Here is a 72,089-nt window from a genome sequence, read left to right on the forward strand (position 1 = left end):
ACAGTGTGGCTAAATTCCACAGACTCCTTGCAGCAATTTTTCTCGTTCCTCCATAGCAGCAGACAAAGGGAAGGACACTCCTTCACTGGGAAAATGGAAACAGCCAACACTTGGAGTCTAAATGTCACTACTACAAAGCTTGAAAAGTATCTGTTTCTGTTCCACCAGTAAGAAGCACCCAGTAGAATGAGGACCACCATAACCAGCCTTTCCTAGCAGTAAGGAGAAAGGGCTCTTCCCTTATCAGCAGGAGCCAGCTAATAGTCTATTTGGTGCTCTGCTCAGCACTAAAATCACTGTTGGCATTCCACAAGCAATACATAACTGTAATGATATACATTGAACAGGGGTGGTGGCAGAATGGAGCCTCACAGAACCCTATCTTCTTGGGGTAGATGAACAGTTACCTAGTACTACTCTCTGAAATCCCTCAAAGAAATGAATGCAGCCATTAAAGAAAGAATCACCGCAAAGAAGTCCTGCTATGAGCACTTAACTTTGTAAACTTATTCTGTGGGTATTCAGACATTTTGTGCGCTGAAGACTAGAACATAAGACTTGGGTCAGCTGGACTCTCTATACATTTAAGTAAGTGTGTTGATGTGATTCAAGTTATTTTTTGCCAAGGTACAGCCAGTTTCTGCCTTAGTTATCTTTTATTGGGTATCCATTTTCTATTCATTATCTCCCCAACATTGTTTCTGATCAGTCTGCTGCCTCTCTGACATAGATTTGCCATCATGATGCAAGGAATGCCACAGGAATGCCAAAAAATACTCAGCTTTTTTATTTGAAACATTATGCCCCTGAGGTGCTTTCAGTGCTAGTTGATTGTTGCTGAGAAACCCACAGTTGGATAACCAGCAGTATTCTGAAGCAGCAAGTGGAATTTGGCAAAGACTGAGGCCATTCATATTAGTTCTAGGAGAACTTGAGCTTCATGATCATTTGACACTGTGGTATGTGACGGTGGTTGTCAAAAATTGTGTTTTTCTTTAAAAGGTACCTCTTTCGGACTGAAAAGTGACTTTTGATACTTATATTGGTTTGCCTACAGAGTTATCTTTCCCCCCCTTATTCAAACAAAAATACAGTCATCTTGTGCTCTCTCTTTCTGCATACACATGCTGCCAGAACTGATCTTTTCCTTCATTATTTCTAAGATATTATATTACCTTATTGGCGGGACTCCCCAAAACATCCTTGCTACCAGTCTGCATTTCAAACAAAATTGTACATATAAACTCAGTCTCACTAAAACCTTGTTTCAAATTAATCTGAAATAAAGTTGTGTAGTTTTAATATGGCCTTCCTTTAGTTTTTGCTTTTTAACATTTTGATACTTATGATTCTACTAAACTCATTGGGCCAGACTGCTCCCATGCATATAGTGGAAATTTTGTCATTGGCTTTAAGGGAAGCAGGCTCTGGCCCTATAAATATTTCATTTGTAGCTGTATTAACTACCACACAAATTATCTATCTGCCAGTGGGTACCTGTTCTTAGTTAAGAAAGGTGCTCCAATTATTTTATTTGGAAGTATGGAGAGAAAAATCCTCCTTATGCTGTATGCTTGCAGTAATGGGGGACGAACATGTAAAGACGTCCCCACACCCTCTTCTCCCACGCAATAGCATCATGTTGCATCCAAGCTCTCAAGAGCAGTAGGACAGTGTATCTGCTAGCAGCCCAGATAAAGTCACAGGGATGATCTATTACCTTATGTGTGGCTAGGCATCCCAGCTCTTGCACATATGCTACAGGCTTGTAGGAATGGCAGGAGCATACTGTCCCTGTTTTCTAGGTCCTGATCCAACTTCTGTTGGCATCAGTAATAGTAAGGCCCTTAATTGTCCATGTACAAAGTGATATCTATTACTCTAATAGTCCCATTTCCCTTGGACTGGAGGAGGCAGGAATTGAGTTTAATTCTGTTTCTTTGTGAAAATATTTTGGTTCTAATTATCCTGATGGCTTTTTCTAATGATAGTCTTATGCATACCTGGTTTGTTTTATGCATGTAATCAGATACTTCAGTCAATTTAATAAAATAACTGGAAACAACATACCATGGTTAGAGTAAAGATGCTCACTCTCTAATATGGGAACACTTTGTTAAGTAGAGAGATCGGATGATTGTATTACCGTATAATGTTTCTCTAAACAAAAGCTCACTGTTGTAATGATTATTGTAATGTCTCTGATACTTACATGGCAAGGATTTATTAACCTTTTAAAACTTCCTTAATAAAAAGATGTGGCCAGTGTCACAGCTTTCATTTTTCACTTTTAGGCAATGCACAACATTCACGGTTTATTTTTTTCCAGAAGTATAGAAACTTCACTAGAGAAAGCAACACTGGGGATTTGTTCAGGATTTACACCCATGTTTCCAAGATCAGAATCTGGCCCATTATTTTATTTTGTTCTGAGTTCCCCCCTATTTATGAGACAGCACAGAAGTGTTTTCCTTTATATTTGCACACTTTCTTTACGATAACTGCAGGGATGACTCACTTTTCATATTTGTAATGTATATTTGTAGAGCGGGTTCGTCGGGCTTCGTGCCTCTCCGGGGCGGCGGGGAACCACACCGCCTCCTTTAGTCCTTGCATGGCCCCTTGGGGAATTGGCTGGGCAGCAGGAGTCCTGGCTCAAGCCATCCGGCAGGGGGCTGAGCACACACAGGTAACAATTAGCGGATAACCAGCCCTGGGTCAGGGCGAGGCAGGGAAGAGTCACAGCTCAGGCCCTCAGGCAGGGGCTGAGCAAACACAGGTAAATAGCACACCCAGGGTTCAGGTTCAGAGGGCCTGGGAGAGGGGGAGACTGCCACCCACACATTGGGTGGCAGCGGGGGACCCAGACCCTCCCACTCCACTGCGTCCCAGCCCGGGGCCCTAGCAGCAGCCAAAGGCCTGCTGCTGTGTCAGTGGGGATCCTGGCCGCAACACACTGACATAGGTTCCAGCAGTGTTGCAGCCAGACTCGGGTCGTCTGCTCCCAGGGCTACTTCCCCACTCCTGCTCTGGAGGTACCTGAGTCAAGGTGGGGTCCTCGGGGGGGTCGATCACCATTGGATCCTCCAGGGTAGCTGGCGAGGGGTAGGCTCGGCGACTCTCCCACACACTGATCCATGTTGAGTACTGGCTGGTCTGGCCAGTCTCCAGGTCCACCGCTGGTTGCTGTAGTCTCCCCAGCGGGAGCTGGGTCAGAGGTGTCTGGCCTCTCCAGCAGCTGCCTCTCGAGTGAGCTCTGAGGTTGAACTCTTCTACTTCCTGTCCGGCCTCTGAGCCTCTGCGGGGTGGGCTTGGAGTGCTCTGACTCCACCCACTCTGGTGTCTGGTGGAGCTCGTCCCTCTCTGGGGCACCAGGGAACGACACCACCTCCCTACAATATTCAAGAGTCCATCTGGTCGAATCCCGCCTTCGTGATGTTTTGCCAATACATGCTTCCAGTACTTATAGTGCTGAATGCTGGGTAGAGCACACACAAGTCAGTTATCTATAGAGATGCTTCACAATCACTAAAATTCAGAATAAAGCCCCAATGGTGTGAATCTGCCCCAATTTAGATTTATATTTCATATTAAGCAATGCATTCTTGTTCTATTTTAGCTTTCAGAATACCAAAGAACATGTTCTGAACATGATTTATTCTGAAAACCAGAGAAAATTCCTCATTTTCCTATCCCATAAACCTTCTAATCATTTGTAGATAAGATTGCTAAAGTACATGCAAGTTAGAGTGTAGAATCTAAATTTTTCTGTCATCAGTTGACCATTTATGAAAATGTTTTTAAAAGTCCTACAATAAATAACATTTATCAATTCTAGGACTGTGTTCTTGGGTTTTTTGTTTTGTTTTGTTTTTAGCCAGGGAAGAGAGAGCTTAACTCAAAACCTATCACTTAAGTTATAAAACTACTTTCCAAAATTTATTTATTGTACAAGATATATTCCAGAAAGCTTATCTTTGTTTAACCATGTAAAAATCTACTTGTTCAGAGCCTGCAGCCAATTATCTTCCCCTGTCTAGAGAACTACAAAAGTGAGTAAGGGGCTGAAGGGGACTGTATTATGAAAGGAGATTAAAAAAACAAAATATATATAGCTTGGCCAAATTATCACTAAAGAAAAATATGACAAACATATACATGTATTTGAAAGGTATAAATACTAAGAAGAAAGAGGAAATGTGTAGCATGGACCAAGGAAATAGAGCTCAGGAAAAAATCCTACCAGTGAGGACTATAAATATATGGAGTAGTCTCAGAATAGCGGTGATGAAAATGTGGAGCCAGATCTTCTGGTGCAGTGCAGCCACTTATTGCTGCATCACTAACAGAATCTGGCTACAAAGCCAGCTTCTTCTTCAAGTATATGTCCCTATGCGTGCTTCACTGTAGGATGTGCCCACACCTGTGTGCTCTCAACTGGAGAAAGCAAAGCAGAGTCCACAGGCTCATGCTTCCAAACAATGACATATAAGGCCAGGCCTATACTCAAAAGTTAAATTGACCCAGCTACGTCGCTCAGGGGTGTGAAAAATCACCTGAGAAAGACAATTAATTTGACCTGGTGTAGACACCATGAGGTTGATGGAAGAATTCTTCCATTGACCTAGCTACTGCCTCTCAGGGAGGTGGGTTAACTATGCCAACAGGAGAACTCCTCCTGTCACTGTAGTGAGAGTCTGTGCTTAGGGCCAGCTCCAGGCATCAGCTTTCCAAGCAGGTGCTTGGGCGGCAGTCAGAATCGGGCAGCCATCCATGTCCCATGGCAGCAATTCAGCAGCAGCTCTGCCACTCTTCCGGGCGCGGCAGCTTTTGGGCGGCAGCTCCTGCTCTTCTGTCCAGGCGCGGAAGCAATTCGGCAGCAGCTCCGCCGCTCTAGCAGCGGCGGCAAGTCGGCGGTGACTGCTTGGGGCGCCCAAATTGGTAGAGCCGCCCTGGCTATGCTGAAGCGCTACAGTGGCGCACAGTGCTGCGCCTGTGCCGCTGTAGCATTTCGAGTGTAGACGAGACCTAAGGAGGCATGGCCCCACCAGTGCTCAGTTCCTTCTCAACAGCTTGCAACTCAAAATGAAGCAATTGCGTGTCCACTGTTCTGAGCTTCCCGCCTTTCTTAACATAGACACTTTATTCTTAGTTTTTTCTTTCGTTTGTTTAGTTATTTTATTTCTCTTTTTCCTCAAACCTCCTTCACCTCTCTGTGGCAATGCCTCTCTTCAGGAAGAATCTCCTGTCACTGAATTCTGGAACTCTGATCTATCCCAACCTCTCCTTCTTGAACCTCAGAGCATGGTTCCTAGATGTTCTCGAGTATGGAGCCAACCTCTTTGGATAGCGTCCAGTCAGTTCTCCTATCTAGTAGGAAACCTAGTACTTGCAAAACTTACCTTCAGAAGTGGTAATGCTTCCATTCCTGGTGTTCTCTTCACTGTTCTCGAGAAATCCTGCTCTCCAAAATCCTAAACGACCTTTAAAGACACCAAGTCTATCAATGAGCTCAGTCAGAGTACATTTGGCTACTATCACAGCCTTCCACTTGCCCATCAAGGACTTCTCAGTTTTTGCTCACCCTAGTATCCCCAGATTTTTCACAGATTTACACAACTTGTTTCCCCTTGTATGGAACTCAGCCCCACAGTGGGACCTTAATTTGGTTCTCAGTGTCCTGAGGAAACCCCCTTTGAACTGATGGCAACATGTTCTTTCCTCCACCTCTCCCTCAGGACTTCATTCCTTATAGCCATCCCTTTGGCTAGACCAATGGGAGAGCCCGGTGCTCCCATGGTGAGCCCACATTTACTACCTTCTACAGAGATAAAGTTACACTGTGTCCCCATCCTCGGTTCCTCTTTAAGGTCTCTTCGGAATAACATATTAATCAGAGCTCTGCCTACCAGTGTTGTACCTCCGAGAGGAAACCAGCTTACGTACACTACATGTCAGGAGGCCCTCGCCTTCTTCCTCAACAGACTAAGACCTTCAGGGTCCTTCCCAGATTATTTGTTTCTTTTTTGCAGAGATGATAAAGGGATAACCTACTTCCATTCAAAGACTGTTGAAGTGGGTTTTGGGTCGCATTTTAACCAATTATGAGTCTGCTGGGAAGCAGTGCCTTTGCAGAGCAACAGCACAGTCCACTAGGACTCAGTCCACATCTATGGCTATACTAAAAGATGTTCCCATAGCAGAAAGCTGTAGGATTGAAACTTGGTCTTTCTTTAACACTTTGGCCAAGAATTATGCCATCTGACCTGCTTCCAGGAATGGTACGACCTTTGGTGACACAGTCCTCTGCACTTTCTAGGACTTGTCTCCTCAACACGCACCTCCTTGTTGATTTACTGCTTGTGAGCCTCCTATGGTGCAGCACTTTAGGGACAAAATATATCAAAGACCTCAAGTCACTGCAAGGTAAGTAACCTCTCCATATCTAGCCCCAAACAGATCACCCAACTGTAAGGGTGATCCTCAACTTGCACAGAGCCAATGTAGGGACTCTTCCACTACCTTCCCACCCTGTGTAGGATGTATGACTGGTGACACAAAGTATGTCCAGGACATACCTACACTGCACTGATCCTTAGCTGTACTTTGGACCCCTGCCCCTTTGGAGCCCACTGTTAGCCAGGAGAAGTCAGAGCAGGCTCTAGGCTGCTCTAACTCATGCTGAAGACCTGACTTGCACAGAGCCACCTCGGGATCAGGAGAGTGCAAATGAGAGTTTTTGCTTTTTTGAAATGCTTTTGCTCCCAACACTAGTGATCTGTGCTGTGTGCAGGTCAGCCAGACCTCAGAATCTGGCTCACCAAGTATTGCTCCCAAGGATAGCCTATGACTTAATAGGTCTTTCCATTTCCAATTTCTGTGCTTTAAGAGTAAAGAGAGGGATTGTGGAAATGATTCTAACAAACTAACTAAAATTCCTATCTGGGCAATCCAGAAAGCTCTGTGGACTTGGTGATTACTACATAGAGTCTTCAAATTCATTCTGTATTTTTCCACTTTCCTGCTTAATTTGTGTGTGTGTGTGTATAAAAATAGGTATGTCTTCAGCCATGCCTATGTATAGTGAATGTCTCAGATAAATTACATTATATGTCTATTACTATACATAATAGCCTACATTTTCTAATGTGACTCTAGAGTGACTAGTGATTTTTTTGGATTTGAACTTGATACACCTTAAAGGATCCTGATTTTCAGATGGGAGGTAGCTAATTACTTTCTGTAAGTCTTTAAGACACCCCTTTAAGGTGTCAAATGGGAAACCAAAAATTGAAGCATCCACAGTCAGTGATCATTTTTGAAAATTCAGCCATTACTTTTTAAGTTTAGGTCCCTCCTCAGAGTATAGACACCTGTATGTACACTCTGAGTTTAGGTGGAACCCTTATATGTACTTCCTTTATTAAGTATGTCTTATTAGCTTACAGCATCATTATTAAATATAGGGTCTGATCCTGAAAATCCACATTTACATGAATAGGGACTATATTGTACTACAATTGAAGCATGGGAATTATGGTTCACAGGCTCTTAAATACAATGAAGAAAGAAAGGGCAAAAACGCCAGGAGTCCATTATAGATAACAAATATGCACTGTGACAAAGTTCCTGCTCTACCTTGGTGGGTCTTGCGCTTATTGGTAGATTTGCTCGCCTTGGAGCTTCATGGCAGCCCTCAGCTTGGCCATTTTTCTGAATTCACAGTCCAGGTCAACTCCTCCTGTGTCTGACCAGGAGTTGAGAGGATTTGGGGGGAACCCGGGCCCGCCCTCTACTCTGGGTTCCAGCCCAGGTCCCTGTGGAATGCAGCTCTCTAGAGTGCCTCCTAGAACAGCTGTGCAACAGCTACAACTCCCTGGGCTACTTCCCCATGGCCTCCTCCCAACTCCTTCTTTATCCTCACCATAGAACCTTCCTCCTGGTGCATAGAACCTTCCTCCCCTTTGATTGAGGGGAAGAGCGAGAGACACCAGCCCCAGCCGTTGCCGCTGTGGATACCATCATTACTGTCATCTAGGAGGGGTCCTATAATACATGGGTGTCTTACCCCCCCACCCCTAAACCGCCCACCCCGCAGCCGTGCCCATCTTGCCGGGCACTCTCAGGAGAGGGAGGATCGGTGACACTGGGTGCGGCACTAGGTAACTCGAGGGGATGGAAGATCACGAGTGTCGAGGAAGCCCCCCCGCTCTAGGCCACCAGGTAACTCAGGAGGGTGGAAGACCACGAGTGTCGAGGAAGCCCCCCCACTCTGGGCCCAGGCTAGCCTGAACACTTCTCCCTCCTGAAAGCTGCTGTGTTATACCTTCTGTTTGCGTTGCTTTGTTGCATAGTTGTTTTGTTTCCTTTGGTAATTCTTGTAAGTGTTACCAATAAACTTCTTTTCTGTTTCAAAAAAAACCTTCCCTGTTGGGAAACGGGACCTCCCTCGCTTGCTCCTCAGCTATCTGCTTCCTATTCTTTCCTAAAGCCCCCTGGCCTGGATTTTTCTTACTTTTTGACCCTGCCTTAGTTCCCCCCCACGACCGGGCCAGACGCTTTTTTGTTTTGGTTTGTTTTTTTGCCGTTTTCTTTGCTGCCGTTTGAGTGCTGGTCGGCTGCCAGCTTGCCGCCAGCACCCCCCCCGCATGCCTGCTCTCGGGCGCAGCTATTTGCCTTAGCTGAAACCCCCAGAGGAGCGGGGGGAAGATTGCCGACCCGCTACCCAGAGCGGGGAGTGGAAGCCCCCAGACCCATCCGTTTTGCTGTCAGTTCGTAATTTTTTCTTATTTCTGCAATATTCTCGGCCCGCCGGAAGCCTTGGTACACAGCCAACACAGCTGGAGAAGAAGATAGAAAACAGAGAAATCATCCAGGGAAGCTACAAATCATCGTGGAGGGGGCCATAAGACTGTGTAATTTTTTGAATTATACTCTCGTGGGCGGGAGTTTGACTGTGGTTTAATTGCGTTTGTGGCAGCACAGGGGGTGTGGTACGGAGCTGCCCCCCGATCCATCGGTGCCCCCCCCAACATTATTACAACTGTCACGGCCCCCCGCCGTCCGTCCCTGCTGGCAACCTGCCATCTGCCTTCGGATCCAGCTATTTGCTTTGAACTTTGCCTTTCGGACCGGACATAACAGCCGACCAAACGAGACTCTTTGGACAAACGTGCGTGGGTCCACACACACACACCCCTGGACTGTTTACCCCACAGCTTGCCCCTATCATCGGACCCTGATTTCTGTTTTTCCCCCCTTCCAGTCCAACCCATTGGTACCCCCCCCCCCGCCTGCAACCCAGCAGGGAGGAGCGGTTAATCTGCTTCCCCCTCCCCCCTCCTCCTTCTGGTGTCTCCCCGTCTCTCCCTGCTCACAGTGGCGGGGAACGAGAGGGGCGAGGCCCCTCTAACAATATCAGTTGTCCCTGCCCCCCTGCCCAACCCCCAAGCCCCCCCCCCACCACTGTCAAAACACCTGCCACCGCCCCCGCTGGGGCACCGGCAGCAGGAGGCACTGGGGCGACTACTGCCGCTGCTACGTCCACCGCCCCCCCAGATTCTAGGAACCCCCCCAGTTGGCCGGAAGGGCCAGGGTGGGAAGAAAGGAAAGGGCCCTGCTAAAACCACTAGGCCCTCCATGGCAGGGGCTGCCCCCACCGCTGTGGCCTCGTCATCGACCATGGCGTCCCTCCCTGCTGTTCCCCCTACCAGCTCTGCAAACGTCCCTCCCCCTGCCTCCAGGGTGTATGCCCGGGCGGTGGCAGGCTCCCCCATGCCTGCCGCCTCGTCATCTCGCCCACCCACTGCCTCCGCTACCATCACCAGCGGCCGGGGCCCCTTCCCCACCTTGACCAGGAGGCACAGTGTCCGTTGCCTCCTGGTGCCCGCCTCGCCCCACGTGGAGACATACGTGCAGGCGTTGGCGAAGGTGGTAGGACCCACGGCTATTGTGGCAGCCTCCAAGATGTATGGGATGGTCGTTTTTTTCTTAGCTTCGGAGGCTGCCGCCCAGGAGGCGCTGGAGAGGGGCCTGGCGGTGGGGGGGGTGTTTGTCCCCCTGGAGCCGCTAGAAGACCTGGGCGTGCGCCTCGTCCTCACCTCCGTCCCTCCCTTCTTACCCAATGCTGCCCTGTTACCCGCTCTCTCCACCCTGGGGAAACTTGTCTCTGTCATCAGCCCTCTCCTGTTGGGCTGCAAGGACCCCACCCTCCGTCATGTCCTTTCGTTCCGCCGGCAAGTGCAGCTTCTACTGCCGGCCGTGGCGCGTGACGGAGAGGCACTCGAGGGGTCCTTCCTAGTCCCTTACCAAGGAGCCCACTATCGGGTCTTCTATTCCACCGGAGAGGCCCGGTGCTACCTCTGCCGCTCAGCGGGGCATGTCTGCAGAGACTGCCCTTTGGCCCAGGGGGGAGGAGCACCCGAGACCCAGCAGGACATCGGCCCCGTCGTTGCCGACGCCCCTGGCTGCCCGGCACCTGAAACCAACCCTCCTCCTACTCGACCCGCCGCTGCTCCCATCCGGGCCCAAGAAACACCTCTCCTACAGCACCCAGGCGAGCAAGGGTGTCCCACCCTTCCTATTACCAATCCAGCAGAGCCTATGGAGGAGGGTGTGGCCAAGATATTACTGGGTATAGGAGAGGGCCCATCCCAAGGAGAACCCCCCACCCCTCATGCTGCCTCACCGTTACCCCCCCGAACCCCTGAACCATCGCCTCCCCCCCCCCGATACGACCCCTGCTATCCAACCCCCAGATGACGCTATGGAGGGCTGGACCCTAGTCCAGGGGAAGCGAGGCAAGCGGAAGGCTCGAGCTCCGCTGCACCCATCCGATGCAGAAGCCCCCCGGAAGACCAGGAAGGGAGGCACTGATATTGAGCCTTCCGCCACGGCCACAAGTGAGATCCATCCGCTGGTGCTGGGAGGGGAAGACAGACTGGCATTGGAGGGCTGAATCCCCTCTCCATGAGAGACCCTCCCCTCCGAGACCCCTGAGGAAGCTCCTTCTGCCCGGATACCACCCGAACCCCCCGCGAACCCCGAGGCGACCGTTGAGGCGGGCCCTAGAGGAGAGGCCCCCGGGGTACCAGGAGTTGGCCTCTCCTCCGTGTATGCGGAGATTGAGGCCCTAGATTTGACCCCGGTCACCCAGGGAAAGGATGATCTACTGCTGGCTGGCCTCGATCTGGGTAACCTCACCCCAGCCCCCCTTTCCCCATGCTCCCTCCCCCTAATTGCCTTCCCGGGCGAGCACCCCGCAGAATGTGGTCCACCACCTGATGCCACGGCCGCCAAGACCACCACAGAGCCAGCGCCTAGCGTCACTGGGAGCCCCCTCCCTTACCCTTTAACCCTCGACTCTGCTCAGGAGGCACCTTCTTTTAGCTGCTCGCCTCCTGAAGCCCAGAGCCTTACCTCTGCCCCTGCCCCCACCCCTGTCCCTGCCCAAGTCCCCTCCTCCTGCAATGCTAATGCTGCCCCTGGGGTTATTTCTTTCCCGCCTTCCGCAGATTCTCCCCAGGGAGCAGTCTTTGCACTTTCTAGTTGCGACCCATTAGGAGTTGCAATTTTTCCCCTGCCATCCCCTTCCACCCCAAGGCAGGAAATGGATTTAATAACCCCAGCCTGTCAGACGCCCCGCCGGTGGTCCGCACCCTGCCTACCTGCCTTAGCGGACCACGGGGCTGCATTAAGAGCTGCACCAGGGAACACCCCGGAAATCGTAACCCCACCCCCCCATGAGCTGCGGCATGTACTACGGAAGTTCCTAGAACACACCCGTGGCGCCCGCAATAGGGTACAGCTGGCTCTTCAGCTATGGGGGGACTTTGATCAAATTCTTCAGGCCACAAGGGCCCTTATAAAGGAGGGCAGGGGGCAAGGAGAGCACGGTGCTGCGGCCTACGAGCGGGCCCACGGCTTCCGAAAAGATTTTCTCATCCACGGGATGGGTCACGGGTTGCTGTGCAACCCGCCGGGGGCCACGAGCACCCCCACCACCAAGAAACCCCCCCCCCCAGCCATCCGCATGACGCCTCTCATTATTGCAACCTTGAACACCAGGGGCTGTAGGATGGCTCTCCGCAGGTCCCAGGTGCTCTCTTAACTTCGGGAAGGAGGGTATTCTGTTGCTTTCCTGCAGAAGACCCATATGGACCCGACCGTCGAGGCCAGGTGGCGGCTGGAGTGGGGGGACGGGGTATACTTTAGCCACTTCACGGCTTGACAAGCTGGAGTGGCGACCCTGTTCTCCCCCAACCTACGGCCTGAGGTGCTAGGGGTCACTGAGGCCGTGCCGGGCCACCTGCTGCACTTTCGAGTCCGTATGGAGGGGCTCGTGGTCAACCTTGTTAACATCTATGCCCCACAAACGAGCCCAAAGCGGCCACAATTCTATCAGCGGGTGTCCGACTTTCTCGACACCCTAGATTTGCACGAGTGCCTGGTCCTGGGAGGGTACTTTAACACCACCCTCGAGGAACGGGACCGCTCAGGGGCCGAGCCGAGCCCAGCCGCCATGAACATTCTTCGAGGAATAGTCGAACATCATTCCCTAGTGGACGTCTGCCGTGACCATCACCCAGATGACACTTCCACATTCACCTTTGTCCGGGTGGAGGCCCTTCGGTCACACCACTCTCGGTTGGACCGTATTTACTTATCCCGTTTCCATCTTTCACAGGCCCACTCCTCCGCCATTCGGCTGGCCCCATTCTCCGACCATCATTTAGTCACCGTAACGGTCTCCCTCCGTGCAGAGAGACCGGGGCCGGCCTATTGGCACTTTAACAACAGCCTGTTGGAGGACGAGAGCTTCGTGACGTCCTTCCGGGCGAGAGCAGTGGCGTGCCTTTCCCTCGGTGCGGCGATGGTGGGATCTAGGGAAGGTGCGCGCCAAGCTCTTCTGCCGTGACTACACTCGGGGCACCAGCCGACGGAGAAATGCGGCGATAGAGCAGTTGGAACGGGAGGTCTTAGAAATGGAGAGGCGCCTGGCCGCCAACCGCGAGGACCCGTCCCTCTGCGGAGCGTGCCGGGAGAAGCGGGAGGACCTACGGGCCCTCGAGGACCCCCGGGCCCGAGGTGCCTTCGTTCGATCCCGCATCTGCCTCCTTCGGGAGATGGACCGCGGCTCCCGCTTCTTCTATGCCCTGGAGAAAACGAGGGGAGCCAAGAAACACGTCACCTGCCTTCTTGCGGAAGACGGCACCCCCCTCACGGATCCGGAGGAGATGTGTGGGAGGGCCCGTGACTTCTACACAAGCCTTTTCTCCCCGGATCCGACCGATCCTGGTGCTTGCGGGGTGCTCTGGGAGGAACTCCCCACGGTCAGCGTGGGCGACCGAGACCGGCTAGAGCTGCCTCTCACCCTGGCCGAGTTCTCGGAAGCCCTCCGTCTCATGCCCACCAATAAATCTCCGGGCATGAACGGGCTGACCGTGGAGTTTTACAGCGCGTTCTGGGACATTCTCGGCCCAGACCTAGTCACTGTCTGGGCGGAGTCCTTGCAGAGCGGGGTCCTCCCTCTGTCATGCAGGTGATCGGTGCTTGCCTTGTTGCTGAAGAAGGGGGACCTCCGCGATTTACGAAACTGGCATCCTGTCTCACTCCTTAGCACGGATTACAAAATCGTAGCGAAAGCAATCTCGCTGCGGCTAGGGTCCGTGATGGCAGACGTGATCCACACAGACCAGACCTATGCTGTCCGGGATCGCAGCATTTTTGACAACCTATTTCTAGTCCGAGACCTTTTGGAACTCGGGCGGAGAGATAGTCTGTCGTTCCCCATCCTGTCTCTGGATCAGGAGAAGGCGTTCGATAGAGTAGACCATAGGTACCTCCTGAGCACTCTGCAGGCGTTTAGTATTGGATTCGGACCTCAGTTTGTGAGTTTTCTCCAGGTGCTGTACGCCTCCACGGAGTGTTTGGTTAGGCTCAACTGGACCCTGACCGAACCAGTCAGCTTCGGGAGAGGAGTGTGGCAGGGGTGACCCCTCTCGGGCCAGCTGTATGCTCTGGCGATCAAGCCTTTCCTCTGTCTCCTCCGCAGGAGGATTACAGGGTTGGTGCTGCGGGAGCCGGAGCTGCGGCTGGTCCTGTCGGCGTACGCCAATGATGTACTCCTCGTGGTCCAGGACCCGGGCGACTTGGCGCGCGTGGAGGCATGCCAGGCCATCTATTCGGCAGCCTCCTCCACCCGAGTCAACTGGGTCAAGAGCTCTGGCTTGGTGGTGGCGGACTGGCAGCAGGTGAGCTCCATCCCACCCGCGCTTCAGACCATCCGGTGGAGTGCGGGTCCACTGTTCTATCTCGGCGTTTACCTTTCCGCCACGCACCCTTCCCCGCTGGAGAACTAGCAAAATTTATAGGCGGGGTGATAGAGCGGATCCGGAAATGGACAAGGCTACTCTGATGTCTCTCCCTCTGAGGGAGAGCACTGGTGCTTAACCAACTAGTCCTGTCCACGCTCTGGTACCGGCTCAACACCCTGGCCCCTGGCCCGGGTTTCCTGACCCACCTCTGGAGATTGATTCTAGAGTTCTTTTGGTCAGGAATGCACTGGGCCCCTGTTGGAGTTCTTTATTTACCCCTGAAGGAAGGAGGGCAGGGCCTGAAGTGTCTGTACACTCAGGTCCGCGTTTTCCGCCTCCAGGCCCTGCAGAGGCTCCTTTATAGTGCAGGTAGTTCAACGTGGAGCATATTAGCACACGCCTTCCTGCACCGCTTCCAAGTGCTCTGATACAACCGGCAGCTCTTTTATCTTTGTCCGAGAGGTTTTCTTTGAGATCTCTCCGGGCTGCCGGTCTTCTACCAGGACCTCCTCCAGACCTGGAAACTGTTTCTAACGACCAGGTCCGTGGCGGCCACCGTGGGAACAGATCTCCTCACGGAGCCCCTGCTACACAATCCCCAACTCTGTGTGCAGGTGGCGGAGTCCCGCTCGGTGCGCCAGAGGTTGGTCCTGGAGGCAGTCACAAGGGTCGGAGACCTCCTGGACTACGACCGGAGAGACTGGCTGGATCCCCTGACGCTCACTTGGCACATGGGACTCTCCAGCCCTCGTACCCCCGGCGCGTACTTCAGGAGGTGAAGGCCGCCTTGACCCCCGCTGCTCGGGCTTATGTCAACTGAGCCTTGCGCAAGGGCGCACCCCTCCCATCCTTTACCCCAGGCCCGTTGGACCTTTCCATTGGGCCCCTACCCTGCCGATCCCAACAAACCCCTCACCTTTTCACTGCAAGCTGGCTGCATGAACTGCAGCTGGTCAGTTTTCAAATCGCACCACGGAAATATTTATACACACTCACGCTTCACACCCTTCACGCCCACACCCTGGTGTCCCGACCCGATACAAAGTGGCGGGACCTCCTGCCAACTTTGGAGGGTGAGCAACCTCGGTGGGCCAGCCTGTATTCCACCTTGGTCCCGAGGCCCATCGGGGACATCAGTTGGCGGCTCCTTCACAGAGCTGTGAGCACAGGCGTGTTTCTGACACGGTTTACCCCCATCCCAGATACTTGCCCTTTTTGTAATGTGAGGGAAACCCTGGCACACGTATATCTAGAGTGTGTCAGATTGCAGCCCCTTTTCCGGCTCCTCACAAATATTTTATTGCACTTTTGGCTTCATTTCTCCCCTCACTTTTTTATCTATGCACTCCCCATCTGTGGCCCCACAAAATCGCGAGATCTCCTGGTTAACCTCCTCCTAACCTTGTCTAAAACAGCCATTTATAAAACCAGAGAGAGGAGGTTGGCCCATGAAGCGTCCTGCGATTGTACGGCCTTTTTCCGATCCTCAGTACATTCACGTATCCGGGCGGAGTTCCTCTGGGCAGCGTCCACCGACTCCTTTGACACCTTCGAGGAGCAGTGGGCACTGTCTGGGGTTCTCTGCTCGGTGACCCCGTCCGGTTCCCTCCATCTGACCCTTTGATTGAGGGGAAGAGCGAGAGACGCCAGCCCCAGCCGTTGCCACTGTGGATACCATCATTACTGTCATCTAGGAGGGGTCCTATAATACATGGGTGTCTACCCCCGCCCAAACCTCCCACCCCGCAGCCGTGCCCATCTTGCCGGGCACTCTCAGGAGAGGGATAATCTGTGACACTGGGCGCGGCCCTAGGTAACTCGAGGGGGTGGAAGACCACGAGTGTCGAGGAAGCCCCCCCGCTCTAGGCCACCAGGTAACTCAGGAGGGTGGAAGACCACGAATGTCGAGGAAGCCCCCCCCGCTCTGGGCCCAGGCTAGCCTGAACACTTCTCCCTCCTGAAAGCTGCTGTGTTATACCTTCTGTTTGCGTTGTTTTATTGCATAGTTTGTTTTGTTTTTATTGGTAACTCTTTGCAAGTGTTACACAATAAAATTCTTTTCTGTTTAAAAAAAAAAAAAAACCTTCCCTGTTACCTTACCCAGGGAAAAGGGACCTACTTAGCCTGCTCTCCTACTGCTGCCCTTTGGCCTAGGCTTTTCTTGCTTTTTGCCCCTGCTTTTGGCTTCCCCCCCGACTGGGCCAGATGCTCTCCCCCCTTTCTTTCTTTTCTTTTCTTTTCTTTTCTTTTCTTTTCTTTTCTTTTCTTTTCTTTTCTTTCTCTGCTGTTGCTAGACTGCTGGCCGGCCACCAGCTGGCTGTTAGCTCTCCCCCCAGCCCACCCTCGGATGCTGCTGCCGCTTCAGCTGAAACCCCCCCCCTTGGGGGCCGGCCCGCTCCCGGAGGGGGGGAGTGGAAGGACCCAGACCCAGCCGCTTGCCGTTTGTTTGTGGACCCATATTTGGCCGAGAGACTTTTATTATCTGCTCCGGCATCCCTGGAATGTTGCAGCTGCAAAAAAGAAAGCCTGGAACAGAGGAGGAAAAAGCTGTCTACCAGAGGAACACCACCCAGGGAATCTACAAATCGCCGTGGAGGGGGCCTAAGACAGTAACTTTTGAACCGTGCTCTCATATGGGGGGAGGCCTTGACTGTGTCTTAACTGTGTTTGTAGGGACACAGGGGGTGTGGCACAGAGCTGCCCCCCGATCCATCTGTGTCCTCCCAACCCCCACACTGCGATCTTCATCCCCCCCACTTCACCATCTTTGCTGGCTGTCTAACATCTGCCTCTGGACTCAGCTGCTCGCCCTGATTCCACCGTGTGGGCCAGAAGCACCAGCCAACCAAACAGGACTCTCTGGACAAGCATATGGTGGTTCATGTGCCGCCCCGCGAATTGTCCACCCCACAGCTTGTCCCTTTCTACCTGACCCCAACTCCTGTTAACCACCTGCCACCGCCCCCGCTGGGGCATCGGCAATGGAGAGCACTGGGGTGACCTCCGCCGCTGCCATGCCCATCGCCTCCCCAGACTCTAGGGAAGCCCCCCCAGCCAGCGGGAAAGGCCAGGTCAAGAAGAAGGGGAAGGGCCCCACTAAAACCACCAGGCCCTCCATGGCAGGGGCCAACCCCACTGCTGTGGCCCCGCCACCGACCACGGCGTCCTTCCCTGCTGCCCCCGCCACCAGCTCTGCGGGTGTCCCTTCCTCAGCCCCCAGGACATATGCCCAGGCGGCGGCAGCCCCCCCGCCTGCCGCCTTGTCATCTCTCCCGCCCACCGCCTCCACCACTGTCAATAGTGGCCGGGGCCCCTTTCCCATCATGACAAGGAAGCACAGTGTCTGATGCTTTCTGGTGCCTGCCTTGCCCCACATGGAGACCTACGTGCAGGCGTTGGCGAGAGTGGTGGGGCCCTCAGCCATTGTGGCAGCCTCCAAAATGTACGGGAAGGTTGTCTTCTTCTTAGCATCGGAGGCTGCTGCCCAGGAAGCGGTGGGAGGGGCCTGGCAGTGGTGGGAGGAGGGGGTGTTTGTCCCCCTAGAGCCGCTGGAAGACCTGGGCGTCCGTCTGGTCCTGACCTCTGTCCCTCCTTTTCTCCCCAGTGTTGCCCTGCTACCCGCCCTTTCCACCCTGGGGAAACCTGTTTCTGTTATCAGCCCTCTCCCGTTGGGCTGCAAGGACCCCACCCTCCATCACATCTTTTCCTTCCGCCAGCAAGTGCAACTTTTGCTGCCGTCGGCGGCGCGTGATGGAGTGGCACTCGAAGGGTCCTTCCTAGTCCCCCACCAGGGGGCCCATTACTGGGTGTACTTCTCCACGGGGGAAGCCCGGTGCTACCTCTGCTGGGCGTCGGGGCATGTCCAGAGGGACTGCCCCCTAGCCGGGCAAGGAGGGGCACCTGGGAGGCAAGCGGAAGGCTCGAGCTCCGCCTCATCTACCCGAGGCGGAGGCCCCCCAGAAGACCAGGAAGAGGGACACCGATGCCGAGCCTTCCGCTTTGCCCACGAATGCATCCCACCTACTGGTGTCATCCGGGAAAGACATGGCAGCACCGGAAGGTAGTGTCTCCCCTCCATGGGAGACCCTCCCCTCCGAGACCCTTGAGGAAGCCCCTTCTGTCCTGACTCTACCCGAAGCCCCCGTGAACCCCGAGGCAACCGTTGTGGCGGGTGCCGGCGGGGAGAACCCCGGGGCGGCGGAAAGTGTCCTCTCCTCCATGTTCGAGGAGATTGAGGCCTTAGATCTGACCCCAGTTACCCAGGGGAGGACGACCTTTTGCCAGCAAATCTCGATCTGGGCGACCCCACTCCACCCCTTTTTTCCCCATGCTCCCTCCCCTTAACTGCTGCTTCTGCTCCCACCTCCGAGGAGCCCCTGGACTCCTCCACCGACCCGGCCGCTGATGGCACCCTGCTTACGACTACCGAGCCTGCTCAGGTGACAGCTGGCGCCACGTGGCCGGGACATGAGTCGCCAGGGGTACCCCCCGTTGGTGTGGAGCAATCGACTTCCTTCCTGGGTAGGGGCCCTACAGAAGATAATCCACCTCCTGATGCTGTGGCCGCTAAATCCACCACAGAGCGTGCACCCAGTGTCACTGAGAGCTCCCTCCCCACCCCCTTAACCCTCGAGCTTGCTCCACCATCCAGCTGCTTGCCTCCCGAAACCCAGAACCTCGCCTCTGCCCCTGCCCCTATCCAGTTTACCTCCTGCAATGTCATTGCCCCCCCTGGGGCTGTTCCCTTCCCTTTCCCAACTGATGACCCCCAAGGAGCGGCTTGTTGGAGGATGAGGGCTTCGTGATGTCCTTCCGGAAATTCTGGCTGGCCTGGGGAGGGCAGCAGCATGCCTTCCCTCGGCATGGCAATGGTGGGACCTGGGGAAGGTGTGCGCCCGGCTTTTCTGCCGCGACTACACCCAGGGCACCAGCCGACGGAGAAATGCGGCGATAGGACAATTGGAACAGGAGGTCTTAGAGCTGGAGAGGCATCTGGCCGCCAGCCTCAAGGACCCATTCCTCTGCGGAGCGTGCCGGGAGAAATGGGAGGAGCTCCGGGCCTGCGAGGACCATCGGGCCCGGGGCGCCTTTGTTCGATTCCGCATTCGCCTCCTTTGGGAGATGGATCGCGGCTCCCTCTTCTTCTATGCCCTGGAGAAAATGAGGAGGGGCAAGAAACACGTCACCTGCCTCCTGGCAGAAGACGGCACCCCCCTCACGGAACCTGTGGAGGTGTGTGGGAGGGCCCGAGCCTTCTACGCAAGTCTTTTCTCCCTGGATCCGACTGATCCTGGCGCTTGCAGAGTGCTCTGGGAGGAGCTCCCTACAGTCAACGCGAGCTACTGAGACCGGCTAGAGTTGCCTCTCACTCTGGCTGAGTTCTCAGAAGCTCTCCATCATATGCCCACTAATAAGTCTCCAGGCATGGACGAGCTGATCGTGGAGTTCTACCGTGTGTTTTGGGACGTCCTCGGCCCAGACCTGGTCACCGATTGGGCCGAGTCTTTGCAGAGCGGGGTCCTCCGTCTTTCATGCAGGCGAGCCATGCTCGCCTTATTGCCGAAGAAGGGGGACCTTCGTGATTTACGAAATTGGCGTCCCGTCTCGCTCCTCAGCATGGACTACAAAATCGTAGCGAAAGCAATCTCGCTGTGGCTAGGGGCTGTGCTGGCGGACGTGATCCACCCAGACCAGACCTACACCGTTCCGAACCGCAGTATCTTTGATAACCTATTTCTGGTTCGGGACCTTTTGGAACTCAGGCATAGAGACGGTCTGTCGTTCACCCTCCTGTCCCTAGATCAGGAGAAGGCGTTCAATAGGGTGAACCATGGGTACCTCCTGAACACTCTGCGAGCGTTTGGCTTCGGACCCCAGTTTGTGGGTTTTCTCCGGGTGCTGTACACCTCCGCAGAGTGTCTGGTTAAGCTCAACTGGACCCTGACCAAACTGGTCAGCTTTGGGCAAGGAGTACGGCAGGGGTGCCCCCTCTCGGGCCAGCTGTATGCTCTGGCGATTGAGCCCTTCTGCCTCCTCTGCAGGAGGTTGACAGGGTTGGTGCTGCGGGAGCTGGAGCTGCGGCTGGTCCTGTCGGCGTACGCTGATGATGTGCTCCTCGTGGTCCAGGACTCGGGCGACTTGGCGCGGGTGGAGGCTTGCCAGGCCATGTATTCGGCAGCCTCCTCTGCCCGGGTCAACTGGGTCAAGAGCTCTGGCTTGGTGGTAGGAGTCTGGCGGCAGGCGAGCTCCCTCCTACCCGCGCTTCAGACCATCCGGTGGAGCGCAGGTCCGCTGCTCTACCTCGGCATTTACCTTTCTGCCACGCATCCCTGTCAGCCGGAGAACTGGGAAAATTTAGAGGACGGGGTGATAGAACGGCTCCGGAAATGGACGGAACTACTCCGATGTCTCTCCCTTTGTGGGAGAGTGCTGGTGCTTAATCAACTAGTCCTGTCCAAGCTCTGGTACCGGCTCAACACCCTGGTCCCGGCCCCGGGTTTCCTGACCAACCTCCAGACATCGATTCTGGGGTTCTTTTGGTCAGGAATGCACTGGGCCCCTGTAGGGGTTCTTCATCTACCCCTGAAGGAAGGAGGGCAGGGCCTGAAGTGTCTGCACACTCAGGTCTGCGTCTTCCGCCTCCAGGCCCTACAGAGGCTCCTTTATGGTGCAGGCAGTTTGGCGTGGAGCATACTGGCGCACACAATCCTGCGCCGCATCCGAGGGCTCCGATATGACCGGCAGCTCTTTTATCACTGTCCGGGTGGTCTTCCGCAAGATCTCTCCGGGCTGCCAGTCTTCTACCAGGACCTCCTCTGGACTTGGAAATGTTTTTTAACGACCAGGTCTGTGGCGGCCACCGAGGGGGCAGATCTCCTCGCGGTGCCCCTGCTACACAACCCCCAACTCCATGTGCAGGTGGCGGAGTCCCACTCGGTGCGCCAGAGCTTGATCCTGGCAGAAGTCACAAGAGTCGGAGACCTCCTGGACTACAACCGGGGAGACTGGCTGGATCCCCTGACACTCGTTCGGCGCATGGGGCTCTCCAGACCTCGTACCCCCCAGCGCATACTTCAGGAGGTGAAGGCCGCTTTGCCGCCCGCTGCTAGAGCTTACCTTGATCAGGTCCTACTTGAGGGCACGCCCCGCCCACCCTCTACCCCAGGCCTGCCGGACCTTTTCATTGGACCCCTGCCCCGTAGACCCAATTGACCCCCTCACACCTTTATGGCGAGCCGGCTGAATGAATTGCAGCTGGTAGGCTTCTAAACCACGCCAAGGAAACATCTATACATGCTCGTGCTCCAACCCTTCACGCCCTCACCCTCGTGTCCCGCCCCGACACAAAGTGGCGAGACCTTCTGCCATCTTTGGAGGGTGAGCAGCCCCAGTGGGCCAGCCTATACTCCACCTTGGTTCCGAGGCCCATCGGGGACATCAGTTGGCGGCTCCTTCATGGAGCTGTGAGCACAGGCACATACTTGGCATGGTTCAACCCCATCCCAGATACTTGTCCCTTTTGCGGTGTGAGGGAAACCCTGGCGCACGTATATTTGGAGTGCGCCAGGCTGCAGCCCCTGTTTCGGCTCCTCACAAATCTTTTATTACGTTTTTGGTTGCATTTTTCCCCTCATCTTTTTATTTATGCACTCCCCATCCGTGGCCTCACAAAGTCGCGGGATCTCCTAGTTAACCTCCTCCTGGCCCTGGCTAAAACAGCCATCTATAAAACCAGAGAGAGGAGGTTGGCCGATGGAGTTTCCTGTGACTGTGGGGCCATTTTCCGATCCTCGGTCCGTTCACGTATCCAGGCGGAGTTCCTCTGGGCGGCGTCCACCGACTCCCTTGATGCTTTTGAGGAGTGGTGGGCGCTGTCCAAGGCTCTCTGCTCGGTGTCCCCGTCTGGCTCCCTTTGTTTTGACCCTTTGATTGGGGGAGAGAGTAAGGGACCCTAGCCCCAGCCATTGCTGCTGCGGATACCACCACCTTAGAGGGGTCCTTTCACACATGTGTGTACGTGCCCCCCCTGGGTTGTCCACCCCACAGCCTGCCCCTTTTGTTGGATGCTTTCAGAGGAGGGAATTGTTGGTGACACTCGGGCGTGGCGCCAGGTAACTCGGGGGGATGGCAGACCTTGAGAGTCGATGAATCCCCCTCGCTCTGGACCACCAGGTAACTCGGAAGGGTGGAAGACCACAAGAGTCGAGAAAGCCCCCCGCTCTGGGCCCAGGCAAACTTGAACACTTCCCTCCCCTTAAGCTAATGAGAAAACGATTGTGATTGGTTGCTGTGTTACACATTGCATATGCTGCTGTTTTGTTTTGTAAGTGTGTTATGCAAAAAAAACAAACACCTTTTTTGCTTAAAAAAAAATTACTATCCTATAGCCATCTGGCCCAACCCTGTCACAGCACTTTTCGTTTAAGATCCCATTAAAATGTAAATAGCAACTTACAGTGTTCCAGTAACAGTAATCATAGGAACTCACCAGCCTATCTTAAAATCTGCCCTTAAGGATTCTCCTAGTCCTCAATTGAAATCCTTGAGGTAAGGTCTAACAAGAAGGAAGGACATTTGAGCTAGGCTCCTGGGCTGGAGACCAGTTTTACAGTTCCTTGGCTCAAACCCTTCTTGTTTTAGTCAATCAGTCCCCTATACCTTTCCCTGGAATTTCCCTTCTTAGCCCTCCCCTCCTTTTCCATATATTTCTTTCCCCTATTAAAACATTTTTCTATCTTGTTACTTCCAGCCTAGAGCCAACCACTAACAAGCCCCGCATATAAACAAAGAAACCAAATCTAGAATATACAAACCACCTAATATACAGCAATTTTGTGCTCTTCCCTGGGAAGTTGCAGTGTTGTTTTCCTTGCAATACTGCACTTCTAACATTAGATGGTATCAAGGCTCATCAGGCCATCCCCCTCACATGATCTAAAATGGAGTCCAACAGGCAGGAACAAACAGTGCAGCTTTTCTTACTTTCAGGGTGATCTCTGCAAAAACGTTATAGCAAGGTAAGAGTTCCCACATCTTTGCACACTTCTATTCAGCTGTACTTACTTGGTTTCTTTTTTTGGCTCCCATCACCACAACCAAAGAACTCTTAGGAGGAGTATAAAATAGCAATGGTGATTTTTCTTTTTTCCTCACCTACAAGCAAGAGGCAGACTTCACTTTTTTAAATATAAAAATGTGAGAATAAGGATAATATTGAGGGAAAGCCTGAGCGAAGGGGAAGATTTTGCTGTGAATACAGTGAGCTTAGAGCACATTCAAGATCAACTTTCACATGGTGTCTGTGTGAAAATTCTGTACAGTTTGGAGAGTTTGGGCCAAATACTGATTTCAGTGAAGTCAGTGGAGTTACACCATGGATGAATATGGTTCTTCGCTTCCGAGATAACTTTTTAGAGTCAATGCATTTTAAATAAGCCACTATATATATGGTGTCAGTTCCTTGGCTGGTGCAAATTGCCAATTTGCATCAGCTGAGCATCTGGCCCCAGGAGTCCTATTGCTTTGTATCAGTTAAAATAAGCTAGACTGCTAATTTTTTCTTTCTTAACAATTCTGCACATTAAAGTTGTAATAAAATCTGTTCCTCTATAAATTTCTATATTCTGACAAAGCAAGTACTGATATCATACATTTGAAATGACAGTTTTTAGGCCAAATATATCAGTTTTATATTACTTTTTTTATTAGTTAGAATACCCACTGCTTCCCTTCAACTATTTATCTTCCAGATATTTTTCACCAACACTCCTATATCTTCTAGTCACATAAATATTTAGCACAGAATGAGATATCTGATGTGCTGATCCTTACATGTAAATCTGTACCAAATATATAATCCAAGCTAGGTATTAAACCTGTGATTGAATAATAATATTATAAATGTTTGGAATGTTATGTTACAAGATAAAGGTAATTAGGGCTTCACATAGTCAAAGTTGACTCATCTCATATTCTAGAGGAGACCCAGGAGCAGAAGAAAGATTTTGCTTTTTTGCCAATGCCAATTCTCACACGGACTGAATCTAGTCACATCTTTTGGTCATTCCAGGAAGCACTTCTGGCAAGAATATAGCACCCCGAAGAAGAACATTACAGTGTCAGCAACATTGATTTTCTGGCACTGCAACTCCATTTACAAAATTATATTATTCTTTATATCCAGTACCCAAAGGAATGACAACATGATAAGTCTGCCAATTCATAGAATCATAGAATATCAGGGTTGGAAGGGACCCCAGAAGGTCATCTAGTCCAACCCCCTGCTCGAAGCAGGACCAATTCCCAGTGAAATCATCCCAGCCAGGGCTTTGTCAAGCCTGACCTTAAAAACCTCTAAGGAAGGAGATTCTACCACCTCCCTAGGTAACGCATTCCAGTGTTTCACCACCCTCATAGTGAAAAAGTTTTTCCTAATATCCAATCTAAACCTCCTCCACTGCAACTTGAGACCATTACTCCTCGTTCTGTCATCTGCTACCATTGAGAACAGTCTAGAGCCATCCTCTTTGGAACCCCCTTTCAGGTAGTTGAAAGCAGCTATCAAATCCCCCCTCATTCTTCTCTTCTGCAGACTAAACAATCCCAGCTCCCTCAGCCTCTCCTCATAAGTCATGTGTTCTAGACTCCTAATCATTTTTGTTGCCCTTCGCTGGACTCTCTCCAATTTATCCACATCCTTCTTGTAGTGTGGGGCCCAAAACTGGACACAGTACTCCAGATGAGGCCTCACCACAGCACTAGTAGGCAGAGGGTATTTCATTGGCAACCCATCTCTAGTTCCATATCCTCTCACTTTAAAAATAACCATTTATGATTAATTCTATATCTGGAGAGACACATTGATGGTTCTCCCTTCCAACTGGCTCTGGTGAAATAAAGTCTCATAGCCTAAAACAAGGGTACCAGGTATGGCATATGTATTTTTGTTTTTGGCAGCATAACACAATATTCAAACAATATTAACATTTATAGAAAATACATATTTATTTTATACATGTTGTGTCAAATTCATTATTGGCGTAGGTGGGAGCTGTTATGCAAGATAATTAAATCCAAAAGCTGACTGGTGAAGAGTTGCAAAGGGATCTCACTAAACTGGATGACTGGAAGATGAAAGTCAATGTTGACAAGTACAAAGTAAAGCACATTGGAAAAAATAATCCCAACTACACATACAAACTGATGGGATCTAAATTAGCTGTTACCACTCAAGAAAGATATCTTGGAGTCATCGTGGATAGTTCTCTTAAAACATCTGCTCAATGTACATCAACAGCCAAAAATGCTAAAATAAGACAGAAAATGTCCTGATGTGTCTGTGTTAATCCATGGCATTTTCACACCTTGAATACTGTGTGCAGTTCTGGTCTTCCCATCTCAAAAAAGATTGGCATTAGAATTGGAAAAGGTACAGTAAAGGGAAACAAAAATTATTAGGGATAAGGAACAGTTTCCATACAAGGAGAGATTAAAAAGACTGGCACTGTTCATCTTAGAAAAGAGATGAATAAGGGGGGATATGACTGAGGTCTATAAAATCCATGAAGGGTGTGGAGAAAGTGAATAAGAAGGTGTTATTTACCCCCTTCCTATAACATAAGAACCAGGAGTCACCCAATGAAATTAAGAGGCAATGGGTTTAAAAGAAAACATAAGGGAATACTTCTTTGCACAACACACAGGCAACCTGTGGAACTCATTACCAGGGGATGTTGTGAAGGCAAAAAGTATAATTGGGTGAAAAAAAGAATTAGATAACTTCATGGGGGATAGATTCATTAATGGCTGTTAGCCAAGATGGTTAGGGATGTAACCCCATACTCTTGATGTCCCTAAACCTCTGACTGACAAAAGCTGAGACTGGATGACAGGGGATGGAGCACTTGAAATTGCCCTGTTCTGTTCATTTCCGCTGAAGCATCTGGTACCAGCCACTGTCAGAAGACAGAATATTGGTCGAGATGGACCATTTATCTTTCCCAGTATGAAAGAAAAGGAGTACTTGTGGCACCTTAGAGACTAACCAATTTATTTGAGCATAAGCTTTCATGAGCTACAGCTGGCCATTCTTATGTTCTTCCGTTGAAGTCAGCACAGTTGATTCTGCTTTTGGTAGTTGTGTGCACCACCTGGTGAGCAGTCAGAGAACAGAGAGTAGAGAACAGAATTGCCAATTCATAGAATCGTTCATCAAATGGCTGCATAACACACATTACTGCAGTTGAAACCTGTGACGGATCCTCCTGATCCATAGGTAGCAGTCCTCATGTGGAAGGCAACTGGAGGTCATGTCCTCTTGCTAAACTCTTCTTGTTGGCAAGTCATCCTTACCATATCTCACCTTCACATATAATGTGTTGCAATGCATTGCTGGGACATGGTATTGATGCAATGTGGCATAAAAAACAATTAAAAGTATGTTTTTCCTCAGGGGGCTTGGAGGAGCACCCTTGTGGACAGAATGGAAAGGGAGCATGTATAGAGGAGTAATGTGCAGCAAAAGGACAGAGACATACAGCAGGATATGGTAGAGCTTTTCAAGCGCCAGATGAATGTGCTGGAGACTATTACAGACCCTCAGGTCCAAGTCACCCATGTTCACCTCCCGCTGGAGCCTATCAATAACTGCATTCCGGGACCTCCCTATATGGCCATCCCCACGTTCCACATATGTTCTGGGGCCACTGCAGTATTGTTACCACTCCACCCTGAGGGAGAGTACACAAAATCATAGTCACACATACACTGACCTGCTGAATGTGTTTTTGAAATGAGAATGACTGTTTTTTCCACTTCAAAGGTTCTTTTCCCTGTACTTATACCGTTTCGGTCAGCTACAATGAAAAGTCTATTCATGGAAAATTAATTCATCTGTATTAGTTGACAACATAAGGTGGCTGGGGCTGATATCATTCAAAGATAATAGCAATAGGTGCATTTGCCCTGTTCTATTACCATGCACAGAGGACTCATTACAAGGTTCATACCGGAATACTAAAAACCAATGCCAACCTTAAAACCAGCAGCCAGGCGTTCCCCCTCCACGCTCCACCCCAGTGGAAACTTTCCCACCTTTGCTTCACAGATATTATCAAACGCACAGCAGGCAGCTATAACCATGGGGATATTTTTTTCACCAAGTCTAATTGCATCAGCCAGCACCCTTTCAAACAGCCAAAAGCACATTCAATAGTCATTCTGCCCCTGCTGAGCCTGTAGTTTAAATTTTCCTTGGTGCTCTCAAGGTGGCCAGTGTATGGCTTCATGAGCCACAGGACAAAGGGGTAGGCTGGGTCTCCAAGGATCACTATTGTCATTTCCATATCCCCAGTGGTAATCTGCCCATCTGGAAAGAAAGTCCTTGCTTGCATCTTTCTAAGCAGGCCTTTTTTTAAAAAAGGTGCATATGTCATGCACCCTCCCTGACCATCCTGCATTGCTGTCCAGGGGTGGCAGGTTTGTAGAAATTTTGGTGGTGCCCAGAACCCACCCCCGCCCAATCTCTGCCCCCACCTGCCCAAGGCTCTGGGAGGGAGTTTGGGCGGTGGAGGAGGTCTGGGGTGCAGGCCCTAGGCTGATTGGGGTGCAGGATGCAGGCTCTGGGAGGGAGTTTGGCGATGGGAAGGGGTGCAGAGGGAGGGGCTGCAGGTTCTGGGAGGGAGTTTGGGGATGGGAGCGGGTGCAGGGGTGAGGGCTGTGGCTGCAGATGAGGGGTTTGGGGTAAGGGAGGGCTCAGGGCAAGAGTAGGGGTGTATGGGGTGAGGGACGGGCTCAGGGTGAGAGTAGGAGTGTGGGGAGTGAGTGCTCTGTCTGGGGCTGGGGGGTTTGGGGGGTTAGAGAAGCTCAGGGCTGGGGCAGGGGGTTGGAGTGCAGGGGGATGAGGGCCCTGCTGGGGCTGGAGATGAGAGGTTTGTGGTGTTGGAGAGGCTCAGAGCTGGGGCAGAGGGTTGAGGGTGCGGTGGGGGGGGTGAAAGCTCTGGCTGGGGGTGTGGGCTCTGGGTGGGGCAGGGCTGGGGATGAGTTTAGGGTGCAGGCAGGCTGCTCCAGGACAGGGGCCAGAGAGGAGGACACCTCCCAGCCCTTTCCCTGCTGGCAGCAGCGAGCTCTGGGGGAGGAGCCCCCCTTTCCCGCTCCCCCAGCAGCACACTCACCCCCACCACTGCCACTGCATGTGCTCCTAGGGCCCCTCTCAGGTCCAGGAATCTCCCTTGCCTCCCCCGTGGTGGGTGCCGGGGGGTGCTGCGTGCGCCTCCTCCCCTGTTGTTGCCCCTGACTGTAGCCTCACTGGGGGTAAGGGATGAGGCTGCCTCCTTGCTCAGGATGGGGCAGGAGCGGTGACTGTGGGCAGGGGGGCCCCCTGTGCTGGTGGAGGGTCCCCCTGGAAAAGGAAAGGGTCTGAGGTGGAAGGGCAGGCTCAGAGTCAGTGTGCCCTGGCAGTGGAGATGGGGAGGGGATGGGAAGGGGTGCAAGGAGGCAGCGTGGAGCTGCGTGGAAGAGGCAGAGGCAGGGACGCTCTGGTCCAGGGCCCAGGGAAGTGCACGGGGGGCCGGGAGCAGCAAGAGGGGGTCGGGGGAGGCACGGCGGGCAGCAGGTGGGGCCAGGGGAGGGGAACACCCAATCCCAAATATTGGTGGAGCTGGGCCCCTGTGCTCTGAATATTGCTGGTGCTAAGGCATCACTTGGAGATATAACTCTCCACCGCTGTTGATGTCAGTAAAATGTCCCCAGTGATCCACCAGCACTTGCAATACTATAAAAAAGTAGCCCTTTCTGTTGATATACTCCTCGGCAAGGTGGTCTGGTGCCAAAATAGGGATATGTTTGCCATCTATTACCCCACCACAGTTCAGGAACCCCATTGCTGCAAAACCATTCAGAATGGTTGTCAAGAGTCACAGTCCTTTGTAGCAGGATGCAATTAATGCACACTTGCATCATAGCAACCCCCACAGTGGATTTCTCAACTCCAGATTGATTCCCAGCTGATCGGTAGCACTCTGGCATGGCCAGCTTCCACACAGTGATCACCACTTGTTTCTCCACTGTTAGTGTAGCTCTTATTTTGGTGTTGCTGCACCAGAGGGCTGGGGTAAGCTCCACACAGTTCCATAAATGTGACCTTGTGCATCCAAAAGTTCTGCAGCCACTACTCATTATCCTATGCTTGCATAATGATGCAATCCCATCAGTTTGTGCTTGTTTCTCAGGCCCAGAACCAGCAATCAACTGTCTGTAACTATTCCGTTAATGCCAACAACAACCTTGAATTGTATCTTTCTATGTCTATGCAAGGCAGCCTGCAAGGCATCGTCATATCCCTCATGGCTCCTCTGGCAGCTCTGAAGGACCAGGCATATTGTGTTTGTAACAGTCAGCACGATACTGAAGAGCAGCACAAAATCCATGCTTCTCGCAGAGGTGGCGGATGTGCAGGTTTGCGGGGCTTTTGAAAAGAGGCGCGAAACATTATGAGCTGCAGATAATATTATGGGATGGATAAACTGCATCATGGGACATTGAAACCATGTTCCCAGTCACCCCTGATGACTCATTTGCCTGAATGAAGCTTTTCAAACCCTTCCCAAAACACCCTGTGCCAGATGGTGATGCGTTGCACAGCGGGATAGCTGCTCACAGTGCACTGCTCTCTGCATTGATGTAAGCGCTGCTAGTGAGGACGTGCACTGCTGACACAAAGACCGTAGTGTGGACATGCAAAAGTGATTTATTTATTGTGGCGGCTGTACATGGTTGTAAATGATGTTGACTTACTTTTGTAGTGTAGACTTGCCCTCAGTCAAGGTCACAAAAGAACTCTGAGGCAGAGCTGGGAACAGATTTCCTGAGTCTGAGTCCAGTGTGTTAACCACAAGACCATTCTTTTGTCCCTTAGTGCCTTTGACAGAGACAGAGTAACAAAAGCCTTCATTTTTCTTGCAACATGCACTGGAAAAGTAAGAAAGGGCAAATATTTTGCCAACCTGAGCCCACTGTCTGTAATAAAAAAAATCCCTCTCATGCTAGCCCTGGCTTCTGAAGGAGTCAGTTTGAAGGTACCAACCACAGTGGGAATAAAGGAATTAATCAAAATAATTAAAAGTATCTCATAATGACTAGCTAGGTTCAGGGAGAATAAGAAATGTCCATATTATCTCTGAACCTGGGCATTATTCATTATTTTAACTGTGTCTAATTTTATATGTTTTGACACTGGAAAGTCTGTGGCCCTTTAATACCTAGCAAGCATTTGTGGTGTTTTGTTAAAGTTTTTGATCTTTTCTATACATGAACAGTTATTAACTCTATTTTGTTTGTATTCTTTTATTTTAATTTCATAGTTGTTTGTTCAGGATATATTTTAAAACTTGACAAATAATTTTTTTAAAAACATTCATGATTATATAGGCAGAGACCATAAATGAAATATAATCTCTCTTCCAATAATTTTAGATGAGGCACTTCATAAATGGAAAAGTCAAATATTTGGATCCCTGACCCACCTTGGTTGAAAATCACAGAAGAAAATGAAAGGCCAAAGACTAGTGAACAACACTTTCATTCACCCCTGTTGAGAGGAAGTAAGACAGAATGATGGCTTTTCTTGAAGGGGTGGAAAATGGGTATTATCTAGGATCCAAAAAAATTCTACAAGAATGTGGGCATAATCACAAGGAAAACATATATAGTATCTTATTACTCACTGCATGATTATTACAGAGCACACTATGTACACTATAAAATGGGTCAGGTTGACTTACATACGCTGGAGGGGCTGGGATGAAATAATGAGTAACTAAAGGGGCTAGGGTGAATCTAATGGGAATGCCCAAGACTCAAATCTTGCACAAAACAGTGTTGAATGACTTCCTGGATGATGCTGAACTATTCAGGGTGGGGGTGCCAAAGACCTTTGGCATGGTGGGGGATGTTTGTGGATGAGGAGGAAAAACAAATGCCGGTGGAGTGGTTTGAGCAGGAGGCTAGCCATGGATATCCAGATGGGTACGGGGAATAAAAGCAGGGGTCCTGGTTGGAGGTGCTCCTTAAAGGACTCCATCAGAGACCTTTGCACATTCAGATTTGGTTTAGACATGGGCAGAGGGTGGAGCTGGTTCTCATCTTATTAGAATTGCCTTCCATCCTTAAACTATATACATCTGAGGTCACAATCTGGCTCTCTCAGAAGTACAGCAACTACTGTATGGGACACCAGATGTGAAACTGGGTAGTCCTCCTGCCATCTCTCCTCCCTCCATTCGCATGTTATTGTGGAAAACAGTTGTCCTGCTAGTGTGAACAGGGTCAGCTGAGTTCAATACCTGTTGTAGTAAAGCGTGCCAGAAACCTAGCATGCTTTGCTATTATGGGTACTGAACTCAGCTGACCCTGTTCATAAGAGCAGGACAAATGTTTTCAACAGTATCTTGTGGGATGAATGGGCTCTGGTATGTTTGACTCTCTGTGTCAAAAATGGCAATTTCTATACTGTAGACACATCCTCTTAGTCTGCTGGAAACAAGTGTTCTAACTGCATTGCTTGTACAGACTCAGTCTCTCCACACAGGCCTAACATTTCTGTGGTGTTGTATGACAGGCTAAGAAGCCTGATCCTCACCTATGGTTGTATCTATGAGAAACTATTCCACAGAGTGAACTAGAAGATATAGGGCAGGTAACAGCTTATAGAGTGTCTGCCTAACCTATGTTGACATAGCAAATGTGCTATTTACATTAAAAACAAGAGTAAGAAGAAAAGGGGAAAAAAGCTGTTGTCATCAAGGTCACTTTAGTTACATGTAAACACTGCTGTGATTGAATAGGTCCACATACAATTTAGACTGATGCACTTAAATTTACAGTTATATTTATTTTACTCCTATGCATCAGAGTAAAGAAAAAGGTGTTTTTTGTTATCAGGCTGCTGGTGGCCCCACAGTCCTACTACACCATGTCCTAGGAAAGGAGCAGCAAAGGTGGGTTCTCCAGGCCTGCCTAGAGAGGCTGCATGGGAGAATCCAATCAGAGCTCAGCACCCTCAGATAAAAGGAGCTGCAGGGGTTTAGCTGCTCAGTTCTTGGATGGGACTGGGGTAAGTGCCTTTCTGCCACAGGAGCCACTGGCTGTGTTTGTTTAAGCTGGGAGAGAGAGGATTTAGGAATTGTCATCATAATGGAAGGGGTGAAGATAAAGTGGCCAGATAGGAAGAGGCCCAGGAAGTAGCAGCAATGAACTGAAGTGAGCAGTCTGTGGCTGCTGTTTATAGGGTCTCTGGGATAGAACCCAGAATAGTGGGTGGGCCTGGGTTTGATCACTGGTGAAGTGGTGTAACCCCGAGAAGGGGGACAAGACTTCTTAGGAAGCTCAAGTGAAGGGGTGAATTTAAAGGGCCCAGAGCCTAGGCTGAAGACCATGGTGAGGGTAGATAGAATGTTTTTGCTGGACTCTTTCTTTACCCTAGAAGGGGTTCATTTTGACTGGGACACCCAGCTTGAGGGCTGAGCCACTGGGAACCTGCCAAATGAGGCCACTAAGGAAGCAGAATGGAAAAAATATATATATATTTTTAAGCCTGTGGATGTTGCTGTCAGGGTTTAAGAGAGGGATAATAAACCTCTAACAGGCTGATAGTTTTCCTGAAACACCCGATCCTGTTAGCAGGTGTCTATTCTGCTGTGAAAGGGGTAAGTGTGAGTTGCTGACTTTCAGAGACACGCTATAAGGGAAGTTGGAATGGCTCTTTGGGGAGTGAGCACTGAGTGTGGCCTCACAGTGCTGGGGGAGGAACCCTAGGAGCAGTCAGCCTAGGTAGATAGTATGAGAAGAAGTTTGTTGTTATCTTGTGGGGGGTTATTATTATTTTATTAAAGTCAAACACCTGGAAGGGGGAGGTTTGGAAGTGGCATGATGTATGGACTGTGTGTGTAGAGCAGATTAGGAAAGGTATCTGCTTTAATATCCTTGCAAACATTGGAAACAGCTTCTGTTTTATGGCCAATGGTTACTGAGGTGATTAAGGCGCTTACAGTGAAAATATACTATCTTACAAATCCCTGGATGACTTCTGAAAAGCACTGTGACAATAAGCAGGGCTGTACTTCAGAGCCATAACTACCAGGTTACTGAATTGAGACCATGGCTTAATGTTCGTGGAAGAGCTTTTCCGAAACATGAGGCTGGGTATGAAAATATTTTCGAGCCCTTACACGCAGCATGTATGGTGGCTAGAGAATTGCCTAAAGATGTTGTTTATACTGAAATGCGATGATTCTCCAAGTCTATTAGGAGAGGCTTGAGGGACTGCTTGTGCAAAGTAGCTTCTCTGAAACTAGAACAATTTGGGCTATTTTGGAAGCAGTTCCTTCTGCGTGAAAGGCCAGGTCTGGATGGAGACCAGTGATGGAAGAAAGCAGGTCTGGTGCAGCACAGACCAGGAAAAAGGGGGACAAAGAGTTCTATGCCACCCTAGAACCTCCCGGATTGTGCGCTATTCTGAAGGCTGAAAATTCAGCTATATCCTCAAAATTACCCTGGCAGCTGCAATTTATGATAGTGCATCCTAAGCTGCCTATTGTCTCCTGCACAGCCCAGAATCCTCATAGCACCCAGTCCATCTTCCTGCCTAGGACATGCCCTCCTCACTAGGGCGAGTAAACAGATCAATACTGTATCTGCAGTAGGAGACTTCTTCCCTGGCCAGTTGCAGCACATTAACTGTTCCTACTAAATGCCAGAATGACATCTATCTAGGCATATACAGGGACTAATTTTTCCTTGCCTATACTATACTACAGCGTTACTTAAGTGCAAACTCACATTTGGGTTCGCTAGGTAAAAATGCGAGACATAAATTTGAAGTGTGATTTCATTTATCTTGCTTCTGTGTTTGTTTTGAGGGATGATGTGCCTACAGGTATGGTAGCCTTAATTAATAATAAAACACAATGTCGGAGGTAGTGTAGGCGAGGATACGGAAGTCCTTTGAAAACATTATTCAATCCTCATAGTCATTAGGCCCAACAGGCCCTTCCCATTTTTCGTCCTGGAAATGGGTGCAAATGATGCACAAGCATGAATACATTCTAATTAGTCCTGAAGTGCCTCCACAACACTTGCACAGTCCTCTCCACAGATTACATATGTCAGGTGTATAAGAAATCCAGCTGAGAAAAGCATACAGAGCATCAGAATGGTATGTAATAAAATAGACCATTCTTTTTGCCTCCATACCCCACCCCAGAATGTCCACTCTAGAGATTCTTCAGTGGAGCACTTGTTGGATGTGGAGGTAATGGAAAGCCAAGCACAGGCACAAAAAATGTGCCCTGCTTGGCCACCTCTTAATTTGCATATGTGAAAGAAGTGGCCTAAATCTGACACACACACTCTTATTTGTTATAGATTCACATAAATATAAAACTTTACACTGCATGCAATGTTTAGACAGCTTAATCAAGTTAGCGAGCACTGAATTGCTAACTTGCTTCAATCAAAATTGATAGTTTGATATCTGGTTCTGGTTTTATTCAGATAATTGGGTTTTTTTTTCTTTTCCAGCAAGATAACTGTACCTATTACTTCAGGCTCTGGTATGTGTTAATCTTGTCCAGGTTTTTTCTAATGTACTTCTATGAAATTCTCATATATCATCTGTCAGTGAAGGGGGAGAAAATTGAGGACCTATTGTGTCTGACTGGCAAAGGCCTTGCTTGATTCAGAGTTAAACAGTGTATTCTAGATTGGGTGCCTTTAGTGTCACTGGCATCTCAGGGTATATTTCGATGACCATGTGGAATCTACCTAATCTGTCTACTTGCATTCCCCATCTCCTTCATTCCCCACCATTATTTTTCTTTTTCCATCACTGGCTTCTTTCTGCTGCACTGTTTCCACTCAGGGCCGTCCTTACTCATACGCAAAGCAAAGCGTGCTGCTCCTGCCCCTGCTCAGGCTCTTCCCCAGGCCTCCGCCCCCACTCCCCTGAGATTGCAGCCTGGCCCGACCCTGCACTGACCGCGTGGTAAATGGAGTGACCCAGCCCCAGCCTGCTCTGCTCCCCTGGCTCCCAGGGTTGAAGGGAGGGGGGAACTGCCCCCCAGCACTCACCAGCCACACAGCTGGGAGCCAGGGGAGTGGAGCAGGCTGGGGCTGGGTTGCTCCACTTCCCGCAGGAAGTGGCCAGACCCCCCCCCCGCCCGCGGAGGCCCGGGGTGGGGCCCCACACAGCCCCCCAGCAGAGGTCTGGGGTCAGCACCAGCCCCCGTTCCCCCCTGTGGAGGCCTGGGGTCCCACACTGCCCCCCTGCGGGGGGGGAGGGGGAGGAGGGGCTGCATAGGGCACCAAAATAGCTAGGGCCGGCCCTGTTTCCACTGCTCCTTCCTCACTCTTGTTCAGTCTCTGAGCCTTTTAGTTCTTTCCCTCCCCTCCATTTTTCCCTCTCTCCCCACAATTTGCTGGGCACAGACCCTATTTCTCTCTCAAAAGTTACTCCCATCAAGTCCTTTCTCTCCTGCACACACCTATGCAATCCTCTCTCTGGGGTAGGTCGTGTTGCTGCTTAGGGGCAGGAGGAAAATGGGCAAGTGTGAGGCAGCTGGTGCTGGGTGACACCTCCTCTCCATTGTCTGTAGCTCCTCCCCACTGGCTGCCCTAAGGTGCTACATTAAGAAGCATGCTGTGGGTGAGAGAGCCAAAAAGAAGAGGGAACCTCAATAGAGAGACCAGATTTTCTGTGTGTGTGTAAACTAGGACAGCTGTTTGAGGGTAGGGGACCAAAAGCAAAGGAGAGAAGCTGGGACTCATGCTAGGGGAGCAGGGTGTTTTAATAGGAAATCTCATGAGGAGACTGGGAAGAGGAGGATGGGGAGTGCAGCGTTACAGACTTGGCACTAGGAAGCCCTGAAGCATGCCAGCACTCAGTCAGCCTTTTGTCAGTTTCACAAGTGCTGCCAACCAGTTCCTTCTGGTTGCTTAAGACTGCAGGGGTAACAAAAAACAGCTTTAAAAAATATTCATAAAGCCAATAGGGATTCTCTGGAAATACAGATGTTTCAGGAATACACAGTCCTCCTAAGAATGAGGAAGCCTTGGCTACCTGGGGCACCCTCAGAGAATAGCCCCTAGCAGTTGGGTGGAGGAACCTGCTCTCTTGCCACAGGCCTGCTTATGTGTGAAATTTCAAATTACCATGAGTGATAGAGCAACAGCAGGGACAAATGTTTGAGACCTATCACATACCTTTCAGATGTAGTGAGTTTATTAGTGACCTTCTCATGGTCTTTGTAATTTTTTTCCCCCTAACACAAAGACTCTCGGCTAGGTTTATAATAAAGTGGCTTGTGTTACTTCAGTAACCGGTGAGCTCTAGTACACAATAGGCCTAATTCTGCAGCCTTTCTGCAGACAAAATTTTATGATTGAGTCAAGACTTCTAGTTTGGAGACTTTGGAGTAAATTTTCTGATGGGAGTTCTTGCTTTTGCAGGCACAACTTGTACCCACAAAATCTGTATCTGCATTTTTGGATACACAACTCTAATGCAGGCACAAACCTGAGTAGTTTTGTTATACCACCTGACTTCAGATGGCAAGGGGCGGTTAGTTAGATTCATTCTGTGAGCACACAAATGTAGGAACAAATTATACCCGAACATAAAGAGAGTAGTCCTTATGCCTGCTGAGAATATACTCCTCATACATTCATAATCATATAATGGGTCTGATGCTGCTGCCACTGAAGCCAATAGATGCTGCCTTCAATGAGAACAAATTGGGGCCCAAAGTGAGAGAAATATCCACTTTTCTAGTGGAAAAATCCACTGTGATACAAGACTCAGGAGCAAAAATGTATAATTTAAGGTGGAGAACATTCTGTCCTGCCTTGGGATTCTCTAAGGAAACAGGAATGAAGGGCTGACTGGCAGATAGCTAATGTAATACTCCCCCCCCCCCCCTTTTTTTTTTTTAAAGTCTCCTGAGGTGATCCTGGCAACAAAAGGCCAGTAAGCCTAACTTCATTAGCAGAAAAATTGGTTGAAACTATAGTAAGAAACAGAATTATCAGACACATTGAACACCGTATGATGGGGAAGAGTCAACACAGCTTATGTAAAGGGAAATCATGCCTCACCAATCTATTAGAATTATTTGAAGAGACAACATACAAAGGGTGATCCAGTGACTATAGTGTACATGAACTTTCAGAAAGCCTGTGATAGGGTCCCTCACCGAAGGCTCTTAAGCAAAGTAAGCAGTCACAGGATAAGAGGGAAGGTCCTCTCATGGATCAGTAACTGGTTAAAAAATGAGAAACAAAGGGTAGGAATAAATGGTCAGTTTTCACAGTAGAGAGCGCAAAATAGTGGGGTCCCTGAAGGATTTGTGCTGGAACCTGTGCTGTTCAATATATTCAGAAATCATCCAGAAAAGTGGGTGAACAATGAGGTGTCAAGGTTAGCAGATGCTACAAAATTACTCAAGCTAGTTAGGTCGAAAACTGCCTGCAAAGAATTACTCAGTTTTGTAAGATCCCTTTGAATTTCATCTGCCACTTTGTTGCCCAGTTACAGTGTTGATAAATGCAAAGTTATACACATTGGAAAACATCATCTCAACTATATATACAAAATGGCAGGGTCTAAATTAGCTGTTACCACTCAAGAAAGAGTTCTGAGTCATCATGAGTATTTCTCTAAAAACATCTGCCCAATATGCAGCAGCAGTCAAAAAAGCTAACTATGTTAGGAACCACTGGGAAAGGGATAGACAATCAGACAGAAAATATCATAATACCTTTATATAAATTCATGGTATGTCCACACCTTGAACACTGCATGCAGTTCTGGTTGCCCTAAGTCAAAAAATATATATTAAAATAAGTACAGAGAAGGGCAACAAATTATCAGGAGTATGAAAAAGCTTCTGTATTAGGAGAGATTAAAAAGACTGGCACTGTTCAGCTTAGACAAGAGATGAGTAAGGAACACGGGATATGATAGAAGTCATAAAATCATGAATGGTCTGGAGAAAGTAAATATATCCTGCAGTCGCTACCAGGGTTACAAAGGGAGTTGGACAAGATGTGCAAAAAGTATTGGACTGAGTATGCATTCCTGTTTGACTCCAATTTTCTCTTCAAACCACTCGGTCAACTTTCCACTGCATGCATAATGCATGTCAAGCTATGCTCTAGAGCGTCTTTAGTATTTGAATCAACTTGCTGCTACATGTGTACTTTTTGTTTGAACGCTTTTGTTATATTAAACTTTTTGTGAATACTTTCCACAAAGCCTTTCTGTTAAGGGAATTGAATACTCTCCTCAGGTTAATAAATGTGATATACAGGGGTTCGTTGAACTCTGGCTCTGAAAGATTTGATGAAAAACAAATCTGATCTATGCTGGAACATCCAGATCTAAAGCCAGCTTGTGACTCAGAAAGGATTTCCTGTGCTCTTCTTTTCATTCGGCCGAGAATCCCTCTACATAATACCTTGCTTAGAAAATACTTAAGAGTTGTTCCTCTGTAGTTGCTGCAGTCTTTTGGGTCACCTTTCTTAAAGTGATACAATGATTGAGTGTTCCCAGTCTTCAGGGATGTCACCTTTCATCCCAATGAGGTTAAATAGTTTCAGCGGAGCATGACTATGTCTCTTCCACCATGTTTTAACACTGCAGGTGATAGATCGGGCACCTTGTTTTTCAAGGACCTGATTATGGATTCCATTTCTGCTTCCTGTATGTGGTGGCCTTTGTTGCCTTTGCAGTTGATGACCCAACTGTCCTTGAGGCTAACTTAACTATTCATTTTCAATATGCAAAGAAAATATTCTTTGCCTTTTTAAGCTTTTGATCTTCATCTACAACATAGTTTTCCTAAGCATCACATATTACCAGGCATAATTCATGCCATTCAGATTAAAGAGGAGGATGGTTTTGTGGTTGAAGCACAAGACTTGGAGTCAGATCTGTTATCCACTTGTGACTAGACCACAAACTTCCTGTGTAACCTAGTGCAAATCACTTAGGATCTGATTCTGCCACCTGCATGCTAAATAGTACCTTACTCTGCGAGTACGGTACTACTCAATGTGAATCTGTTATTTAACATCTCTATTCCCTATTTTACAGCTTGATAAATGGGAATAGAATAGTTCCCTAAGTCACAAGGGTATTGTTACAGTAGAATGTTGAAACAAAGATGGGGGGCTAACTATATCTCTCAAGTAGCTCCTTTACTTTCACAGTGATTACACTGGAAATGTTTTTGGCCATTTGTTACTAACCAACGCCATCTTAAGGCTTGTGAGTTGGACCAAATTATTTTATATGTGAAAGATATGAAAGCCTTAATGGAAAGGACAGCACTTCTTTTGCATATCATCTACAGGAAAGTAGACTATAAATTAGCTTGAACTACAAAGTATGTATACGTTCAGATACATATAAATCTCTATTCTAAATATAGCACCTATTAAGGTCATGCACTGTATTTTATCATCACAAGGATATTAGTAAAATGAACATGTCTATTTAATAATATTTTGGACCTTGCCTCAATTATTGTAAATCCAAACTGTGAAACCCTCCTTCCCGCACTGGCATGGAAAGACTCACAGTTGTAATGACCATGTTTCTGCTGATAGCTTGTCCCTATTAGTTCAGCAGTGGAAAAGCTCCACAGGTGGAATCATTCCCTGTAGAGTGGAGGTTGGGGGAGGATGTTGGAAGAGGGGCACGAATATGTCCAGTAGGTCTGTTTGTGTGGATCTGTGGCCCAACTGTCCTGTATCTCAAGTGGCTGATGATGAAACACAGTAGCATTGGCTACTGCTATAGCCCATAGAGTGCTGTGCTGATGCTCTGCACCTGGGGAGGGGAGATTCAGGTTGAGATTGTGCTGTGCCTCTGAGAGTGGGTGGGGGCCTATGGTGGCTTTAAACCATCCTTGCAGTGTGGGTATGAGGCTCTGGTCCTCAATCTTTTCCTGACCTTTACAGAGATCCCCTGTACTAAGTTGTCTTAGATACTGTAGACACTCCAGATTTTATCCATATTAAAGGTTCTCTACTATTTTTAATATATTGCTTGGGCAGCATCCTCGAGAACTTGGCAGACCTTTCTGTAGAACTGAATAGAGCATTTTGTCCTTGCTATAGCATTCCATATAGGATAGCTTAAATAAACCTATACAAAATATCTCCTCCTCTGTGGAAATTCTACAGATTTTCTGAATGGCTTTGGTGAACCTATTGATTTCATTCCTTTTAAATTCTATAGGACTCTTCCACAAAGAGTATCTCCTCCTGGTTGGGAAAATATTATAAAGCCTCTGAGTTTTAAAGTTCTCTGGAACTGTTCAAAGTTACAATGCTGTGTGGAAAAGTTCTAGAAAATGTTACTTTGAATCAGAAATTTATAAAATGGATGATTGTCCTAGTACCACATCCTTTCTTCTCAAATACTTCTAGAGCCCTACCCCTTCACTTTCTGTCTCTCATCTGGACCATAATTCTTTGTACTATGAGAGAAGGCCTTGTAATTTCTCAGTGCTTACAGGTCTTCAATTGTCTCTCTCTTTCTCAAGCATCTCCCTCACCGTCCAGATCTGCACTATAAGCTGTGGGCCAAATCCTGTTCTCACATACACCGGTGCAACGGAGAGTAGAACATGGGCCCCTTGCTCTTCTCCACTCATTGCAGTTTTTCTAGTACTGTCTTGCCCACTATGGTTCTCCATTCCAGCCTGATTCACCATTGCCCTGCACCTTATGCCATTATTTACAAAGTGAAAAGTGGGTGTAAAACATTACTTTTCTGATCTAATAGTGTTACACCTACAGGGCCCTCATGTTGCTCTTGCTCAAGATGCAGGACAATGGTGAATCAGGCGTGTTGTGCTCAGTGCACTCCTCTTTTGACAGCACGAAGCTGCTTCTTTTATCCATATAAAGTAAACACACGTAAATGTCAAATATGAGGAATGGATCAGATGCTGTTTTACAGAGCACTAGAATCCACCTTTGACATGAAATGTCCTCTTTCTTTTCATAGCAAAATGAGCCTCTCCAAACTTGAATTGGGATGGCAGTGAAAGAGAGAATTCAGTGAAACCACATTTGTAGAAAGAAAACAGCACCCTTTCTTCCCTCAAGCAATATATACCAAAGTTTAAATCAAGCTTCATGTTTCTTTTACATAATCTTTAAACCTGCCTCAAGGACAAAGTTTTTTCCAAAGTTTAAAAATATCCCCTATCAAGTTATTTATGCACTCAAAATATTTTTCCAGGACATCTATTATTTCTGAGTTTGTTTTCCCAAGGGTCCTATTATGAAATGAACTCAAACTACAGTTGGAAGGTATGGATTTAATCCATGTGCATAAGATCTCGGGCTCAGTCCTGAAAAACACTTAGGCATATGTGCCTAGCTTTAAGCATATGAGTACTTCCATTGAAGTGAATGGGACTACCCATGAGCTTAAAGTTAAGCACATGCATAACTGTTTGCATTGTAGGGTCCTAAAGAATTATAATAATTTTCAGTAAATATTTCTTTTCTCTGAAATGTTTAACATCTTTATTTTTCCTTGAAGACTTAACTAGCTAAATAAGCCTGTTCTGCAACATCACGTATGCTACCTGTGATTAAAAGCTAGAACTGGGAAAGCTTTGTGAATTTTAATTCACACAAGCTCCAGCTTATTTTGCTATTTCTGATTCTGGTGCCTTAGCACCCTGTGAATTTCAGTTAGAGTTTTGGGGTCAACCTAATGCAGAGCAGGAAAACCCAGCAATATTTATTAAGCACTGTGAATGGCACATGGGATCATTTGGCTTTTGATTGAAACCAGAAAAAGAATTAATGGCTGTCTTGACAATTCTTATTTGCAGGTTGAATTTAGGTGAGAGAAGTTGAATTTGCAGAGGACAAAAAGGCCCCATCTAGGCTGGGAAAATAGGCCATATTTTGAAAATGTTTTAACTAATGCCTTTCAAAACACAACTTTGCAACATACATGGACAACGTGTAACATCTTTTTAAGATATGTTAGCTAGCATGTGTCCAGCTAATTCATTTTAAGAGTGTTAAGCTATTACTACAGTACTCCAAAGTAATGTTTAAAAATGTATCGGCTAACACATTTCCAGACATGATCTAGTCTAGACAGGGCCAGGAAGGAAGAAGGCACATTTCTTTTTAAATGTACATATGACACATTTACCAACACTTCTGTTTTATAAGATTCCTTTTCAGTTAGAATAAGTTTCATTGTGTGTGGTTTTTAATAACGCTTTTTAAAAGAGATGTGTAAGGAGGAGAATAGAAGGCAGATGCTTTCCTTCCCCTGCACTCCTGGGTAGGCAAAGATCAGATTCTATGGAAAGCATTTCATCATGGTTGTGGCTAAAATCTAATATGTCAAAAATGCAATAGAGGTGAGTCCTGTTCTATCAGGAATTTTATGTAGGATCCACAATTCAGTAGGAGAACATCTGCACAAGCCACAGAGAGATGTCTGAGAGTCTGTCACACACAGAAGAGTGGCTAGATAGCTGCAGGCTAACACCAAGAGGTGCATGCACTTGTGATGTAGCTGCAGCAGGGGCATCAAGTTGTTTTGGAAGGAAAGTGGGTTTGGCTGGTTGAGTCTGTTAGCCTGTGTGAGCGTCAGTGATGAGTGAAAGCAGGCTTTGTACAGTCAGACATGAGGCAGTGACCATCCCAGAGAGAATTATAACAGGAAGCCAGTTTCAAACTTAACTGTGGAGGTAATTGATGCCTCTCTGTAACAGCAGGTAAGCAAATAGTGGAAAAAATACTCGGAAGTGGATTTCTGTTTGAGAACAGGACTTGTTTTCTGTGGACAGTTGAGCATTTGCTAAGGGTCATAAATGGGCCCTCTGGTGAAAGTGGTATTGTTTTTTTGTTAAATGGACTTGCAGACCTCAGCTCAACATTCTCCCCCTGAGAGAGCCCAACAGCAAATAGAAATGCTGATCTACCACATTACACTGGGAAAATTCAAGAAAACAGGCTCCAAGAAGCTATCATGTGACTCATACCATGTGACTTCTGTACTTGCCACCATCTTGTGACAAAAAAGTATATTTTTAACTTTGAATAATCCTGCCTCAAAGCAGTGTAGCGGTGACCCTGGCTTGTCTGACAGTGATGATAGCGGAATGTATTCTCCAGTAGGTCTTACCGTGCTATTAAGGTGCCAGGGAGGCGACAGTTGTCCTCATTCTTGAGGTTGGGTACTAGCTAAATTGAGGAGGTAAACCTGCCACTGACAACATAACCAGGGTGTGGCTGAAGAAATGGCTAAAACAACGTGAATAAATAGGTCCAGTTCCTTGTGTGTCCCTTGATCCATTCTGCAGCAACAGTGCAGAGTTTGATTGACGAGAGGCTGTTAGGAATCTCGGGGGCCAGAAAAAGAACTGCTCTCTCAGTGTGTACCTACAACTACAGGACACTGAGGGACAATTCAATCAACCATATAATGGAGGAGAAGGCAAGGATAGTCCTTGGTCTCTCTGAAACACGACAAAGGAGGTGGAAGTGAAGTGGAAAGATGGAAGCACCATCATGTTGGGAAAAGGAGAAGGTGTGAACTGTTGGAGGAATCATTTTTATCTTCAACAAGGAATGGTCTTAAAAAATCATCTCCTGCAAGTTCAAGTCATCATGCATTGGAGTGCTGTACCTCCAACTGAACAAGAATAGCATCCTCAAGATTATCAAGATCTACGCTCCCACAAGCACAAGTGAACATGATGATGTGGAAGAATTCTGTTAGGAACTTGAGAAAACCCTTGCTCAAAAATCCACATATATGATTGTGATGGGAGACTTCAACACCAAAGTTGGAAGAGGGAAAGAAGGCAAAAAGTTCATTGGAAGGTATGGCATTGGCAAATGGAATTCACAAGGAGAGTGACTTGCAACTCTGGCAGAGACAAAAGAAATGGTCATTGGTAACATGTGGCTTAAGAAAAAGGCCAAGAGAAGATGAATGACTATATTCTGATTGACAAGTGGTGCATTGTACAAGACATCTCAGTCGTGCCATCATTCAACACTGGTAGTGACCATTACTTGCTCAGAGCAAAGATTAACTTCAACGTAAAGATGGAGAAGATAGCGCTACAGATGGCAAATCAGAGACAGTGGCCAAAAATGTTCGACAAGGCAATCCTGAACGCCAACATTTCCAAGGAAGACTGGAATCTCATAGATAACTGACGAGGACTGTGAAAACTTTGCCTCAACTTATCAGCAATGTGTGAAATTAGCCAAGAAAGAGAGACTGAAAAGAGTGAAGGGAAGAATCTTGGAGGAAACGAGGAATTTGCTAGAGAAGCGGAGGAATATGAAGCGAAACGATGGTGACAAACTCGAGTACTCCTTCTCTGCAAGCCGATAAGACTAAAGGAGGACTTAGAGAAGTACCGAAATGAAAGGCTCTTAATGACGGCTGAAGATCACAGAAGCCTCAAAAAATGCAAACGGGACTTGACACTGTACAGGTAGACAATAACAGTGCTGAAGAACAGGGATGGAAAAGCAGTAACTGACAGAACAGGGGTGGAAGTGATCTGCAAAGATTTCTACACCAAACTGTTCACATCTCTAATAAATGTTCCATTACCAACACTTCAACAGACCAACAAGCGCGCACTCCCGGTCCTCATCAGCAAAGTTCGACATGCAATTTACCAAATGAAGGAAGGGGAAGCTCCAGGAAAAGGTGGACTGACAACCAAAATGGTAAAAGCTGGAGGCCATGACCTCTGGAAAACCCTTGCTCAGAGATTTAGCCGTTACTTGGAAATGCAGAAGATACCATTCATTTGGAAGGAGTCAAACCCCATTTTGCTGTACAAGAAAGGCAATTGTGAAGATCTAAAGAACTATCCTCCAATATGCCTGCTCTCACATGTCTACAAGCTAGCTACCAAAATAATAACCAAATGACGAGTCTGAGCAGCAGCTGAGAGGGCAGGCAGGTTTTCAGAGGAATTTCAATACATTGGACCATATCTTTACTATAAACCAGCTATTGGAGTGCTCAAGGGAAGACCAGTTCCTTTTATGCATTGCCTTCATCGATTATGAAAAAGCATTCAACAGCATAGAGATCAATGCAGTGCTGAAAGTTCTTGCAGAGCAGGGCATCGACTCAAACTACTAAAGGAAGCAAACTCTGACTGTGCTATGGATATAACTCTGTTCGACACTCCCCTTCACATCCCAGTCAAAAAGGAGCAAGGAGACACAGTTTCACAAACTCTTCACAGCCTGCCTTGAAATGATAATGAGGTGGATGAACTGGAAGGGTGGAATCAGCATCAACGATGAGCATTTAAACCACCTCAGATTCACGGACAATATCGTGTTGATTGCAGAAAACACTATCAAAGTACAGAAAATGCTGCGAGAACTCGACACAAAAAGCAACCATGTCATGCTGAAAATGAACCACTCTAAAATGAAATTTATGCAGTCTGATGCGTTGCCAAAAGCCCAAATAATCGTCAAGGGAGAACAAATAAGTTGAATAATACGTCTATTTGGGCCAAGAAATTAACATGCGCCACGATCAGGAAGGCGAACTCTCGTGAAGAAAGAAAGCTGATTGGCACGCATTCAATCCTATCAAGGATGTCCTCCAAGGAAAAATCAACAAGGCAACATGTGCCAATCTCTTCAACTCAACAGTACTGCCAGCAATGTTGTATGGCAGTGAAAAATGGGCACTGACTAAGATAGAGGAGCAACAACTGTCTGTCATGGAGAGGGCGATGGAAAGAAGAATTCTGGGGATTTCAATCCACAGATGAGTCCCCAGTGAAGTGATCAGACAGCAGAATGGAGTGCAGGACATCATTGTTGAAAGCCGTTACAGAAAATGCGATGGGCCGGGAATATAGCTAGGCTCACCGAGAATCAGTGGACTACAGCTGTCGCCGTGTGGTACCCCCAGGAACTGAAATGACCAGTTGGCTGACCTCCAAAGAGATGGGAAGATTTCATGATTTTTAAAAAAAAAAAGGCATGGCCACACATGGAGAAGTAAGACCAAGATAAGAGAAGAATGGAAGACGTGTTGTGATCAGCGTAGTCTATATGAGGGCTGAAGGACCAATTGATCAAGGTGATAAAATTGCACAAATTTGCATGAAGTGCTGCCTGATGGCTTGGAGGCTTCACCTATTAATTCTAGATGCCCCAAACCCCATACTAATGGTGCATGCCCCCACATTTTCCCTTTTGCCCCCAGAACATTTTATGCTCCCCCTGCAGCTCTGGAGCATTCTTCTACGCAAAGGCGATATCTACACAGTGGCTGGGAGTGTAATTCCCAGTGTGGGTAGATGGACATGTGATAGCTCTGCTCCAGCTCCTATCTAAAAATAGCTATCATATGTGCATCTAGGAAGCTGGGAATTACAACTCCCAGCTGCTACACAGACATACCCAGTTAAGATCAGACTTAGGGGTTCTTTTCTTCCTTCCCCGCCCCCCAGACCTAGGAAGTAGCTCCAGAAGGGACCTCATCTTACTGTTCCCAGACCTGAGGTAGAAGTTCTAGCAGGGCTCTTGACCCTATTTCCAGGCCTGGGTCTACAGGGGTGGAAAGTTCTTTCTTCTTCCTAACACTCTATGAGGGGATAGAGGCAGCAAAGCTACCCTAAGCTGCTGGGTTCTTTGTTACCTTCTCAAGCCCCCCCACACCCCCTGTGAAAATGGTATCAACTGCTTCCTATTCCCTATCCAAAAGCTTCTGTTGGCTCTTAAGAATCAGTGGAAGGCTCTGTTTGCAATATACAACAGCTCTGATTGGCTCCCCGCCCATTCCTGGGGAAGGGAAGCTAACCAGTCTGAGGGAGTCTTCACCACAGACTGCAGAATCTCTGTGGAACATCCATAGAAATGTCAGGCCCCCCTAATTTTATTTCTATGTTTGAACCCCATTTTTAATGGGTTTGGGTTTTGTAACAAAATTTGTTCTTCTCCAGTAAAATCTCTTTACTTGGTGCAGGAAAGTTAGGCTTTTGCCAAGAAAATAGATACATAGTTCAAAAGTTTAACAAGACACTTTTGTTCCTCGCGTCACACAAAATAACATCCCTCAAAATTGTTTTGGAAATACTGCAGCAAAATTAAAATACATGGAGTGTAAATCAGAGAGAGTGTGTTTATCGTAGCCTTTGAAATGTTCTAAAGCAGCCTGAACTGAAAGGAAAGGGCCTCTACCTTCGCTTAATGCCAAGTGATTAGTCCTGTCCAAGACAATTAATTTATGATTAAGATCTTACAGGAAACCCTTATCCTTTTGTGTTTTCAATTACAAAAAATATTACAGTGCTAGCATATATATATTGTTTAAAGTGAAAGAGCATCCAGAAGTAATAACTAATAACAGCAAATGGTGCGTGATGACCTGCTGGGAAAGGGTTGCTTCAGCCCCTGACTCTGCTCACATCCTCGCTGTCAAACTAGTTTTAAAGATAGAAAATACCTTAGTGTGTGTGGAAATAATATAAATAGGTTCGACAGCAAAGAGTAGCGACAGCAAGATCCCTTATTTCAACCTCATCTAGGAGGAAGGTTGAGTGATGAGGAGTGGGGGGAATACTGCCCTCTGTTGCAGTAAAAACCTCACAAGGAGTTCTTCATGGAGAAAGATTTGGGTGAAGTTTCTCTTGTGGAGTTTTTCTCCCTTCTCACACAATGAGCATCAGTTCAGTCCCTAAACGTGGGAGAAGTGAAATCCTGAGCCCATTGAAGTCACCAGGCAAACTCCCATTGACTTCAATGAGGCCAAGCTCTGGACCTATCTCAAGGGATCTGCTAGAGGCCCAGTGTCTCTGCACAGACTCTGGGGGATTCCTGCCTGCCCTCCTCTGGCTCCCTGGCACTGACAGGGCTTCCTGCACCAGCACTCTCTAAGATCTCACCTGGAGAAGAATCATTGCTTGCTAGTGAGGGTAAGGCACCATGCAAAAGCCAGAGACATTAACTGCTGGTGTTCAGGAGTGATAGTGAACATTCCCCTTCCATCTGTCCTTTCCTCCCTTGCATCCCTGCACCTACAGAAGAACCATCACAGTGTTAGAGGTAGCGGGAGATTGTGCAGTGGCTGACTCTCATCACCTCCAAAAGGGAAAATCAATGTGCAGAAGTTTCTTTTTGTGTGTGATTGATACCTCCATGCCATTTGACTGAAGCAGTTGTGGCAATCAAAAAATGTTCTTTATTTGCAGACAGTGGGTACCATTTCTGAAATTCTATTCTGTCTGTGCAAAAATTGATTCCGGATCTCAGTATGAGGGAGTGAAGTGGGGGCAGGGTAAATATTTTTTACATCTTTTTGACCTAATTAGTTAGCCGAAATTTGGGGTATAGTGCATTGTTTCAGTTAGGAGGAGAAATTGATTTTTGGAGTCAAGTATTTTTTGATGTAATCCTGTTTACTTACAAAGAATGTACAAAGTCCTGTTTCCCAGAACACAGCAGGAATCAAACACCAGGAGACAGTTTCTTTGCTCACAGTTCCAAGCCTCTTTCCAGCCTGTACTTAGCCCAAAGCTCTGTCTCCAGGCTTTCCCCAGTGACATGTTCCTAGTGCTTATTTTGGCTATGTACTTGGATTTCTGCTGCTTCTCTTTCAGCTTCTCTGCTGTTTCTTCTATATATTGCACAAACACACAACTCCACCAAACAATACCCAGCAACATTCCTGCACCCACATGTGCTTCTGTTTTAGGTGGTGGCTGGTATTAGTTTCAGCTAACTGGTTCCATAAAAAGAAAAGGAGTACTTGTGGCACCTTAGAGACTTACTTATATTTATCAACAATTAAGCCTGGCTGTTACACCTACCAGTTTCTATGAGGCTTAACCCAACCCAAAACAACATAAATGTAATGAACCCTCAACTTTAATAGCTATGTATGAACAGTATATTCTGTGAAGGACAACATCCGGTCTCCAAAACATACATGTAGAAACAACCTTAAAGACTGTAAAATTCCTTGAATGTGTAAAAGGGGCAACCCCTCTAAATGAGAAATCTAGAGACTGTATAAATATTAGGGCATTTGGGAAATGAGTTGTCAGGCCTATAGTCCTCTTTAGTCTGTGGATCTTACCTACTAGATTCTTGCCATGTCTAAAGTCGGTCTGGTCTGTATTAATAACCTAGTTTATCACTTTATGCTGCCTACCACAATATTAACAAGAAAATCGATATTTAAAATGTATACCATATGTGCACCTTTTGGAGAAGATCCAAATGAAAATGGATAATAGATCCATGATGAAATAATTATCAGTAAAGAAATGCTTTGGTATTCTCTCTCTCTCTCTCTCTCTCTCTTTCTGCCAGTTTACATGAAGTTACATTATATGGAAAAAAATACTGGGTTTTGTCACGTTCCAAGATGATTGAGTAGGATATTAATAAGGGATCTGATGTGACAAGGCTATATAAGTATCTGGCAATGTAATTATGAGGTAGATCGATTTTATTTTAAATAATCAATAAAGGATCTTTCAACTGAGAAAGAAAGCAAGTTCAGAGTGGACATGTAATATGGATCAGATGAACTGAATACTTAGATTTTCTTATTTTTGGTGATACCTAGCCAAATAGAGAGTTCTTTGCAAAACTGAACAACAAGGCAATGAAGTTCATGTAGGGAAGTAAAAAATTGTAATCCAAAAATCAGAACTCTAGTCATCATGGAGGGAAAGGAGTAGTACTACTCACCTTTACAAAGCATTAGATGGCTGTACAATTCTTATAGTACTCTGTGATCATCTTTTCCTCTTAATAATTTATGTATAGGTATTTATGTTAAAAATAATTCTTCTTAAGATCTTTAAGCTTTGGTAGTTAATGTTTTTGTGTATATTTTTTATAAAGTAAAGGGAACACTAAACACTAGTGACAGTGGTGACAATATTGGGTTCAATTCTCCTTTCACAATAGAGCTAAGGTGTTTTCAAAAAAGCAAATGGGTGCCTAATGCTAGGCTCTTAAATCCATATTTATTTAAACCCAAAAGTACAGAGCACCCAACAGCTCCCCTCAATTCCATTTACTTCAATGAGGCTACACTGATTTTAATTCAGCTGATAATGTTGTCTCAGGTTTACATCACTGTAACTTCACTGACTTTAATGACTAGCTCGTGATTTACACCAATGTAAGACGAGAATTGGGCTCATTATTTTATATACCTGAGCTCTGAAGACAACATGAAGGGTGATTTTTAAAAAACAAAATCAAATCAACGTTGAGCCTTTCATGGTACATTCCTAAAAACTATATAAATATAAACAATTGAGAAGAATTAAAACAAGGAACCACCTTTTAACTCTTGGAAAATATGTTGGAATAGGAGCAGTGTAGCAGGCAGAGGGAGGAAAACTATGGATATTCTTAAAAAGGTAGAGACTGACTTTCTTAAATAGACAGTTAACATGACACTTTATTCTTGAAGTATACCAAAGCACTTCCAAACCACTGGCGTGCAGCCATCTGTGAGTGGAAAGAAACTGTTGTTTGCCAGTGGATTGAAACACTGCACAAAAGATCTTAAAAGCCCAGTTCTGCAAACACTCTTGAGTCAACCTTGAGTAGACCCATTGGCTTCAGGGTAGTAACCACTATGCTTAATAGTAAGTGTTTTCAGACCCTGCATCAAGAAAATGAAGAATACTGTATTCTTTTAAAATTGCAAGAGGAATTTAGATAGAATGTAGATACACAAATAGTAATTTGGTCAAAACAGAGGAGTCAAGACCTCCAGAGTTCAAACAAGTCCGATTAAAATTGTTTGATCACTGTGGTCAGGGCTTCAGATTTGTCTCATCTGAAATAGATCAACTGATGGCTTATTCTATGATAGGGCTTTGGATGAAACTTCTAGGTTTTCTTTGAAGGTTTCCTATCCAAGTATTGAGCCTACTTAGCTTGTCTGAGCTAAAAATATAACCGCATGAAGGGGTAAGGTGGCTGCAGAAATAAATAGAAAACTGGAATCAAGTTTTCCGAGAACAAGAGGTACCCTAGATAGGCTTTGAGGCTTGATTCTGCCAGGTGTTGAACAGTCTGACTTTGATCCAGCAAAGCCCTTAAGAACAGATTTAATTTAAAGTATATGAGTCGCCCCACTGAAGTCAGTAAGACTAAGCATGTGCCTCAATGCTTTTCTGGATCAGGGCCAGAATGTTCAATACCTTGCGAGACTGAGATCTTGGCAAACAATTTAGGAACCGAATGTGAATGTTCGCTTTCTAATCCATCCACTCCTTCCTTCATCTTTGACCAGCCATCTCTGTTTCAGCTGTAGTTATGAGTAACATTTGTAAGCAACAAATATCATTTTTTAAGGTAAGTAAATAAGCTCCCTCCCTTTCACTGTTCTTGCTGCCTTTGATGTTCTGCTCAGTTGCATCTGCTCTCCAATGCAATCCCATTTTCCTGCAAGAAGTCTATTAAAGTACCCAGTGCCAAAAGCTCTCTTTATACTTGGCACTGTAGGGATTGTGTGCATCTTACACGGTCTCAGAATGGCAAATTTCATGTTCAAATACCAACCTATCATTTAGCTGTGCCGGTGCTATAACTCAACTCCTGTGTGTGTTCCTGTTCTCCTAGTTCCCCTGAATAAAACCTGACATTTTTCTTGATGAATTTCAGCTTAAAGTTGAACCCCAGGAAGAAAAATCCAACTTGAATAAATAAATAGACTACCAGATGAAGAACATTCTTATTTCATGAATAAGACCTTGTGTTTGCAGACAGGAGTCAGCTATTTTATTGAATACTTTCTCCAGCTAGGAAATGGAATTCCTTGCCTATTATGGCCCAGGCTGCGATCCACTTCTGTGCAGGTGTACAAAGGGGAAGGAGGCAAGAAGTCTTGTCCCTCTGGTTCCCACCGGGTAGCCAAATACAATCGGTCCCTGCAGCCCCCCGAGCTGAAATGGCTGTTTGAGCCTATTGATCTTCGTGTTCTACACATTGGATGATCTTCTGCCTACTCTTGGTTATTCCTGTGTGGCCCCACAGGGTGCTGATATGGATTCAGGGGGTGGCCCTCTTCATACATTCTTTTTACCCTGTCTTGTAGCAGAGATACATGGCTTATGCTGCAAAGGGTCTTTTGTGTCTGTGGAGAAAGGAACTGAATTGCCCTTATAGCCTACTAATGCATATTCTTTTTAGCTCATTGCTATATTGACTAAGGGAGAATCGTAAGCATCAAATGATCCCAGCACACTCAAGTGTACTTAAGCATGTTAAATTAAGGCATTTTCATGGTGTGGAGCCAAAAGAGACAAGTTACCTTCAAATTAGCCACTTGAAAATAATCACTGTAGATCTTCCCTTGGGGACATGTGCTTCACAACAGAAATGCTATTCAATGAGACAATTCAGTTGCTCTGTCAACAGCATTTGACAGGTACTGAGCGTGCCAGAGAGCAGAAATTACATGGTATGTAGGCCAGTTGCCTCTTGACTCATGCCTCTGACTTTGCTGTACAAACAGAGTACTTCACAATGCTTTTCTGGGATCCTGCTGGTAAATACGTACCAGAAGAATATGTATTCACTAACTGTCTCAGAATGTTACAGGGAAAGCCGCTTGAAGTAAATACACTGGCTAGAAAATTAACTGGATCTAATTCTGACATACACTATCCCTGGAAAGAAAACTATGATCTTATTCACTCTTGCCCTGAAATACATTTTACAAATATGATACTAAAGTGGTTCTCATAACAAAGCCTATCATGTATTTGTTAATAAGTTGTGTTCAAGTATCTTAAGGAGAGGCTGATGTGTCTGTATGCACACAGCAAGATGACAATGTTTTGAAAATGTAATTCTATCCTAAATCATTTTGGCTAGTAGCAAAGATGTTTCTCACTATTTTCCATTTTTTGAGTGATTAATAATTGCATATATATGTGACCCGTATATGCCAACCTGAATGCTCAAAAATCCTGACTCAGGCCCCCAAACTCATGACATTTTAAAAAATGGGTTTCATTTTGTGTCTCTCCTGGTGTCAAAATGTTTGGAAATGTGAATCAATCTTCTCTCTGCAGCCATGAGGGCTAGAAACTTACTCTCATTCCAGCAGCTGGGCCTTAAAGAAAATGCCAAATATTGTGAGCTTCATAATGAAATTTTGAAAGTTAGGAGCAATGGTGACCATTTGTCCCACAGTTACTCTTTCCAAGTTAGCTGAATTCTTACTGTTAGCTTTCAGATCTGAAGAATCAATAAGGGACCACCTCCTTTTTTTTTTTTTTTTTTCCTTCAATCTAACTAGGTGGGAGGCACTCACACTATGGTGCTGAGGGCTAATATAAGACCCTACCAAAAATGACAGCTCTAGCACTGCTGACAACTGATCACAACAATGCAGATGACAGCAAAAAGAGAAGCAGTGAAAAAGGAGGCACCCACAATAGAAATGGCATTCAATCTGACAGCGTCTTATAGCACAGCGGCTAGAAGCAGTGCTGGGAGTAATGTTCCACCTCTTCTGGTATCACATTCCAGTGAGGGAGCAATTTATTGCAGATGGTAGTCATAGCCCAGCAGTGAATTCAGCACTGAATGAGATATTTGAAAGAGCATGGAATGTGTGGCAGACCAAAGTAAAGTTAACTCATACACTGAATTAATTGGATGCAAATTTGAAGACTCCCAGCAGAGTATTTTGGTCCCACTCTGGCTTTTAAAAATCCCAATTCACTGGAGAGTTTTCAAACTGTTGCTGTGGCAATCAGCAAGAATGAGCTCCCTTTCCAGAGGCACAGGGCTACCAAATACATGGGCAAGGATCCAGTAAGATCTTGAGACATGCCACTGACAAATCTAATGATGCAGAATGCTGAGTGAGGCAGGAGTCCTACGGGGGGGGGAGAAGAGCCATCTTCCAATTAGACTATATTATCCAAATGCATAAAACAGCTGAATTAAGGGTGCATGGCTGATATCGAAGATCCTCAAACTTTAATGTTTTAATATAGTTTTATAATGAAATATATACTTTATAAATTCCATAGACAGACATTAGCTCTAATAACATCTGTCCTCTATGCATTATGACATGTGACTGAAAATTATACCTTGGTGGAAGAATTGTCGATATATTCACTGTTTGTTACATTAACATGCAATGTTTATTAAATTGTGCCCATCTCAATTTTATATGTATATAATGAGGAGGAAAAACATAAGGATTAATTGGAACACTGACAAAAGACCACATCAAACAAACCCAGGTAAGTTGCTTTAATAAATCATAATGATTTGTATACCATAACACTGTAATATGGTTTTAAGCTCATTAGAACATGCTCCTCTCCCATATTCAGGCCTGGGCTACACTAGGAAATTAGGTCAGTTAGGGGTGACTGTGTGTGAGTCAGAGGTTGTGGAAAATCCACACCCCTGAACAGTATAGTTAAGCTGACTTATGTCCCCATGACAGCGCTACGTCATGGGAAGAATTATTCCCTGGACCTACCTACAACTTTTCAGGGAGATGGATTAACTATGCTGATAGAAGAATTCCTCCTGACAGCGTAGGTAGTGTCTATACTGAAGCGCTACAATGGTGCAGCTGTGCCGCTGTAGTGTTTTTAAGTGTAGTCAAGCCCAAGGCCTGGTCTACACTATATAGTTTTGGTCAGCGTAAAGCACCTTGCATTGACCTAGTTTTTCATGTGTCTACACTTAAATTTTGTCTCCTACCGATGTAAGTGCCCCATTACGCCGACATAGTAAAACCAGCTTGAACAGAAACCCACAGAGACTGCATATAGAGCATTTCATTTTGTCAGTAATCAAAGAGAAAAAAAGCAAATGCAACTGATGGATTTTTGTTCAGACACTTTTTTGGCCTCTCATTCTCTTAGACCATTTATCATCTTTTCCCCATGATCTTCTTTCAGGTTTCCTGTGACCATGTTAGCCTTTTTTTTAACAGCTGAATAAAGGCCAAGTGTATCACAGTGTGAAAGTACAGAAAGCCTCTGCAACCTCATGCAGAAGAAAATACAGTATTAAATTATGCAGGAGGACTTCAGCAGACCACTTAGGCTCCGATTTAGACCATCTGCTTCCCAAATGTCTTGTCAGTATCTTCATATTAACAAAAGCTTTTTCATCATGAGTGATGGGTTTGATGACTGATCAAGACAAAGAAGTGCCAGTGATACTGATGTGTTTAATCACTGGCAGAACCTTTGGGGATACAAGTTTGAATTTAGTTGATGTCAGGGTTGTTGTGACTTTCCAAACCTGGAAAACACACACACACACCCCTCCCTCTCCTTCCCTTCCACCCCAAAGAAGAGACTACTGTGAAAATGCACTGGTGGCTTATGAAATGCACAAGCACCTACTTTGTAAGTATATTTACACTTTTTCCAAAATAAAAAGTTTGCAGTTCTGTACGTAAAACCCAAGAACACACAATCAAGTCCCACAGTCTACTTACTAGGTATAGGTTTAACAGTTTTATACCTGCCCCATTTTTGCCAACTCATTTGCTTTTCCCACACTTAGCTTATTAAGACGGTTTGATCAAATCAACTGGAATATGTTAAATATAATGGATGCTGAGCCAGCAGATTGTTTTAAAAATTGAAAACATTTTGAATTCCTGTCTACCTTTATGTTTACTTCCACAATTTTTCACCATTTTGATACAAACCACAATAACCTCTGTCACAAACAGATGGGATAGAAATCTGACTCCCATTTTAAATGTCAGAAGAGAAGAAAAGTTCAGAGTCCCCAAAGAACATACTTTTCTTCTTCCAATTCTGTATTCAGCATCAAACTTTATATTTGGAGTCAGACACATTCATTAACTAATGGAAAGATTCCATAACTTTTCTCCCATTTTTCAGTTTTGTATTTGTGTGGTTTGTCCTTTGTTAATTATATCAAGCCAGTTTTTCACTGAAACTGTGACATCAGCATCATTGGCCCATAATCTTCCATTCCTCCTTCAAGTGCCTTTGACAATGGAGTACCTCTCTGTAGGGTCCATTGTTTGTGTGTAAAATGTCCCTGTGTGATCAGCAAAGTCATCCCGGTGCTCAGGAAAATATTTTATATATGTATGGTAGTTGGATGCAAGTGAAGAGATCATTCTTCTTGAATTCCACTGTGTGTCACTTGGAAGCTGGAACATCAATTCTCCTCGTTCATTCAACCAACCATGAGGGATGTAGAAGAATTTTGTTTTGTAACTTCCACAGTGTGTTTTATGACTATTGGAGATGTTGCTTCTTTCTCAATTATGCTTAAATAGGTGGCTGAGCACCCAGAGGTCAAAAGTTTAGGATGATGATTGCACCTGAGAATCTCCTTTTTCTTTTATTATTATTGTCTGAGCAAATAGTAAAGCCCTTCATCGTCTCATTTTTCTGTGTGTTCTTGCATGGCATTTTCAAAAACTTGGCCACAATATTTTGTGGTTTTCTATTCAGCTACAATAGCAATAGTTAGAAGAAGGAATGTGGTGGTGTTTTTTCCATGTGGATGCTTGTAGCCATTACTAGGTCCTTTCTCATGTTTGAACTTTTCTGCATTACGGTCAAAGTTGATTCTTTTAGGTCTTCCTTTTAATATTTCCTCTGTTTCTTTGCTTGCTGAATCTAATTATGCACCTCAACATTTTAGCCTCCTCAGTGACTAGTATTCTAATTACAGTAGCAAATTCAAATACTGGTTAGTTTCAGAACGGATCATAATGATCCTGAAGAAATCCATGCATATAGAAACTCTAAATTATGTTTTGATGCTGTTTCAGAGCCATTAAAATATGAAAATAATTGTAATTATCCCATTAATCTCATAAAGATATAGATGTTCAAACTAAACATATTGATTAGTCTTCTCTCCAGTTCAGAGCTCTCATGTATGGGTGAATTAGTTTAGGAAAAGAGTCAGTTGAGCACTAATTGGGCCTATTCATGCAGTCTTTACTCAAGGAAAAAATCATACTGATGTTCAGCCACACCTCTTTAAAACCTTTTTCTAACATCACTGTGTTTCTAGGTATGATTTTATAGTTCAGAGTCCTCCTATATATGAAATGCGCACGCACACACACACCCCTTTTCTCTCCCCCGCACTGAATAACACTAAATTTCCAGTTGGCATCCAAGATTTGTTTTTAAACTATATGGCCTGAAAAAGTTTGGGATCTGGTTACCTGCAAAATGGCTTTTCTCCCTATGAGGTACTGCTATAGCTGCAATCAGAAAAGGCACTTCAGCTGCCTCTTTCTCCATTTAAATCACGGGGAGCTGCTGGTTAGGCTTTCTTCATTGATTGGTCCTCATCTATGGATCTTGCTCCCCAATTTTGTCTATTAGCACCTGGATTTAATAACCATCTTGGCGTGTTGTGCAGCCTATTATTTATTCCAGGTATTTGGGGAGGTAATAGAGGGGACAGTAAGATTTTAAGGGGATGGAGGAATGGTTGTTTGCTATAAAAATGTTCGATTCAAGGAGCTTCACAAATTTAAGTGCCATGTAGCCACAGTCATAAGTACACAACTGTTTACTCCTGAGGGCATCCTGCACCGAAAAAATAAAAATTCTGTGCATAATATTTTAAAATTCTGCAAATTTTATTTGTCAGATAATTGTGGAGGCTCCTGCATGGCATTGGGGAGCACAGGCCACTGGTGGCACTGAGGTGGGAGATTCCCCCTCCACCCCCAGGACACAGACTCAGCGGTGAGGCTGCACCCAACCCTGACACAGCATAAGGACTGGGCCTGCCCTTGGAAAACTCCAGGGCCCTACCCCTCTGTGCCAGGCACATTGGTTGTGGGCAGACAGGCTCAGCAAGGCAGGATCCAAGTGTGGAGGGGATTAGTATGGGGGGATCCAGGTGTGGGTTGAGAGGGTTCTGTGTGGGGCAATCTGGGTGTGGGCAGCGCAGTGGGGGATTCAGGTGCGGGGGGATCTGGATGCACAGGGACTTGGGGGGTTCTGGGTGCAACAGTAATGGGACACTGCAGGAGGGTCCAGGTGAGGATAGTTAGGGCCCAGCAGTAGGAGTGTCTGGAGTGGGGGGGATAGAGCTCAGCAGGGAGGTCTGGGTGTGGGGGGGCTCAGTGGTGGGGTCCAGGTGCAGCTTGTTGGGGCTCGGTATGGTGGGAATCCAGGTGCAGGTGGCTCATCTGGGTGGTTCAGGTAAAGCAGGAGTGGGGTTGTTGGGGGGGGGTTCTGGGTGCAGGGGGGTGAGGCTTGGCAGGAGGGTCTGTATATGAGGGGGTCTGGATGCATGGGGGCTGGGCATATCGGGGAGCAGCTCCCTGTACAGTGATCCCTCTCCCTGAAGCAGAGGAACAATGGGTGCAGGAAGCTTGTGGGGCAGGGTGGGGGAGGGAGGAGTTTTCAGAGCTTTCTACAGCCAGGAGAGAAATCTGGGGTCGGGGGGTGGAGGGGGGAGAGGTGTCTGACACAGCCCCAGATGCTGTGCAGGGGAAGAGGAAGTCTTATCCTCCCCAGCCCAGCCAGGATTAGCAGCTGAGCCTGGCGCAGGGTAGGAGCCACCAGCCGGGTCTTCCCCAGTCATGCCCCCTGCCCCACAGTGATTTACCTCTCTGCCAGCTGCCCTGGGCACCCAAAACATACTGCTGGGGAGGGTCGCATGACTGCTCTTGTGGCTTCCTTTTTGCTTCCCCATCAGAAAGTCATTTTTCTGCTGGGAAGCAAAGAAATCCGTGGGAGACACAAATTCTGCGCCTACACCGTGGTGCAGAATTCCCCCCAGGAGTAACAACTGGAAACTCAGTACAGCCAATTCAAACATAACACTGTCAGATTATTCTTCTGCAGTAAGTGTACACTCTGATACATAGAGGACAATACAGATACCGTAGCCTCTGAAACACTCAGTCCAGAGTTTCCTCTCATTCTCTTGTCTCCATTTTAAATCGCAGCTATATTTTTAATTGATAAAATAAGTTATCCCCCACTCTCATGACATCAATTTAGAAGTATATATCTCTCTCCTTACTTTTTCTATCCTGTCTATTGTACTTTAAGCCAGTTTCAACTGACAGGTTCAGTGCTGCATCATTACAGGCCCTTCCTGTTAACCTGACTGGAAGATATTGAAGTGCATAAAACTGAGCACTAGAGAACTTCAGGCACAAAGGCAAAAGCAGACAGATAAGATGTATTCAGTTTCATACGTTTTTAAATCCAGCCTAGAAAGAGTGTGAGAGAGAATCGGTTCAGAGCCCAATTCTCCAACTCTAATTAGATTCCATACTTAGTTTATCCACTACACTGTCTTTCACATTCAAAGGTCTTTCACAAACATTATCTACTTAAGCCTGACAACAGCCCAGATGGGTAAGTAGGTTATGATCTCTATTTTGCCCATGGAGAGCCTGAGTCAAAGGTTATTTGAGTCTTAATTCCCTGATGTACGTGTGGGTGGACATAAATGTAACTTACACCCATTGTAAGTACATAGTGTTGTAGTAGTCATATTGGTCCCAGGATATTAGAGAGGCAAGGTGGGTGAGGTAATATCTTTTATTGAACCAACTTCTGTTGCTGAGAAGGACAAGGTTACACAGCGCTCTTCTTCAGGTCTGGGAAACTAAGGCCTTGTCTACACTGCTACTTTACAGCACTGCAACTTTCTTGTTTGGGGTGTGAAAAAACACCCCCCCCCGAGTGCTGCAAGTTTCAGTGCTGTATAGTGGCAGTATAGACAGTGCACTGGTGCTGGGAGCTACTCCCCTCATGGGGGTGGTTTTTTTTACAACGCTAGGAGACTTCTCTCCCAGCACTGGTGCCGCGACTGCACAGCCACGTTAAAGCGTTGCTAGTGAAGACATGCCCTCAGTGTCACTGCTAAATACGTTTGACCAGATTGTTTAGCATAAGTCGTTAATGCATATTTCCAGGGACCATTCAAGATGAAGTGGCCCATTCCTCTCTCTGACTCCTCCAGTCATAGAGAACAAAGGACGGGGGAAGGAAAAGCAGTTGAGGGGGTTGATAGTGTATTACAGATTCCCATTTGATTGCAGGAGAGGGGTTCCCAGTTGTGGATCCCAAGTAGAGATAGGTACCTATCTCCATGAAAAGGGCAGAGCTTAGGACACACCACTCTCATTGCCATCTCCATGGGCAAGCTGAGGCAGTGCCCCACAGAGGGTGCTGGCTTTTGTCGATTGCATTCTTAGGCTCCTCTCCCCCACCCCCAGTCATTGTATAGGTAGTTTAGTCCCCTAATTCAGGCTTTTGTGGATCACAATGTTTTTCCTGTGATTTTTTCCAGGCACCTAAAAGTTAAGCATTGCAATACTTGTGGTCACAGCTCCTTAGTCTCTTTGTTAATCCAAGCCTTTATATTTCTGCTTCAATTCTTCATATGAATAATAGCACTTATACCTCACACAGCAGCTGAGAGGATAAATAGATTATAGATTGTGGGGAGTTCTGATATTATGATAATAGGGGCCTTAAGTATAGGTTCTGTGGATCTAAATAGGAGCACCCTTCACCCTGTCCCCTCCATCCCCACCCCAATCAATGTTAGTAAAGGACCCCAAGGAGGAACAGGAGCAGAAGGCTGCCACTTTCTCACTGGAACTACACATCTTAGCAATAACCCTGCCTCACACAGAGGCAGGCTGGTCACAAGCTCTTTTCTCCCTTTCAAAAATTACCTCCATAAGCTTGTCAAGCAACCTCAGATTTAAGCTGCATCCTCTCCACCACATATAATCTCATTGCTCCCTTCCTTTTGGGGGTTCTTACCCCACAACCACACCTTCAGATAATTACAGCTGGGAAATCTTATTGCAACTGCATAATGAGAGCATGGAGGGAACTTTCTGCCCTGTAATGAAGTGGAGGAGACATCTCCAGCCCAACCTCTTCTGGAACTCTAGTTTTGGGGTGGTAAAGGGCTGGGGTGGGGAGAATATGATGGGATTACTATCAGCATGTTTCTCTGAATAAACTCCCTCCTAATTGACGGAGAACGCTCAGCTATTTTTAAGCGAATGTTCATGTGTGTGTAACTGTGTATTTCATTTACCTTGCACTGCAGTAGTGCTGTGGTGGTTATGTACCCCATATTGGTACTGAAAGATTTAAGTGGAGACACAGAGTAACTAGTGCAGCTGGTTGCACCTGGATGGTGGGCCAGGCCCAACGGAAAATGAAGACCAACCGAGGGAAGAGCTGGATGGTGAATGTAAAAGGAGAAATCCCAAATGAGAAAGAGGCTGCAAAGAGAAGAACCCTGTAGTTGTTCTGTGGTTGCTAGAGAGTGGGGGAAGAAGAGAGGCAAATGTATGGTAAGACCAGGGAGGGCTGTGGGAAAAGGCTTGACGGAGGCTAAGGTAAAGAAGTCCAGGAAGGCAGCAAGGAGTGTGTAGGAGCGGACTTTAGCAGCTTGCCACAGGGTCCCTGGACTGGAAACCTGAAGAGAGGAAGGGCCTAGTTTTCTTTATTGGTCCACTGCAAAAGGTAGTGCAGAAACACCCTGACACAAGGAAGAGAAGGACCAGGTCTCCTGGGAGAAAGCCATAGGAGCAGTCACTCTGAACAAGAGTGGGAGGACAACCCTGCAGAGCCTGGGAAGGGGTGAAGAGTTATGTTTATTTGTGTTTAGTTTATTGGATTCTTGGCTTGCTCCAGATGGGGAGGAACTAAATGTGACCTGACCGGAGGGCCAACTCGCAAAAAGGCGGACAACTGCAGTGCCAGGGCAGCTTTTGGTAAGGGGTGCTAAAGGAGGAGAGCCTACTGTGCCACACCCAGCCAAGAGGATGGTGCGCCAGCAGCGAGTCCTCTCAGTTGACGGCCCTGTTTATCGTCTGTCATATTTTGATGGCGCTAATAAACACCATTGCTTAATTTAAACCAGACTTCATCTATGGATCATTATTTTAGTCCCACCTTCTTCTATAATAAATCTGAGCTCTCCCTCTCCTCTAAGAATAGTGCCAACTGGATTCTGTTAGTTAAAATGGTGTAAATCCAGAGTAACTCCATTGTGGAGTTAGTCCAAATTTATATCAGCGTATCTGAGTTTTGATTCTGACCCACAATGGATAAAAAATAGAGCAGATATCTCATGCCACAACAATTATGGTCTATGTTAAAAATAACTGTGATTATTTATTACAAGGATGTGGCATGGGACAAAGGTGTAAGGAGTAAGGGGTAGCTCTAACAGAATTCTGCAGCAAATAAGAATGTACTGACGATTATTTGGGTACAGTCCAAGTAGGCACACAGCTTCTGTTAAGAGTCACAGAAACTGTGCTTCTAGGTTTCACTGCACTATAATAAAAATGTCGTTCTGTGGGCCTGCCCCATCTTCCACTGTAGTTAGCGGGACTCATTCCATTGACTTCATCAGGGGTTGGATCGAGATGTGTATGTCTGAGAAAAGCTAATGTGGAATTCAACTGAATAAACAGTTTAGTGATGAAGATTACAAAGTAACCTTTTACTTGCTCTTTTTTTAAACAGGAGAGAGATGTTTTGCTGCCAGTTTGTGTGTTTATTTTCCAGTTACCATAGGAAATAACTGACCTATTTTCTTCCAACAATAAATACCTTTACTGAAGCTTCGTAAAATGAGCACACAGCCAAGACTTGCACTGAGGGTCCCACCCACACAGTCTATTGCTAGAGCCTACTGTGGACTGATTTAAGCATTACCATTTTTACTTGGGGCTTTGAACTGTTGGATGAGTGTTTTTTCTTACTGTATGTTTCCCCTGCTGACTTTGCTGTTCCAGATCAGAGATACAATTCTAATAGGAAACCTACAGAATTGTAGGATGTAAAGAGGCCAACGAACCCTGTGGTGCCACTGCCCCTCGTTCATAATTGTATCCCCATAATTTTGTTTAGCTCCAACTGTGCACCTTTAAAATGTTTATTCTGATTATTCCTATTTCTCTTCTTGATCCGTATGTTCAGGGCCTGATCCAAAGCCCACTGAAGTGTTTCACTTGACTTAAAGAGCTTTTGGATCAGGCCTTCAATGCTAATGCTATTCCTCTTTGTTTCCAGTTTAGTTAATGGGGCATCTTTTCTTTTTTTAAAAAAAAATGACTCTGTGCAACTTTTTCAATGGGCGTTTAGCACTTCTGAAAAATAGACTAATAGTTTCTTTAACCTATAACATTTGATTTGGCATCAATCTAGTAGTTCTTCTCCCTTGTGCTTTTCCATTTCTATTATTAATGTCTGTGTATATTACTCACATTGGCTTATCACCGTTTACACAAAACAGTGCTAGAATTATTTCTGTCAAATGATAGCCAACATTTCTATTTGTATATCATATTTGTTTTTCTTACTGCTGCTAAGCACTGTGCTGAATCTTTCAGAGTCTTATCTATCACTTTGTCCAGACACCAGTCCTGTTCAGTGTTGTACAGTATGGACAGCGAATGAGGCAAGTTTGTGTAATGAATCAGGCTGTCCAAAGGGGATTTTGGTAAGCGTGTAGTGAATGAGGCACAAAGAAGTGAAAGGAGAGTCTTGTGATTAAGTCATTGGACTGAGACCCAGAAAAACTGGAAGAGCCACTTATATTTTGCCCCTGCAAATATGCATTTGAAATGAATTGTTTAAAACTGTATGTCACAACTGGCCCAGTACTACACTGTACGAACACAAGTCTGTTGCAGGTGGACCCAAACACTGGGTTCCACGTGCTTTGAAGCCAACTAGGCCTGGGCAGAGCATCAACTCTGTTTCTAGCTCTGGAATTCTAGGGCACGCTCCCAGGCTCAGACTTCTTATCTGAGCCCCTCTTTGTGACATGAGACTTTGCAGTCCAGCTATGCTAAACTCCAAAACCACTGCTTCAGACCTCAACCCCCCTAGTTATTTGCAGATTATTTTGTCCTGGGAAAAAGCAAAAGACACATCCCTGATACAGTCCACTCCCCTGCCAAATTTCAAGCCCTGGCTCTAAAGCCTGAAGGCAAAAAAGCTTCTAAGAGAAACGCTTGTAAGAATTTTTATAACACGGACAAAACATTGTATTCTTTCCTAACCTCTCTCTCTGTCTCTCTCACAATCAGCCTAACAGGTTCATATAATTGGAAGTGTTGGGCAACCTTAATTGTAAGGGCACTACCAACCATTGTATACTAATAATCTGAGGTGCAGAGCAGTCAGGATCTTAAGTGTGTTCTGTAACTAGGCAAAAACCTGCCTCAGTTGTATTGGTGGGAAAGGTAAAAGGGGACCAGGATGGTTCATAGCAAATTCTCAAGCAGCATGTGCATTGCTACACTAAGTATATCCCAAATCCATCAGTCACGTCTTTAAGTGGATTTTATAGCAATACCAAGCCAGTCCCTCCAGTAGCTGGTACAGAATAGTCATAGATTCTTTAAAAGGCATTTGTTTAACCAAAACTAGTTCGCATATAAAATATTTTTTTAAATATGCAAATGTACAAAAAGGACCTTTAATATATGTACAATAGTGCATATTTCATAAATTCAGTTAAAATTAAGCATGACTGGAATTCTTGAGGTGGGACTGACATCCATTGGGAAGAGGAAAGGGAAATTATTTATTCAGCACTGGATCTCACACCAATAAAAAAAGACACATGGTTTTGATTGCTTGTCTCCCCACTAAATTCCCTTATATAAAAGTGAAGTGATCCTAAAGATGCTCGGGAATCTGACCATTCCAGCATCTACAAATTATTTAGCTTTCTCCATGGACCAAAATCCAGCTAAATAGAACCCAGTGTTTATTTTAATGTTCAGCAGCTCTTTCATATGTTATTACCGTGGTATTTTTCCTTTGTTTCACTTTATTTCAAGTGGAATGCTATTTAAGATTATAGGTCACACTGCCTTGTGTCCTTGGGCTGAATTTAAATCTTTAACTGAGCCACTACAAATAAATTGTAATAATTTTTATGTGATTTCAGATCATGGTTGTGCTTTTGAGAACATTTTATTTAAATGCCCTGTCACTTTTGCCTACTGCTTGAAGCCCAGTTCATGAAATGCAGTAGGTGTCAGTAGAAATGTTACATCTGCAAGAAAGAACTCATGCAAATGTAAAACTAGAATGTGGAAAAATGGTGTAATATACTCTGTAATCTAATACTGTTCTATCTTCAAGGAGATGTTTTCTATATTGTGATGTGTGGTTTACTGGTACAATTGGTGCTTCATGTCAGTGGTGACTAAGTATATTTGATAATTTCACTTTTCTTAGGATGCTCCTATTATGGCGGCTCCATCCTGGCCTCCTGTACATTTTGAAGAATGTTTTTCAATCTATTTAGATAGAAATCTTTAGCAACACAAACTCAGAACATAATCAGAAGGGGAATTAGATCCATTTTCCGTATGGAAAAAAATAGAATTCCACCCTGTCAGAGAGTGGCTGGAACTTCCAGGGAGTTGGGCCCCAGATCACCTATGATTGATCAGCTACCTCCCAGCTGAGATGGATCAGCTAGGAATCAGGTGATTATAAAAGCCAGCAAGTGGCTTACTTGGGGATAGAGAGCTGCTAGGGGAGAGAAGCTACCGGAAGTTGGTTGGCTTGTTCTGGTGGGAGGTCCTGGAGTAGGATAGGACTTTTTCAGACAAGTGGTCTGTAGAGTGGAAATCTGTAGTGAATAGGGGGGAAGGGATAATTGATATTCAGCACTAGTTTCATGTGGAAGAAATAAAGCTTAACCAGACCCTGAACATAGCGTCACTCCTTTCTGGGCTGAGGGGACAGGCCAGCAGTGTATGCCCCCAAGGATCCAAAGGAAATATTCCAGAAATCCATGCCCCTTGATGCATCGTTTTAAACTGAATTATATATCTAATGAAACAGTCAGAAGAAGTTATTTTTCCCTCCACTGTTTCCTGTACCAGTCATTCATTGTAGCAGCACAGAGAGCTCAAGAGGCAATGAACACACGGGGAAAAATGAAGAGGAAAACCATTATATTATGGTGATGTCAGCCACATCAGTGGTCATCTGGCCATTATTCCACTTTAAATCTTAGCCATTCAATTAATGCCACTAGCATTCTTTCCCTTCCCAAGGTCTCTCTCCAGCCCCTGAGATCTGTCTGTTCCTGTCTTTGAATGAGGTCCCCTTGATGGTGCCTTCTTTATCTCACTCCTCTATAAAGTTACTATTTCTTCCACCCACTGAGGGAAGCTGCTGTTGGCCAGGCCTCTTTTTCTTGTGTTGCCTCCTCTACTCACACCCCGCTGGGTTGTTACTGCCTTTGCTGAGTGCGGAAGAGTCCAGAGCTCCCCAGTATTATAGTCCCTAAATGGCATCTGTTCTGCCCCCTCCCCCTTGCTGCTGAGGTTTAGAGTCCCCTCTTCTGCTTCATTTTGCCTGCACCCAAATAAATCCTTCCACTGAGCTGCCCCTTCTTATGTCAGGATGCCAGAGTGGTTGTGGCTACCATAAATGATGAAACAGGCTCAGCTGGATGGCACAAGGAAGAAGCCAATCACACAGTGAGCAGTGCCTTAAGTGGTCCAGCTTCCAAAATTTAATTAAAATCCAGATGGAATCTGCTTTTGAAAAAGTGGGATGCCAGTGGCAGCCTTACGCAGCTTTAATAAAGACTATAAGTGACCCAGGATTTTTAGGAAATACTATCTTGGCAAACTTTCCTTCCTAGCGAACACTTTACATTTGGAAGACTATAATCACAGGGGGGAAAAAAAACTAAACACTTTTCTTTAAAATGGAAAACAGATTTTTCAGGGACAGAAATGAGTCTCTTCACTTCTCTCTCACACACACTCCTGATCAAACACTGCGGAAAACTGCATTATTAATTTCCCCCATTGTTCCATTAATGATAAAAATGCATTTAATTAAACTATACTTAGGGTTGAAATATATAACAACTTAAGGCCAAATAAACTTTAAAAGAACCCTGAAGTTTAAACAAAAACAAATGAAACAAACAATATGTAGAAGCTGAAAAATGTGAATTAATCTTTAAAAAATATGTTGCAAAGTATGGAAAATCAGTTAAGATCCCCTAAATAACCTTAACTCTGTTTCTGTAACCCTGTTTAGTGTCCTCACCCTGTGTACTCTCAATGTAAGGCTGTTTATGACAAGTACCATAATATCACAGCTATAGTAGTCTAGATCTGAAACCCTACATACTGAGCTAGAAAACCTGATGGCTGGGGACACATTAAACTCCATAGATATTAAGGCCAGAAGGCACCATTATAATCACTTAGTCTGACCTCCTACATAGGCCAAAGAACCTCGCCTAGCAACTTCTGCATAAAGCCCATAATGTCTGTTTGAGCTATAGCATATTTTTTTTAAGAAAGATATTCTGTCTTGATTCAAAGACTTCAGGTGATGGAGAATCCATTGCATCCCTAGGCAAAATGTTCCAGTGGATACCTACCCTCACTATTAAAAATTTGCATTTTATTTCTAGTCTGAAATTGTCCATTTTCGGCTTCTAAGCACTGGATCGTATTATGCCCTTTTCTGATAAATTAAAAACCATCTACTATCAGAAATACCTTCCCAATGGTAGGTACTTTATAGACCATATTTGTCACCTCTTAGCTTTCTCTTAGGCAAACTAAATAGATTGAACTTCTTAAATGTCTCACTGTAAGGCAGGCTTTCCAGACCTCAGATCATTCTTTCCTGACCATTTCCAATTTTTCAATATTTTTAAAAGTGTGGACAGCAGAACTGGATACAGTAGTCCAGTAATGGCCTCAGGACTGTGGAATACAGGGATAATACCACTTCTCTACTCCTACTTGTTATCCCCCCATTTGTACATCCAAGGATCACATTCACCATCTTAGTTACAGTATCACAAGGGGGGGGTGTCATTTCAACTGGTTATCTACCATGACCCCGAAGTCCTGTTCAATGTCACTGCAGTCCACCATCTTGTAAGAGTGACCTACATTCTTTGTTCATGACCTTGCATTTGACTGTATTAAACGGCATTTGGTTCAAATGAGTCCATCTTACCAAATGAGCCAGATTGCTCTGTAGAACTTACCTGTTCCCCTGACTCCACCAATGTCTGTGTCATCTGCAAATTTGATGAGTAATGATTTTGTTTTCTTACAGATCACAGATAAACATATTGAATAGCACCGGGCCAAGAATAGATCCCTCTGGGGCCTCACTGGAAGCAACTCCATTGGATGATGAAATTCCCCTTTTACAATTCTTCTTTGAGCTCTATTAGTTAACTAATAACTATTTTTAATCCATTAGACATGAGCCACACCGGTTTTGTATGGAGGAAATTTTTACCAGAATATCATGTGGGATCAAGTCAAATGTCTTACAGAAATCTAAATATATATTGTCAACAGGTTTACATTTTTAAACCAAACTTGTGATCTCAAAAAAGTATATCAAGTTGACTTATCTTCCATAAAACCATGTTACCTGGCACTAATTATGCTAGCAACCTTTAATTCTTTATTGATTACATCCTATATCAGCCTTTCCATGATTTTGCCCTGGATTGATGTCAGACTAACCAGTCTGTAGTTATGAATTTTAGTCTATAGCTATTAATTTTCATGGTTCATTAACAATAAGTATAGTAAGTTTGCAGCTGTGGACCTCTTGAACAAGATTCCCTCATAGCTTAGGGATGCAAGTATACAATCCAAACCATGAGGTTATGTAGAGTTTAAGTTGCCTGTTGCTGAAGAGAGTTTGACTACTGTGGATAGCAAAAAGCTTAAAGCAGGTTTAGAGGCCAAATGACTCATTCATCTCTACTAGTGTTCCAGAACATATGTGAGACTCACTGGCAATGTGATGTGGGGGATGCAAGTGCTGCTACTTATGCTCTGCACCTTTTCTGTGGATAAACAGAGGAATTCATTCCCGACATATTCAAACCCAGCACTTTTAATGGGCATTGTTTTCTCTTTAAAAATACTTATGCCAATGTATAGAGCTGGAGGAATAGAGCTGGGTCTTCTGTCACCTGGGTGAATGCCCCAACCACCAAGCTATAGTGTAATTCTCTTTCTCTGGCCAAATGACTCTTTAATTATTTAATCCAAAGTGGAACAGCTTCAACAGGAGAGGCTGAAGGAGCCCTACATCGGAATATCCCCTAGCCCAGAGGTTAGGCATCTCTCTTACAGAGGGGAGGCCCTTCAAATACTTTCTCCCCAACAGGCTGAGAAGACAATTGAACCTGGGGAGGGGTGGAGGTTGCCCACATCCGGGGTAATGATCTTACCAGTGGGCTAAAAGTTATAAGGCAGCAGCTAAGCAGGGAGTTTGTGGATCACAGTGGTTCCTAAAACTGGGACCTAGGGACCTAAGTATCTTTGTGTATCCGGGCCCAAACCCCTAAGCTTCAAAAGAATTTGAAGACTGCATGTAACTATAGTGGTCACGTGTGACATGTCAAAAGGTAAATGAAAATTAAAAAAACAATGGGCCAGATGCTCAACTGGTTTAAATCAGTGCAGATATATTGAAATCACTGGATCTAGACTGATTTACCTCAACTAAGGATCCAGTCCTGTGGTTTGGTTTGGTCTTTTTTCTTCTGTGCCCCCTCTCAAAAATCTGACACAAAAATTCACACCTGACCCAAAGATTCACTGATTTGCACCTACATTTTATTCCAGGGAAATGTTTCCACTCATTCCTTACTAGCAACTATTCAAATTCTCTCATGCAAGTGCTATTTCAGTGCTTTATTCCCAGCTGGGAATATGTGGCCTCCTTTTGGAACACCATCCTCTGTTGACTCTATTAGTCATTTAACTATCACCATGGTGTCTGTACACTACACTGGATACATCAGTCAAAGTCAGGAGGAGCACAGCGAAAGTGCTCTTGCAAACATCACTTATCACCTCTAACCCCAAGCTGCCCAATTTGAGCATCTCTGCAATGTACCCAGTTCAACTGAACTCGAAAGCAAGAGTCCCCTAAACTTGACTCTCCTACGTAAAAGTGTGAAGCACTGTGATGGGCTCCTGACTTCACTGGATACTGTTAATGAACAAATAAATTATTAAAATCATACCCAGAGAAAGGAAACTGCACTATAAATACAACAAGCTGCTGTTTGCGCTCAGGAGTTAAGCAGTCATCCATACCCTAACTCGTGTTCTAAGTTATTTAACTAGCTCACCCCTGTGGTTTATCCATTCCCTTCAAACATTATAGATCTGCATTTGCTTCTATGGCAGTGTTATATTTCGGATCCATAGAATTTAATTGAAGACTTAGCCCCATTACCCAAGAGGAGGCAGGTTTTGTAGCTTTAATCATAACCTCAAAGCCTAGGTTTATCTTTATTTTTCAAATATGTGCTGTGGGGTCAGCACTGGGTCTTTGCATTGATGACAACTACAAACACACACAGTAGAAAAATGGACAAGGGAGGTTTAAAATGGTTTCATCGGGATGTTGCAGCCACAGTAACCTTGATATAAACCAGCTGTGAGCCACTCAGGGTAAAACGGCATCAAGATTAATCAGTTTTAATAATACTCCTAGTTTGTGTGCCGTTTTCACTGTCTCTGTAAGGCTGCCAGGCTTATAGGGATCAAGGGATATTTTCATTATTTAAATAGTTTTATTATTTGCATTGATCCAATAAAACTTAAGAAATAAGGTCCTCACATGCTAACTATGTATGCTGCCGACTCCTAAGAGACTAGTAAAGGAGCTGATAGGCCTACTTTGTGTCTCAAAGGTAGCAGACAGGTCCAAGTATAAAAGTAAAGTGCAGAACAAGTCTTGTAAATATACCCTCCAAACAGGAGAAAGAAAGGTCTTCTAAGTCATTTCTGTAACCTTAATTCTGACTGAGGGCTAGATCAGAATAATCAGCCTCCCAGGGTATCTGCAAGTACCATTAAACTAAAACATCCAGAGGTAACCTAATGTGCCTCATACCAGATACAGCTTGTTTCACGTACAGTAAATGTGGGAATTTTGAATTAATATATTTTTCCTAATTTACACTAAATTATTCTATGTGCATTCTATTTATTGTTTAAAAATGAATAAATGTACATAGTGTTCAAAAAGTTTCACTTGTTGCAAAATGTAAACTTTTGCAGTTGTATTGTTTTTAGTGCTGATTGTGAATGGGCTGAAGAGAGAGGGTTTGGGACTGGCTCTGAATTAGGTTTAGGTTTGGGTTCAACTGAAGTAGAAGGAGCCAGTTAGGCCCTTAAGACGCTGATATCTTCCCTGACTCAGGTCCTGCTACCAGCCTGCTTATTTGTCCCCTTCAATTGAGTGTTGAGAGCCACTATAGCTGGCACAGAACAGCAATCATGAGTGAAAGAAGAGAATGCCCCTCTGGGGCAGCATTCAGAAAAAGAAAGCAAGCAAAGGAAGCTTTTCTATCTAAGCAGGAAGGAGCTCTCCTGAGATACATAGACACAAATGTTCACGGTGAGCCTTCCGGCCCCAGTGAGGATGTGAGTGGTGAGGAGATGCCTGATCTTCCAGTTTGTGCAGGTGACCTGGCAGCTACTGCAGCAGCCATATCTCCATCTCAAATGGATGTAACCATGCACATTCCTGAAAAAAAGTGTAGATCAGAGAAGAGTGTGGTGGAGGCGCAAGAAACAGCTGCTGCCGAGTTTAGTTCCTTAAGTCTAGATGATCCAGGACTGTGGACCCACTTGAG

The 72,089-nt window shown here is 46.1% G+C and overlaps 1 long non-coding RNA gene across 1 annotated transcript; it reads left to right on the top strand.

Moving 5' to 3' along the window:
• Window positions 1-23,254: 23,254 nt before the first annotated feature.
• LOC311518937 lies at window positions 23,255-30,976 on the top strand. Its single transcript, XR_014711149.1, has 3 exons — window positions 23,255-23,332; window positions 29,628-29,768; window positions 30,786-30,976. It is a non-coding gene; the product is annotated as an uncharacterized lncRNA (long non-coding RNA).
• The last annotated feature ends 41,113 nt before the right edge of the window (window positions 30,977-72,089 follow it).

The sequence above is a fragment of the Lepidochelys olivacea genome (genome assembly GCF_965140295.1).
Source record: "Lepidochelys olivacea isolate rLepOli2 genome assembly, chromosome: 3".
Lineage (NCBI taxonomy): Eukaryota > Metazoa > Chordata > Testudines > Cheloniidae > Lepidochelys > Lepidochelys olivacea.